General features: G+C 42.8%; 1 protein-coding gene across 4 annotated transcripts; it reads right to left on the bottom strand.

The window, feature by feature from the left end:
- Nucleotides 1-9,038: 9,038 nt before the first annotated feature.
- RAB4A (RAB4A, member RAS oncogene family) lies at nt 9,039-56,342 on the bottom strand. Of its 4 annotated transcripts, XM_047702455.1 has the most exons (8): nt 55,974-56,342; nt 28,839-28,919; nt 26,528-26,642; nt 21,636-21,698; nt 19,914-20,068; nt 18,614-18,709; nt 14,489-14,623; nt 9,039-10,082 (listed from the first exon to the last, which is right to left on the bottom strand). In XM_047702455.1, the coding sequence occupies exons 1-7, from the start codon at nt 56,002-56,004 to the stop codon at nt 14,508-14,510; spliced, it is 657 nt and encodes a 218-aa protein (XP_047558411.1). In that variant the 5' UTR covers nt 56,005-56,342; the 3' UTR covers nt 9,039-10,082; nt 14,489-14,507. The 4 variants fall into 4 exon arrangements, with proteins under 4 accessions (XP_047558411.1, XP_047558414.1, XP_047558410.1 ...); XM_047702458.1 differs by lacking the exon at nt 18,614-18,709; XM_047702454.1 differs by lacking the exons at nt 9,039-10,082; nt 14,489-14,623 and adding an exon at nt 15,872-18,533.
- Between the last annotated feature and the right edge of the window lie 1,600 nt (nt 56,343-57,942).

Genomic DNA, 57,942 nt, shown 5'->3' with positions numbered 1-57,942 from the left:
GAGACACCAGCACTTTACTGTTGCTGTGCTGGCCACCCCGGTGCTCCTGCTGCAGGCACATGGGTCCCCGGGGCCAGGGACTGCACTGCTGTGAGTTAGCCACATGCTCTGAAAACACTACGAAAGATGCGCATTTTGCTTTTTCTGTAAATGCCAGAACACTTTATATAATTGCAAGATAAGAAAAAACATAACCATTTTTGGCTTTGTATCAGTATCTTTTAAGAAGTTCTTAATGGCATGGTGATTATATAAAACTAAAAACATTCTTTTCGGAGATGCATACTGAACTAGTGTGGGTGCAGTGACAGATGTCTTGGATGTTTGCAACACTACAGCATGCAAAATGGGGCAGAGGTAGAGCAGACAGAGACAGAGACAGAGACACACACAGGATCACACCATTGTCTTCTCACTGAAGACATTTTCTAACCTAAGAGGGTGATGGCCAACACTTAGCCACGGGTCTTCCTGAATCTTCTGGGTGTTCTCAGAGAAATCCCTCTAAAAGTCTGAAACAACGCCTCCAAGAATTTAATACAATTAGCAAGTAACTAAGTCACAACTGGAATATACTCTGATTATATGTATATGAACAGGTGGAATGATTAGGAAAGAGAGTCACTTTACAACTGGCACATTAAAAAAGATTAAAAAGTCATAGGTGTTGGGAGGAGTCAAGATGGCGGAGAAGTAGCAGGCTGAGACTACATCAGGTAGCAGGAGATCAGCTAGATAGCTTATCAAACCATTGCAAACACCTCCAAATCCAACGGGGATCAAAGACAAAAAGAACAGCAATTCTAGAAACAGAAAATCGACCACTTTCTGAAAGGTAGGACCAGCTGAAAAGTGAATCCAAAGCTACGGGAAGATAGACCGCGGGGGGAGGGGCTGGTTCCCGGCGAGCAGCGGAGCAACGGAGCACAAAATCAGGACTTTTAAAAGTCTGTTCCGCTGAGGGACATCACTCCAGAGGCTTAACTGGGGTGAAGCCCACGTGGGGCCAGTGTGACCCCAGGTCCCGCAGGGTCACAGAAGAATCGGGGGTGTCTGAGTGTCACAGAGCTCCCAGATACTAGAGCGGGGAAGCCGGCTACAGAGACAGAGCCAAGGAGTGAGCTCTCAGATCAGGGTTACCTTGAAGCGGTTACAGGCTTGGTGAGCTCGGAGCACGGCTGGAGCCCAGGGAGACGGGAATCATTGGGCGCTGTTCTCTGAGGGCGCACTGAGGAGTGGGGCCCCGAGCTCTCAGCTCCTCCGGGCCGGAGACTGGGAGGCCGCCATTTTCATCCCGTCCTCCCGAACTCTACGGAAAGCGCTCAGGGGACAAAAGCTCCCGAAAGCGAAACAGAGCAGATTACTCAGCCCGGCCCCTGGTAAGGGCGGTGCAACTCCGCCTGGGGCAAAGATACTTGAGAATCACTACAACAGGCCCCTCCCCCAGAAGATCAACAAGAAATCGAGCCAGGACCAAGTTCACCTACCAAGGAGAGCAGTGGAATTCCAGAGGAGGAGAAAGCAAAGCACGGAACTCATGGCTTTCGCCTCATGATTTGTTAGTCTTGTGGTTAATTTAAATTTTTTTTAATTTTATTTTTTTTTCTTCTGCTAAATTTTTTTTTAACTTTTACCCTTTTCTTTTTTAACGTTTTTAAACTGGCTTATCTAATATATATATATATATATATATATATATATATATATATATATATGTATATTTTCTGTTTTATATTTTTTGTTTCCTTTTTTATTTTTTTTCTGAACTTCTTTTTATCCCCTTTCTCCCTCCCATGATTTGGGGTCTCTTCTGATTTGGTTAAAGAGCATTTTCCTGGGGTCTTTGCCACCCTTTTAGTATTTAATTTGCTCCTTCATATACTCTTATCTGGACAAAATGACAAGGCAGAAAAACTCACCACAAAAAAAAGAACAAGAGGCAGTACCAAAGGCTAGGGACCTAATCAATACAGACATTGGTAATATGTCAGATCTAGAGTTCAGAATGACGATTCTCAAGGTTCTAGCCGGGCTTGAAAAAGGCATGGAAGATATTAAAGAAAACCTTTCTGGAGAGATAAAAGCCCTTACTGGAGAAATAAAATAACTAAAATCTAACCAAGTTGAAATAAAAAAAGCTATTAATGAGGTGTAATAAAAAATGGAGGCTCTTACTGCTAGGATAAAATGAGGCAGAAGAAAGAATTAGTGATATAGAAGACCAAATGACAGAGAATAAAGAAGCTGAGCAAAAGAGGGACAAACAGCTACTGGACCATGAGGGGAGAATTCGAGAGATAAGTGACACCATAAGATGAAACAACATTAGAATAATTGGGATTCCAGGAGAAGAAGAAAGAGAGAGGGGAGCAGAAGGTATATTGGAGAGAATTATTGTAGAGAAATTTCCCTAATATGGCAAAGGGAACAAGCATCAAAATCCAGGAGGTGCAGAGAACCCCCCTCAAAATCAACAAGAATAGGTCCACACCCCATGACCTAATAGTAAAATTTACAAGTCTTAGTAACAAAGAGAAAATCCTGAAAGCAGCCCGGGAAAAGAAGTCTGTAACATACAATGGTAAAAATGTTAGATTGGCAGCAGACTTATCCACAGAGACCTGGCAGGCCAGAAAGAGCTGGCATGAGATATTCAGAGCACTAAACGAGAAAAACATGCAGCCAAGAATATTATATCCAGCTAGGCTATCATTGAAAATGGAAGGAGAAATAAAAAGCTTCCAGGACAAACAAAAACTGAAAGAATTTGGAAACACCAAACCAGCTCTACAGGAAATATTGAAAGGGGTCCTCTAAGCAAAGAGAGAGCCTAAAAGTAGTAGATCAGAAAGGAACAGACACAATATACAGTAACAGTCACCTTACAGGCAATACAATGGCACTAAATTCATATCTATCAATAGTTACCCTGAATATTAATGGGCTAAATGCCCCAATCAAAAGACACAGGGTATCAGAATGGATAAAAAAACAAAACCCATCTATATATTGCCTACAAGAAAATCATTTTAAACCCGAAGACACCTCCAGATTTAAAGTGAGGGGGTAGAAAAGAATTTACCATGCTAATGGACATCAGAAGAAAGCAGGAGTGGCAATCCTTATATCAGATCAATTAGATTTTAAGCCAAAGACTATAATAAGAGATGAGGAAGGACACTATATCATACTCAAAGGATCTGTCCAACAAGAAGATCTAACAATTTTAAATATCTATGCCCCTAATGTGGGAGCAGCCAACTATATAAACCAATTAATAACAAAATCAAAGAAGCACTTCAACAATAATACAATAATAGTAGGAGACTCTAACACTCCCCTCACTGAAATGGACAGATCATCCAAGCAAAGGATCAACAAGGAAATAAAGGCCTTAAATGACACACTGGACCAGATGGACATCAGATATATTCAGAACATTTCATCCCAAAGCAACAGAATACACATTCTTCTCTAGTGCACATGGAACATTCTCCAGAATACATCACATCCTCGTCCTAAATCAGGTCTCAACCAGTATCAAAAGATTGGGATCATTCCCTGCATATTTTCAGACCAAATGCTCTGAAGCTAGAACTCAATCACAAGAGGAAATTTAAAAAGAACCCAAATACATGGAGACTAAACAGCATCCTTCTAAAGAATGAATGGGTCAACCAGGAAATTAAAGAAGAATTGAAAAAATTCATGGAAACAAATGATAATGAAAACACAATGGTTCAAAATCTGTGGGACACAACAAAGGCAGTCCTGAGAGGAAAATATATAGCAGTACAAGCCTTTCTCAAGAAACAAGAAAGGTCTCAAGTACGCAACCTAACCCTACACCTAAAGGAGCTGGAGAAAGAACAAGAAAGAAACCCTAAACCCAGCAGGAGAAGAGAAATCATAAAGATCAGAGCAGAAATCAATGAAATAGAAACCAAAAAAACAACAGAACAAATCAATGAAACTAGGAGCTGGTTCTTTGAAAGAATTAATAAGATTGATAAACCCCTGGCCAGACTTCTCAAAAAGAAAAGAGAAAGGACCCAAATAAATAAAATCATGAATGAAAGAGGAGAGATCACAACGAACACCAAAGAAAAACAGACAATTATAAGAACATGCTACGAGCAACTCTACGCCAACAAATTTGACAATCTGGAAGAAATGGATGCATTCCTAGAGACATATAAACTACCACAACTGAACCAGGAAGAAATAGAAAACCTGAACAGACCCATAACCAGTAAGGAGATTGAAACAGTCATCAAGAATCTCTAAACAAACAAAAGTCCAGGGCCAGACGGTTTCCCAGGGGAATTCTACTAAACATTTAAAGAAGAACTAATTCCTATTCTCCTGAAACTGTTCCAAAAAATAGAAATGGAAGGAAAAACTTCAAACTCATTTTATGAGGCTAGCATCACCTTGATCCCAAAACCAGACAAGGATCCCGTCAAAAAAGAGAATTACAGACCAATATCCTTGATGAATACAGATGCAAAAATTCTCACCAAAATACTAGCCAATAGGATTCAACAGTACATTAAAAGGATTATTCACCATGACCACGTGGGATTTATTCCAGGGCTTCAAGGTTGGTTCAATATCCGCAAATCAATCAATGTGAAACAACACATTAATAAAAGAAAGAACAAGAACCATATGATACTCTCAATAGATGCTGAAAAAGCATTTGACAAAGTACAGCATCCCTTCCTGATCAAAACTCTTCAAAGTGCAGGGATAGAGGGCACATACCTCAATATTATCAAAGCCATCTATGAGAAACCCACCGCAAATATCATTCTCAATGGAGAAAAACGGAAAGCTTTTCCGCTAAGGTCCCGAACACGGCAGGGATGTCCATTATCGCCACTGCTATTCAACATAGTACTAGAAGTCCTAGCTTCAGCAATCAGACAACAAAAAGAAATTAAAGGCATCCAAATCGGCAAAGAAGTAGTCAAACTATCACTCTTCGCAGATGATATGATACTATATGTGGAAAACCCAAAAGACTCCACTCCAAAACTGCTAGAACTTGTACAGGAATTTAGTAAAGTGTCAGGATATAAAATCAATGCACAGAAATCAGTTGCATTTCTCTACACCACCAACAAGACAGAAGAAAGAGAAATTAAGGAGTCAATCCCATTTACAATTGCACCCAAAACTATAAGATACCTAGGAATAAACCTAACCAAAGAAGCTAAGAATCTATACTCAGAAAACTATAAAGTACTCATGAAAGAAATTGAGGAAGACACAAAGAAATGGAAAAAGGTTCCATGCTCCTGGATTGGAAGAACAAATATTGTGAAAATGTCTATGCTACCTAAAGCAATCTACACATTTAATGTAATCCCTATCAAAATCCCACCCATTTTTTTTCAAAGAAATGGAACAAGTAATCTGAAAATTTATATGGAAGCAGAAAAGAGCTCGAATAGCCAGAGGAATCTTTAAAAAGAAAGCCAAAGTTGGTGGCATCACAGTTCCGGACTTCAAGCTCTATTACAAAGCTGTCATCATCAAGACAGCATGGTACTGGCACAAAAACAGACACATAGATCAATGGAACAGAATAGAGAGCCCAGAAATAGACCCTCAACTCTATGGTCAACTAATCTTTGGCAAAGCAGGAAAGAATGTCCAATGGAACAAAGACAGCCTCTTCAATAAATGGTGTTGGGAAAATTGGACAGCCACATGCAGAAAAATGAAATTGGACTATTTCCTTACACCACACAGGAAAATAGACTCAAAATGGATGAAGGACCTCAATGTGAGAAAGGAATCCATCAAAATCCTTGAAGAGAACACAGGCAGCAACCTCTTCGACCTCAGCTGCAGCAACGTCTTCCTAGGAACATCACCAAAGGCAAGGGAAGCAAGGGCAAAAATGAGCTATTGGGATTTTATCAAGATCAAAAGCTTTTGCACAGCAAAGGAAACAGTTAACAAAACCAAAAGACAACTGACAGAATGGGAGAAGATATTTGCAAACGACATATCAGATAAAAGGCTAGTGTCCAAAATCTATAAAGAACTTAGCAAACTCAACACCCAAACAAATAACCCAATCAAGAAATGGGCAGAAGACATGAACAGACATTTCTGCAAAGAAGACATCCAGATGGCCAACAGACACATGAAAAAGTGTTCCACATCACTCAGCATCAGGGAAATACAAATCAAAACCACAATGAGATATCACCTCACACCAGTCAGAATGGCTAAAATTAACAAGTCAGGAAATGACAGATGCTGGCGAGGATGCGGAGAAAGGAGAACCCTCTTACACTGTTGGTGGGAATGCAAGCTGGTGTAACTACTCTGGAAAACAGCATGGAGGTTCCTCAAAAAGTTGAAAATAGAGCTACCCTATGACCCAGCAATTGCACTACTGGGTATTTACCCTAAAGATACAAATGTAGTGATCCAAAGGGGCACGTGCACTCAAATGTTTATAGCAGCAATGTCTACAATAGCCAAACTATGGAAAGAACCTAGATGTCCATTAACAGATGAATGGACAAAGAAGATGTGGTATATACACAATGGAATACTATGCAGCCATCAAAAGAAATGAAATCTTGACATTTGCAATGATGTCGATGGAACTAGAGGATATCATGCTTAGTGAAATAAGTCAATTAGAGAAAGACAACTATCATATGATCTCCCTGATATGAGGAAGTGGAGATGCAACATGGGGGGTTTAGGGGGTAGAAGAATAAATGAAACAAGATGGGATTGGGAGGGAGACAAACCATAAGTGACTCTTAATCTCACAAAACAAACTGAGGGTTGCTGGGGGGAAGAGGGTCGGGAGAAGGGGGTAGGGTTATGGACATTGGGGAAGGTATGTGCTATGGTCAGTGCTGTGAAGTGTGTAAACCTGGCGATTCACAGACCTGTACCCCTGGGGATAAAAATACATTATACATTTATAAAAAAATAAATTAAAAAAAAATAATAAAATCTTAAAAAAAATTCATAGGTGTTTTCAAGTCCCTCTAAATCTCCCCTCAAAAAAAAAAAAAAAAAAAAGGATAAACTTGACAGAAAATGAAGAACCACCAATGGTGTTATAGTATGATTTGCTAATGATTTAAATTTCTAATTTTTTTTCTTTAAAGATTTTATTTATTTGACAGAGACAGAGAGAGAGAGAGAGCGCAAGCAGGGAGAGCAACATGCAGAGGCAGAGGGAGAAGCAGACTTCCCGCTGAGCAGGGAGCCCGACGTGGGGCTCAATCCCAAGACCCTGGGATCAGGACCTGAGCCAAAGGCAGACACTTAACCGACTGAACCACCCAGGTCCCCCAAATTTCTAATTTTAACATCAGATTCTTCATCACTCTGAATAATACTGATCTGCTATGAAATCCTTAAGATTTCATCAGTCACAATAAAACAAGTTTTTAATAAAACCATTAGATTTCCAAACTGTGACATTCTTATTTTCACTAAATGCTGGACTTGTAAAAGAACAAACAATTCCAAGTCTAAATGGAGTTTAGAATATTTTTCTATGAAGACTGAAAAAATACTTTTCTAGAAATGTGAATTAAGAGTATCCTGGAAAGCCGTCAGTTGTGGAAAATGTATACATAACATTTAGTAGACTATGATATAGTAACATATATTTGGTTTTTGTCCCTGTTTACTGGCACTGCGCTCCTAAAACCCCTGACACTTCCTGTGACGGGGTGTGTTCTGTTAGTCACAAATTGTCCCCGCTGAGCCTGCTGGGGCTTATGCTAATGAGGTGACCGAGGATGGGGCCCCCTGAGCCTCAAGCAGAAACTGGTCACCAGAGAAAGACCAAATCATTGGAGGGGCTGGAACTTTCAGCTCCACGACCTCAACTTGGGAAGGATGGGGGGCAGGCTGGAACAGTGCTTGATGAGTTTCCAGGTTGGTGAAGAACAACACATCCTTGACTAGGAGGCTGGTGCATCCCAAACTCCAGGGGCACAGGGGCTCCTGGGCTCGGGACCCTTCCAGCCCAGGCCCCATGTATCTTTCCATCTGGTGGTTCGCTGGTAGCCTTTGCAATGAATTAGCATTCTAGCAAGTAAATGGTTTTTCTCGGTTCTATGAGCCATTCTAGCAGATGAATCAAACCCAAGCAAGGGGTTGTGGGCACCTCAGATTTCTAGATGGTTGGAAGCACAGGTACCTGCTCACTCGCAGTGCCTGAAGTGTGTGTGCGGAGGGGCGGGGCAGGGCAGACAACGCCCAGAACCTGTGCGGGCTGCGTTATCTCCGGGTGGATAACATGGGACCCAGCGGGCTGGGATCTGTGCAGAACGGAGAACTGGCGGAGGACACTCCACCAACCAACACTCAGTTCTCCTCCTCCATTTCTCCCCAAGGCCTTTATTAAGAACCACCATGGTTTGGTTCTCCAGCAACTTTTATTGGTCAGAGAATGTGGAATTATATGCAGTACCTGTGGTTTCATGAATAGGCTCATTTATAAACCAACTTCACATTCATTTAAAAAATTCCTGCTTTTGAATAAACGATGTGCAGAACAGACATGCTCTTGTCCCAGGCAAAACGCTGCTCAGACGCGAGTGGCCCGCGGAACTATCATAAATGCGACACTGGATCCAATGTTCTCCCAGCCCGGTCCATGGAGTAGCTCAGTCTCAGGGTCTGCATCATATTCTGACTTTTCAAAAAAAAAATATCCATGGCATTGAAAAAAAAAAGCAAAATGGAAGTACCTAAAACAGATACGTACTATTTTCCTCCAAATCACCTTCCAGAGTCTGTGGTGCCGCTGTGCTCTGTTGACTCCGTCAAACAACAAAAGCAGTGGGCAGCTTCTAACTGAAAGGCAATGAAATCTCCCAGTCTGCAGCTAAAAGTCACAGTGAAAGAACATACTGAAGGTGAAGAATGCTTTTTAACCTTTTAGCTTTAAATAACACTGTATTCCAACTTTAAAGAAAAGTTCTATTATATACTTTTTGCATTGACATTTTAAAATATCAGAACAAGTCTTTGTAATATAATATAATATATATAATACTTCAGTACATCTTAGGTGAATTAAAAACATGTCAACTTGATAACTGTAGTAAGGCATTTAAGTATTCAGCAAAAGCTATACAGAAATTTCTTAATGAGTGGTATTCCTTTAATATTGACTTGATTTAGTGGGTTTCCTTAAAACAAACATGAAACAATAAAAGACTTAAAAAAGAGGCAGTGACATCATACACTGAATCCCAGGAAAAGCACAGTTAACAAACAATGTCTTCCAGCGGGGGACCATCAAGAGCAGCAAACCGGAAACACGGGAGCAGCCCTGGATTACATCGTCCGTCACACTTACGAACAGCCAAAAGCAGAACGGATCTCCCGGTCTAGCGCCTAAAACACAGCGGGTCCTCAGGCTATGCTTCCCGAACTGGTCTGGATGAAGATACTTTAAAGTCGGCAAAGTACTGGACAGTGTAAAGTTCATGGAAACACTCCATGTTTCATTTTATCTCTGTGTGGGGGTAACTACTGGTCTAGCATTTCAAGGGCAGATGACGTAAACACTTGGCGGACGGTGGCAGGCGGAATGATGTCAGCGCTGCGCTGGCCACCGAGGCCAGAGTTTGTGAGTGTCAGGTCGTAAATGTAACCAGCTGTACGTGACACCCGACATGATGATCCAAGTACACCTCACCACTAACATATGATTAAGAACAACAACATCTTAGACTGCACTTAGGGCAACATTCTACCATGCCCTACGTCAGATACCATGCTGTGGAGACGTGATTCACTGGAGCATATATACGGCACACAGAATTGTAACCAAAAGTGAAAGGGAAATATGGAGGAGAAAATCTTTACATACATGTATACACCTCACGGGACCGTCCGTTTAATGAGATTTATTACTATCTGATTCGCTGTGCCACATCTATGAGCTTGCGTAACACCCCGGATCATTTTTCTTCGCACAAACATCTACTTCTGTATAAAGTAGAAAAAGATGGTGGTAAAAAACTTTTCTTCAAGGTCCAACAATTGTGTCCCAAATACCACTGTATGAACACCTAAAAAATATTAAGAACAATTTAGAAATATGCATAACTATAAATGTACAGACAAACAAAGCCTGAAGTCCCATAGGGACTCAGTGAATGTATCTTCCAACTTCACTTAAACCTACCTAAACCTGTTAGATAATGTGGTAGGTACGTTAAAAAAGTCCACTGCGGTAAATGCGAAAAAAAAAAAAAAGCTTTAGAAAGGTAAAATCTCCACTTGCAAGTTTTATAAATAAGCCTTCTATTTTATCAACAGACACATTTAAACTTCAACTTACCCAAAAGTCTCCTTATGGATACAAAGGCAGAAAAATCTCTATCCCAATTACTCCCTCCACCTATCATTCATCCTTCTGTTCTGACAAGAACCTAAAAATTTCCTATAAAGCTTAAATTCTTTCAAGCAGAACATCTTTTCTAATTGGTAGAGTTTAATCGACCATTTCCTGTTTGATCTGTTCTTTACTCCTCATTTTCTTCTTCTGCCTTCTTTTTGATTAGTTAGCTTAATTATGTATTTACTCCATTTAAATTCCTATGTTCGCTCATTAGCCAAAACTTTTTTGTCATGTTATTTTAGTGGTTGCGTTAGGACTTTTTTCTTATGAGGATTTTATATTTTTCCTATGAAGATTTTATATTTTTATATTTTCCCATACGCCCCTGCCCACACATGTGCAGAGCCCCCCCGTTATCGACATCCCAAACCAGGGAGGTCCGTCTGTTAGGACTGATGGAGCTCCACTAACACACAATCGTCATCGTCACCAGAAGTCCATTATTTACACCGTGGTTTCCTCCAGATGCTGGACAAATATACAATGACAAGTGTCTGTCATAGCGGTATTATACAGGGTATTTTCACTGCCCGAAATATCGTCCACGCTCTGCCTACTCACCCCTTCCATCCCCAGCCTGACAACCACTGACCTATTTGTTACTGTCACAGTTTCGTCTTTTCCAGAATGTCAGTGTGGGGACCATGCAGTACGGAGCCTTTTCTCCAGATGGCGTCATTCACTTAGTAATGTGCACTCACAGTTCCTCCACTGTCTCATGGCTTGAGAGCTCATTTCTTCTTAGCACCAAGTAACAGTGCACTGCTTGGATGTACACAGGTTAGTCTATCCATTTGCTGAAGGCCATCTGAGATGTTTCTAAGTTTCGGTAATTACGAATAAAGCTGCTATAAACATCCACATGCAGATTTTTGTGTTTTCTTTCCTTTTCTCTTTTTAAGCAGGCTCCATCCTCAACGTGGGGCTTGAACTCATGACCCTGAGAGTAAGAGTCACATGCTCTACCAGCTGAGCCAGCCAGGCACCCCAGATTTTGGTGTTTGCACCTCCTTTCAGTAAATACCGAGGCAGTGAACCCACTGGATCATGTTTACAGAGTGTGTTTACTTTGTGAGAAGCTGACCCATGGTCTTCCAAGGTGGCCACACCATTCTGCCCTCCCACCAGCAACGAGTGACCGTTCTGACCACTCCACATGCTTGCCAGCATCCGGTGGTGTCCGTGTCCAATATTTTGGCCATTCTAGTAAGTGTGTTATAGCGGTATTTCACTGCTGCTTTCATTTGCATGTCCCTGACGACGATGCCATGCAGTATCTTCGTATACTTGCTGCCATCTACAGTGTATGCCTCCTTCAGTGAGGCGTCCACTATAGTATTTGGCCCATTTTTCTTATTAAGTTGGAAGGGTTCTTTGTCTATTTGGATAATAATCCTTTATTAGATGTCTCTTAGAAATATTTTCTCCCAGTCTGTGGCCTGTCTTCTCTATCTCTCATTGTCTTTCCTCGAGAAGTCTTGCATCAGCTTATCAATTACGTCTCCCATGGATTGTGCCTCTGGTGTTGGTTCGAAAAAGTCACTGTCATACTCAAGGTCCTCTAGGTTTTTTTCCTGTTATCTTATAGGAGTTGAGTTTTATGTTTTACATTTGGGTCTATGATCCATGTTGAGTTAATTTGTGTGAAGGGTGTAAGGTAGGTGCCCAGATTTTTTTTTTTTTTTTTTTTAAAATGCAGATGGCCAGTTGTTCCAGCGCCTTTTGTGGAAAAGACAATCTTCACTCCATTGCCTTATCTGTGTTCCTTCATCAAAGATCAATTGACTATACTTATGTGGATGTATTTCTGGGCTCTCTATTCTGTTCCACTGATCTGCTTGTTTTTTCTTTCATCAATACCAAACGGTCTTAAGGACCACAGCTGGACAGTGTCTTTAAGTCCAGTGGCCACAGTCCTCCAACTTTGTTGTTCTTCCATCCTGTCTTGGCTCTTCTGGGTCTCTTGCCACTCCATAAACTGTAGAATCAGTTTGGTCTTCCTCATATAGATCTTGTACATATTTTGTAGGAATCATATCTAAGTATTTGCTTTTTTGAATGCTAATATAAACAGACTGATTTCAAACTGTACTTGTTTATCAGTGGTACACAGGAAAGTGACTGGCTTTTTACACTAACCTTGTATCCTGCTATCTGACCTTGCTGGGTAATTGCTTAGGCAGGAGTCTGTGGATTCTTTCAGATTTTCTATATTATAGATAACCATGTCACCTGTGAACAAAGACAGTTTCTTCCTTCCCTATCTGTATTCCATTTCCTTTTCTCATCTTATGCGTTAGCTAGAACTTCCAGTATGATGTTGAAAAGGACTGGTGAGAGGGGACATCCTTGCCTTGTTCCTTTCAATAATGGGAAAGCTTCAGGTTTAATGATGTTAGTAGTAGTTTTCTGTAGATATTCTTTACCAAGCTGAGGAAATTCCCCTCTATTTCTAGTTTACTGAGAATTTTCATCACGAATGTGTGTTGGATTTTGTCAAATGATTTTTCTCTTGACAGGATCATAGGATTTTTCTTCTTTAGCCCATTCATGTGATGGATTTTGGAATGGTGAACCAGCCTTGCATACTCAGAATAAATCCCACTTGGAAGTGGTTTATAATTTCTTTTGTACATTGCTGGATTTAATTTATTAATATCTTATTGAGGATTTTTGCATTTATATTCATGAGAGATACTGGTCTGTAGTTTTCTTCTAATGTCTTTGGTTTCAAAATTAGGGTAATACTGGCCTCATAGAATGAGGTAGGCAGCTTTCCATCTGCTTCTTTCTTGTGAAAGAGACTGTAGAGAAATGGTATAATTTCTTCCTTAAATGTTTGGTAGGATTCACCAGTGAACCCATCTGGGTCCGGTACTTTCTGTTTTGGAAAATTGTTAATCACAGGCTCAACTTCTTTAATTGATGTAGACCTATTCAAGTGGTCTATTTTTTCTTGAATTTTGGCAAATCATGTCTTTAATTAATTGGTCTGGTTCACCTCCGTTATCCAATTTGTGGGCACAGAATTATTCATAGTGTTCCTTTATTGTCCTTTTAATGTCTGTAGGACCTGCAGTGATGTCCCCTCTCCCATTTTTTATATTAGTAATTTATGAACCCCCTTTTCTTAATTAGTCTGGTTATAGGCTTATTGATTTTACAGATCTTTTCAAGGAATTAGCTTTGATTTTATTGATTTTTCTCTGTTGACTTTCTGGTATTAATATCATTAATTTTGGTTGTAATTCTTATTTCTTCTGCCTACTTTGGATTTAATTTGCTCTTCTTTTTCTAGTTTCCTATGGCAGACACTTAGATGACTGATTTTAGATCTTTCTTCTTTTCTAAGTATGCATTTAGTGCTTTATATTTCTCTCTAGGCACTGCTTACACAGCCTCCCCCCACATTTTCATAAGTTGAATTTCATTTAGTTCAAAATGTTTTTAATTTCCTCTTGAGACTTCTCCTTCGACCCAAGAGTTACTTAAAAGTGTGCTGCTTAACCTCCACATATTTTGGGTTTTCCAGTTATCTTTCTGTTACTGATTTCTAGTTTCATGCCACTGTAGTCCAAGAGAAGACATTGTACAATTTCTGTTCTTTTAAATTTGTTAAACTGTGGTTTTTTTTTTTTTAAAGATTTTATTTATTTATTTGACAGAGAGAGATCACAAGTAGACGGAGAGGCAGGCAGAGAGAGAGAGAGGGAAGCAGGCTTCTTGCTGAGCAGAGAGCCCGATGTGGGGCTCGATCCCAGGACCCTAAGATCATGACCTGAGCCGAAGGCAGCGGCTTAACCCACTGAGCCACCCAGGCGCCCAGTTAAACTGTGGTTTTGTAGCTCAGAATGTGGTCTATCTTGCTGCACATTCCACATGAGCTTGAGAAGCATATGTATTCCACTGTTGCTGAAATATCTAATTTTGAATTACCCACTCACCTCTCGGGTTCATAACGTCGCTGCAAAGAGGAATGAGAAGCTTCACAGTTAAGCGTGTGCAGGACTCCAGAGCGGCGGACAGAGTCTACGGTAAGAGGGCCAGCAGAGGCGATGTGACAAGAGCACCTACCTGGATACTCTGTGCTGCTCTAACAACCACATTCCTGAGCGCTTGGGGCCTGTGCACGACGCGGTGACCGCAGCTGTCTCAAGGCGGCATCCCCGTACTGAATACCAGAGCCCATTCTTTCCGGGTCCAGCTCACCTGAGGACCAAGCAAGTCTTCTTTAAAGAAAGCTTTCATGTTTCCATGATCCCCAAGAATATGTTAAGTGAAAAAAAACAAAAAACAAAAAAAACGAAGTGCAGAATGCTGTGTATAAACAGTTGTTTTGAATAATGAGGAAAAAATATACACGTTTTCTTTTATGGGCACAAAAATATCTTTGGAAGGACTGAGAATGGGGGGTGTCTGGGTGGTTCAGTTGGTCAAACGTCAGCCTTTGGCTCATGTCATGATCCCAGCGGCTGGGGAATGGAGCCCTGTGTTAGGCTCCCTGCTCATCAGGGAGCCTATGAGCAGGGAGCCTGCTTCCCTCTCTGCCTGCCCCCTTCCTGCTCTGCTCTCTCTTGCTATTTCTTCCAAATAAATAAATAAATACATAAAATCTTAAAAAAAAAAAAAAGAAGTGAGAATAACAGTTGACTTCAAGAAGGAGTTTTAGATAGCTCGGGGACAGGAGAGGGGTTGTAATGAAAGAAGACTTCCACTGTATCCACTTTTGTATTTTTTGAATTAGGAAATATATGAATATATTATGTATACAAAGATAAATTAATTAAAAATTAAACCACAAAGAGACCATTTCCCTTATCAGACTGGTAAGAACCCAAGTATGATAATGCACCCACCCTGTGGGCATGGCTTCTGTGAAAGAAGCACTTTCATTCATTGTAGTGGGATCATAAATTGCTACAACCATGCTAGGAGGAATCTGACAGTCTCTACTCAAGTTCCAGATGCATGTTCTTTGACCTGGCAATTCCACTTCTGGGAACTCATCCTCTACATACCCTTCACACAGGGGAAATGATATATAAAAGATTATTTACTGCACTATTTGTGACAGCAAAATGTTGGCAATACTCCAACATCCAAAGTAAACTGGTTAAATGATGGCAATACAGACAACTGATATTACACACACTCGTGTGTATATGTGCGTTAGCATACGCATGTATATGTACGGAAGTCTCTATGTGTTCATTTGTAATGATCCGTAGGTCCAGTAAGCAGAAGAAGCAAGGCATAGAATTTATAGTACACTAACTTTTGTGTTAAAAAAAAAAAAAAAAGGAGGAGGAGGGGGGTGCCTGGGTAGCTCCTTTGGTTAAGTGATTTCGGCTCAGGTCCTAACTCCAGGGTGGCGAGACTGAGCCCCGCATCGGGCTCCACCCTCAGCAGGGCGCCCGCTTCTCTCCTCCCCCAGCCCCTCCTGTGGCTCCTGTGTGTGCGTGCTCTCTCTAACCAATAAATAAGTCTTGAAAAAAAAAGAGGAAACAGTGGTTTTTGAATCATGTGAATGTACTGCCTATTCAGAAAATTTAAAGTACTGCTGAAAAATTTTAACTTACATCTGTATATTTTCTCACCTAGATGTAATTATGATTTTGATCTTTTTATCTTGAAGATTGTATATGCAGTATTAAGGAAGCAAGGTAATTACATCAAACCTCGTGCTAAGCTTAATAATACTCAACGCCAAGCCAATTTTAATAACAATGTTATGGAGTCTTTAAAAGTAACAGCTTTTCTGCAAAATTTAGTAAAAAAAAATCTTTTTTATTTTCAGATCAAGAAAATCCAGAAGGATGAAGGGTCCCTCTTTTCCATCTGGGCCCTCGACGCTCCCTCCCTGCAGCTCACCCCGCATCCTGCTGTCTGTCATCTCCTCTCCTTCCTTTCCACCTGTTTCTCTCTCTCAGCATCCACACAAATATTCTTCCATTACCAAAACCTCTTTAAGTTAACCCTTTGTACCCTACGCTACCATTACTTTCCTTCCAGAGAAGAGTCAACACTCACTCTGCCTTCTCACCTCCTCTTTGTTCCTCAATTGCTGTCTTCTATTTTCTTAATTCTACTGACGTTGATCTTGATAAAGAAGCCCAACGACTTCCTATTGCCCACCCCAGTGGGTATTTTTCTAGCTTAGTTCTTGGCTTAGGAGACTGTTCTCTACAGCATTTGATAGTGAACAAGTCTTTGACTGTCATTATTTTGGCTGAAATGACAGCCACTTTCCCCTGGTTCTTTCCATACATCTCTCTGACCCTTTCCTACTCCTCTTTTGTAGGTTCCTCCTCTTCTCCATCTCTCGGTCTCCAAGGTTCTGCTTTTGATCAGTGCTCTTCTCACTCTCAAGTGCTCTCAGATGATCCCGTTCCTTCCATAGTTTCAACTACTCTACGTACTGATGGTTGACAAATGCATACTGCCTGCCCAGACTTCTCCCCAGAGCTTATGAGATCATTCCATGGGCTTGTGCCAGTGGTACTGCAAAGGGAACACGTCTAGAACAGAATCATCTACATGCCCTTGACCCTGCTTATCCTCTGGTTTAATGACATCTCTTTACCAAGTCACCCACGTGTGACATCTAATTACCCCTGGCTCCTCATGCCTTCCTAACCCACCTCCTCACCACTCCCCACCCCCAAATCGACCGCCCTGTCCTACTATTCAGCATGAGTCATATGATGCTACTACCAAAATAATTCTGATTCATCTATATCTCTTTGTCTCTACTTCCACATCCTCCTCAAAGCTTTAATCAGTCACCTTTTACTTGGATTACTCAAAAATGCCTTAATTGTGCTGTCCTTTCAATCCTTTCTCAACATGGCCATTCACATATGTGATCTACCTCAAGTCCCAGCCTGACCACACTGCTCGCTGCTTAACATCCTTGAATAGCTTCCTGGCCTCTACAGCAGCGGTACTTAATCCTGGATGATCATTAGAATCAATCACATAAGAGGGCTTTTAGAAATGCTGATGCCTAGACCATACTTCAGCCCAATTATTCAGGATCTTGAGAGATGGTGCCTGGGATCTGAATTTTCAAGCATCCCAGGAGACTCTAGTGTACAGCCAGGGTACAACTCAGTAACCCACAAGATGAAGTTCCAGATCCTTGATGAGAATCACTAGCCTGGATGCCACCTCTCTCCAACCTTCTCACCTGCCATCCCCACAGGAGTCTCTCTGGTCCAGTGACTTTTCTTTCTGGTTACTTTCAAATCATGCTGTCCCCTCGGCAGGACTACCCCACCCCCTTAGCCAGCTCACTCTTCCTCACATTGTGAAAGACTGAGCTCAGCTGTCCCTCCTCCTGGAACCCTCCCAGACACTACCTCCCTGACCTAGCTAGGCAGGTCCCCCTTCTCTGTGTGATCCCAGGATCCTACGCACCCCTCAGTTATTATATCCACCACACTGTATTGTAATTATTTTTTGATGTCTCCTATGAAAGACAGTTTCCTGAGGGTAAGGATTATGATTAAATCATTTTTGTATCCCAGCACCTGACAAAGAACAGACATTCAGATATTTGATGGAATCAATTAAAAAGTAAATGTCTATATATAATTTCAGTAATATTTAAATAAAACTCAACTTTAATAAATGAACATTACATAGTAATTATCTAAATTTGGGTTATTTTAAATTTATTTTTACCGAAGCAACAAATACAACAATAATGAGACAGGTTATAACCTAGGCACACACTCAGTTAGCTTCAGAAATAAATTTACAATGCCCAAGCTGGAAGTATCCACATCATGCGTGTACCTGGAACTCCCTCAATCTCACCCAGGTGGTCCCCCATCACACCCTGGGACCACTGGCCCAGCAGGGCCAGCAAGCTCTTGACAGAGAGTGGACAACAACCCCACCTTCCTCCTCTAAGTAACGGACCCACAAAAGGCCGTGGTTCTGAAAGCAAACACATGCGGAAACCCTGCCCGTTCTCTTTCACCAATGGTGCAAGGAAGCCACTGGGAAAAAGGGGTGGGCCTTTGCCTCAGCCAAGCGGACGAGACCTTCAAGACCGTAAGTGGCAATTTTAGGTTGACAGGTGTAGAGAGGGTGCTCTTTGACCAAATCACTCCTGGAAAATTAAAAAGTGGTACTGTTGAGCTAGAGAGGAAAATATGCTGAAGAAAAGTTTATCAATGGAAAGCCTTTTACCTGATTCAATTTTGTTAAGTATTTTTCTCGCACATTGTACAAAGGCCTCTTCCACATTCTCCCCCGTTAGTGCACTAGTTTCCAAGAACATCAGCTCTAGAAGTGACAGCAAACAAAATGTGAAGCTACGTTTAGAAGGTGACCACAGCTCAAGTCCTGATGGCCTGCTGGGCGTTCTCTTCCCACAGCAGGCAAATGGACTCTATTACTTCAAAACCACATATTTCTGTAAATACAGCATCAGTAAATGTCAATACGTTTTTTTAAATGTTAGCAGAATTCTAAGCCCCTCTCAGCAGTGACAGGTGTCTCGCACTGGCACTCGTCGGTGAAAGATGCCGGGCTGGCCCGGGGCCCGCTGAGGAAGCAGGCTGCCTGGAGACGTCCAGTTGTCGACAGGAGACCAGAGTCTCCAAAAACTCTTCACGTCACCACAGATACAACTGACACGGAGGGGTGGCTATGCTGCAGCTTGTCATCCTGACGGTGAAGAGGTCCTCTCTGGATTCATACTTTTCTTACCCACCAGAGCGGTTACCAACCCAGTGGAAAGGCGGGCTCTCCTGGCTTCTGTACATCTAAATGGCTTCTTTACAAACTCACGATAGCTTACATTCTTCTCACATGCTTATTTTCTTAGCGTAAAACTGGTCGGTTTGTAAGAATGGAATTTGGTAGTCCTAGAGGCCAACTGAAAATCAATACTAGGATATTTTAATTCTTGACTGGTTCTAAAAATTAAAGTTCTTTAAAATGTCTGAACTCTGATCATTCTGTTACCTATAAGCAACCATTAATTTTATGTGTCATTCTCTCATTTTCTACATGGAAATTCAGAGAATTTTTGAAGGCATATAACCAAATGACTTAAATTTAATTGAAGTAAAATAAAACCCATAAGCCCAGTATTTCTGCCACTGCTTTCCCCTTCTATTTAGAGCTAATGTTCCACCAACTTAGCTGCAAATTACATTAGAAAACAGGACAGGACATCATGCGATTAGGGCCCCTTTAAAAATCATTACAAACTTCACTTCAGACCAAGGCCGGTGCTCAGACCAAAAAGTCATTATAGAGTATTAGTACACTGGTCTTTATCAACATCATGACTTCTGTAGGCAGAATGCCATACAGTGAAAATAGGCTAAAGACACCTAACTTCACTAAAAAACACCAGGAAATTTCACTTTTCTTGAGTACCATTTAATCTTAAAATTCTAATAATGTAAATTCAAAGCAATGTTATTACCCCCAAATCTGCCCATTTGAAACGCAGTTGTATAGGTAAAGGGTCACTTGCCATTTTCTTGAGCGAATCTGGAAGCTTCTAAGAAAGTAACTTCACGGTCGGCGTCCAGGTCCTTCTTGTTCCCACAGAGGATGATCACAATGTTCTGACTCGCTAGCATTCTGGCATCTGTTAACCAATTAGTAAGCGCATTGTAGGTTTCTCGGCTGCGTAATATAAGATTGTGAAAACGGTACATGTATTTTATAAGACCAGCAACTCTTTCCAGTCATTCACACTACTCACACGCCACTTTTGCACATGTCAGGGTAATGCCGACAAGCTTAAATTCAACGCAGGAAGCCTGAAGGCCCAACCACACACCATACCTAGTGGGGCTGGACTGTTCTGTTTCCAGAAAAATGAAACCGTGAGTCAGAGGTTTTGCTGTTTGTTTTTGCCCAGTCAAGGTGCAAAAGGAAACAGACATTCATTTACTCATTGTACAAATATTTACTGAGCTCTTAACTCTAAGCGCTGCTATGTGCAACATGGGTAAGCAAGACGTGAGAGCCAACCACTGCTGGTCACCAGCCGGTCACCAGTTCTGTGCAGTGCGGTGGTACTTTGTTTTGTAGGATTTATCACATTCTTTCTAAGGGCTCTGTGACATACACTGTAACTCGCTTTTCCATGAGAAACCTGAACCCAGAGAGTTAAGTTGCCCAAAGGCACAACGGCAGCCAGCGGCAGAGGCAGGACTTGCCCAGGTCTGTCGAACTCCAGGAGATCTGTTTTCAGCTCAGACACACCTGGGGATACGTCCGCCCTGCCGGCACCCCTTGACAGCCTCATGACCTCACTCACGAGCAGGCTGAGCCTTTCACCACCTGAGTAAGTGCAGGGGGACTGGGCCAGCAGCTGCCCATCTCCTGGCCAGCGTGCCTCATCCTGAACATGCAGACGGGGGGTGTGTCACAGCACAAGGGTGACCCTCTTAGCTGTGCAAGTTCCCACCCAGACAGCCACCAGACGATAGGGCAGAGATTCTGTTTTTCAGGTGGTGTCAGCAAACACTGAGATTGGCGCTGTCTGCTGGGACTTCTGCAAGGAGAATGTTCTATGACCTGTACTGTCCATTACAGCAACCACCAGCCACATGTGGGCACTGAGCACCTGAGATGGGGAAGTGAGAAGGAACTGAATTTTTAATTTAATTCGTGATATGTGAGTGACAGCTGCACACAGGACAGTGCACTCAGATTCTTAGCATGTGCCGAGAGCTTCACATTAACCAATTTAACAACCAGAAAATCTCGTGAGTGTAACACAATCAGCCTGACTGCATATAACAGGGAAATTGAAGTCCAGACAGCGAGAGCACCTTGCCCGAGGACATCACACAGCTACTGACCTGGAACTGAGACTTGAACCCAGGCAATCGCAGGGCAGAGCCTGTGCCCTCTAACGCTCATCAGTGTCCATTACTTCTACTAAATGACCACGTATAAGCTTCCCCCCTGTGAGCCTGGAGGAGTATGTCAAAGCACCGTGCTAAAAGACACACACCCCAGGAATGCTTTATGTATCTCGAACCTCACCCGCAGATTTCTTGACCGTGTAAGCAGGGGGAGGGCTTGTCTCCATCGCCTCTAAGACCCCAAACGAAAGGGCTGAGGGGATTCCAGATTCCCAGCCACACAGCACACACACGACACGCAGGTGCACCTCGGGAAGACGGGACTCGGGGAGCAGAGCCCCCAGCTGCATCTCCTGCAGGGGAGTGCACATTACCTGGTAATGTCATAGACGAGGAGAGCTCCTGCGGCGCCTCTGTAGTAACTTCTTGTCACAGACCTGAAAGGATCACACTGCTTTGACTTCCCGCCAATCGAGACCCTTCCTACTGAGCACCACCACCCATGTTTCTGGGTAGACCTCGACATAGGGATAGATGTTGCTTCAAACAGAAACGGTTCAGACATCTGAGTGTAAGGGGGCTCTTCTGTCTGAAATTATGTCACAGAAACGCTGGGGAGGTGGGGACGTTAGACTGAGACAAATAGGACATTTTCGAACAGGGAGATGAAGCTCTCGCACAGAACTTGAGGTTATCTTTGAACTTAGCGGGAGAGGAGAAGCACTCTGGAGAGCTAGGTGGCCACTAAGCGCTCAGCCATCCTACTCTGCTTCCTCTGGGGTTCCAGTCTCCCCCAGGCTCCTGCACAGCTGCCCCCTACTCTTTCCCAGGGGAAGTCCTCGGACGGGAATACGCTCATCTTCCAACCAGGAACCCACAGCCACCCCCGCCCCCCAGTACTTCCCTCCAGCCCCTCCCAGCTTACTACCAAGGAAAAAGGGCTTTACCTAGCTTACCTATCCGCACCGAGCGCCTCCGAGCATCTTAGCTGTTCTCCAGTCCTGCGGGTTAGTTTCACTAACACTTTCTCCTCTGCATTATCAGTCCCTCCCTCTTCATTAGATATTTTCCCCATTAGCAACATAAAATGTGCTCTGGTACCTCCCATCTTAAAATACAAGAAGATATGCAGCCCTGTCCTTCCAGAGCTCTTCTCTGGATCCAAAGTCCTCCAAAGAGTCATCTTTGCCTGCTGTTTCCCTCTCTTCCCCTCCTCTCCGGTGTCTGCCTCCCTTATTCCACAGCTCTGAGCCCAGCAGCATTTCTTGGTCCTCACCCTACCCTGAATGCCTCCCTCGTTCCACCTCTGCAGCCACAACGGCCTCCTCTCTCACCGGCCAGCTCTCTTCCTCGAGCTCTGGGTCACTCTTCCAGGCCTGCCTTGTTTGTACCGGAGCTCCTCAGTGCTGGGGCTCAGTCCTACATTCTCTTTCGTCCTCACACCTTGACTCCGATGTGCTCTTCAGCCCAGACTACTTCTGTAAGATCTGGCCATTGTCCCACCGTCTCCATATGACTGCCTCCTGAACATGCCCCATGTCACATTTGTAAGACAGAACACTTTGGTTCCCAGGCTGCAGGTCCATCCTGGTTTGGGGCGGAGGAGGGCACCACCAACCCTCTGTTTATACCACCAGAATGCTCCGCGTTTATCCTCGCCTCCTCTTTTTGCCCATCTCCATGCTGGACCCACGAGTCGGATCTGTCTCACAAACAGAACACAGCCTATATTGCGCAGGTCCTGCCATCTTCACCGGTGCCCATCATAATCCAAATCACTGAGTCTCCGGCTGGACTCCTGCAGTCCCCTGTGCCTGGTGGCTCCAATACCATGCATGTCCCCACTGCCACTTGTGTCCCTCGGTCCATTCTCCTGAGCAAGCCAATTCCTCATCAAGATCTACAATGCTCCCGGTGCTCAGGGGCTGGAGACTGAGTTCAGTCTCCAAGGGGCAACGATTTAATCAGTCCTGTTTACCTCCGGAAGCCTCCAAAAGAAACCCTAAATGATGGAGGTCAGAGAGCTTCTGATTCGTGAACCCTTGGAGGGAGGGGAGTGCGCCCACAGAGGGCCTGGGAGCTCAGCACTCAGCTCCCACAGCAGCGCCCAGTGCAGCTCTTCCATTTGGCTGCTCCTGGGTTCTGCCCTTTATGATGATCTGGCAGCAGTAAATACGGCGCTTTCCCAAGTTCTGTGAGTCATTCTAACAAACTGCTGGGCCTGGGAGCTGGGTCCTGGGGCCTATGACTGGTGTATGAAGTGGGAGCGGGTCTGCGGGACGGCGCCCTTAGTCTCTGAGGCCTGCTGCTAACTCCAGAGAATCAGAACTAGTTGAATTGTTGGCCACAGACTTGATGCTGGAGAACTGAAGAACTGGTATGGGAAACCCCGCCCCCCTCATTTGGTGTCAGAAAATGGGCACCACAGAACATTGCTTCCCTTCAGGGTGAGAAGAGAACTGGGGACCTTATCAAAAATAAACAGAAGGACTCATTACCACTTCGACACTTTGAAAAGAGCAGCTATTTTTAAATGTATTTTTAGCTCCTAAACTCCAAAGGCAGATAGGGAGCCTGAAGCTTCCCCTTTCCACCTCTAGACCGCTCTGCAGATGGGCACATGCTTTAAGAAATGGCAGACAGGCGCCACGTGAGGAGGACTGGATTGCGAGTTCTTCCTGCGGTTCCCTCTTCAAGTTGGAGGGAGGCTTCTTTTCCACATATGTGAAGAGGCAACTTTTTTTCTATTTTAGTTTCTAGAAACTAGCAGGTTTCTAGAGAAAGAGGTATGTAAGAGTTCTCCTCAAGAGAAACTAAGTTACACCCATGCTGAGTCGTTGACTTCACCGTCATTTATCTCACCTTGACACATGCCATTTGACAAATTATTCAGGTATACAAGCTAAATGCTTAAGAAAAGTACTTTTCTGAGGTATTTAATTTTCTCAAAGTAGTTTAAACCAGAAGTAATACAGCCACCTAGTTTGAAAAGCAAAGACTGCTAACGGGCCCAACACTGCAGTCTGCAGTCTCCTGTCGCACTCTTCCCTGGAGCCCCGCTCCCCAAGGCCATCTTCAGATCTGATTTCCTAAATGCAGTCATTAATGGAATACATGGTGAACGTCCATGTGCTACATTCTACCCTGGGCTTTGGAGAAGCAACAACAACAAAATACGAATGTGCCTACTTTCATGGATCTTAGTTTTGTCTTCCTGGTATTTGCTTCCATCTTTCTATAAAACGCTTGCGAAACCATTTGACTTATGAGTTTCAGGACTTACTGCCTTCCTGCTTTGACAAGAATCTAGCTCACTCGTATACTCCCAGCCCCTTCCCTGCATCTCCTCCTCCTCCTGCCGGCAGCACCTTTGCCTGACGGCCGCGCTGCCCCGTCCCGGCTCGCCTCCCCAGCCAGGTCCCCGGTTGGCTGGACTTCGCCCTCCTCTTTCAGCGTTTACTTCCTTGTGTTGACGAAGTATCTCCTCCTGTAACTTTCTAAGAATACGTGAAAAGCTGGCCTTTGTTTCCCCTATTCTTGAGTATCTATTTTTGCCTTAATTCTTCTGCCTTAATTCTCACACTTGATGGACAGTTTGGCCAAGCTTGGTGTTTCAGCTGGAGAGGAGTTTTCCACGCGGAGTTCGGAGGGCAAGGCTTCCGTGTCTTCGAGCTTTGGCAAGTTGCTGAGGAACGGTGTAATGCTAGTCCTCTTGCTAGTCCTTCGGTGGGACTGTTTCTTTTTTTCTTGGGATCTGTTTGCATCTTCAGTTCGTCCGAGTCCTCCACAATTTCACATGATACATACTAGCTGGGACTGTCCCCCACTCCACTCAGGTATTTGGTGTGAGGTGGGCCTGGTACATCGGGGATCTCATTTCTTTGGTGGAAAATTACAGTGAGTGGGCTGTTTTATTGGGGGGACCCAACACGTTCATATATTTGGCCTTTCCTCTGGAGCTATTCATTTTCTGGAGAGAAAAACCGTTTCCCTTGCCTGAGAACACATACACACCCAGATGCCGGCAATCAGGAAGAAGTGGGGAGAGGCTTGGGGTCGCAAACTTGCACAAATTTCCCTTTTCTCGTCCTTCTCTCATCCCTGCCCTCTGCTGGCCTTAGAAATTCTGAGTCCTGACCCTATTTCAACTCACACTGAACTTCTCCTCCTGTGGGTGCGTACACAGGCAGATATAAACACTTTAACCCTCCCTCTGCAGAACCTGAGGCTTCCACATCCTGACCTTTTCTGGGACTCAGCAGGAGGACGCGGCCCCCGCTTGCCGCCCTTCCCCCAGGACAGGCCCTGAAGATGCAGCTCCCTCCGCTTTCAGGCACTCAGCATCCATTCTGGATCACTGACATTTGTTTTTTTGCGGGGGGAAATCACTTCTTCATCATTATATACTCTCGCTTTCTAGGTCTTTGTGAGTAAATGCCATTTCAATTGTTTTATAGTCATTTTAGTAAGGGTTTGGGGGGAAAACACATTAAGTCTGGCTTGAATCCACAGTGTTTAATCAGTGGTTCCAGAAGAATAACTGTGATTAAAATTTTTTGAAGCAATTATTGACCATTTCAAATACAATATACACCTGACTTTAATGCTACCAATGAGAATGATTTTTACCTAAGTTTTAAAACTGCATATCTGTTCTGTTTTGACTTTGAGTATCTGTTCAAAAACCACAACTAAAATACTAATCCACTTCCCTGCTTTAGTAGTTACAGAATATTAAACATGTAATCTCATCTGCAGTGATCTGGGGTCATCTTTCCAAACACCAGTTATGACTTGTAGTGTAACAAAAATGTGCAGGACAGAATATTTGGTGGGATGTATATCAACCAACAGAACATGCTCTACTTAATATAAAACAAAACAAAAATGCCAAAAGAAGTTTTTAAAAATTCTCCTGTAAAAGTGAAGAGAAAAACTGCTGTCTATTACTTTGCCTTCATTTCAATCTAAAGTATACTGTAGAGTACACAATACCACACCCTCTAATGCACTCACTCGTCCCAAAGAATAAATCAGCCTCTACAGGAGAGTGCATTCACTCGAGAGACTCTAATGCATTCTTTAGTAAATCAATGCTGCATGGAGAAAACTTGACTTTTGGCTTGTCTTAAAGCTTCCGGAGGTGAAGTTTCTGAAATCTGTGCAGGGAAGGAGGAGACTATATATATGTATACATGAAGAGACTATAATTGGTCATTTCAAATCCAATTTTCAAATATTTTTATTACATTAGAGAGAAAGCTACCTGAATCGTTCTTGGCCTGCAGTATCCCATATCTGTAACTTTACATATTTACCACCAACATTTATTATCTTTGAACCGAATTCCACTCCTATTGTATGATTTGAGTCATCTTTGACTGAAAAAGAAAAAGAACAAGATATTTAATTTGAGAACATTAAAGAAACAGACTTATAGATTTAAACAAGCAAAATCAAGGGCTAAAGTCAATGGAAATGTAATTTACTGTAGCCTTTCATTTTTCCAGTGGTCAGCTGATAAGAAGCACACACTGTTTTAAACAGAATACACATACAGTTCCTACTCTGGAGGAGATGATAAGGCTCTTTCACAAAACCCCTAGAGGGAACCATCCATTGTAAAGCCTAGGCCTGGAGGTGGCCATGCCACAGACAGTCACAGCCACCTGTCCGCTGCGAGGGCTCTCACACGTGGAGACGGCATAAAGTACCTGGGGGCCAGTCTGAAGGGCCGACAGCCCAGTGAGAGGTCTGTCACTGAGGTGTGACTCTGTCAGTACTGAGGTGGTGACTGTCTCCACTACCTGAATGGATAACTATTCCAAAGAAATAAAAGGGAAGGAAAAGGACTGTAGCCCCCAAAAGGAACTTGATGGACACCAAAGATTAAAGGAAAAGGAGGAAAAGATAGACAAAATAAAACAAAACTGAATAACAAAAATTCTGAACACATCATAGCTGTTGAGTTTCCATGAATTTGCAGGTTGTATGACAGTAATTTGGAATGAATTTGTTGGAGAAGTCAATACTATCTCTACTGAGAGGCAGGTAAAAGGAGCAGCTCACTAAACCCACCTGGAATGAATGGTCTGTGAAAAAAGCCCTTGTGGGGGATGAAGTGCTGAGTTATCACTAATAACATGGCTACACAGCCCATGACTGACCTATACTTTTTAACCGTAGGGCAGAATCTAAGTGTGCTAGAAATCACCAATGCCACTTGAGGTGTGCTGAGTGTTTCCTGGGGCCAGGGGTGGGGGACTGACCAGTTAATACTGACCACACCAGCCTGTCCCAGAGGATGGGGAACTAGTGTGGACATTCTAGAATTCAAGCTAACGAGAAACCTCTGAGTAAAAGCATCAGAAGGTGATGGCTAAAGTCCAAGGGCGTCCTGATTACAGTACGGCCACAGGACCAATCAAGTGGAGACCTTCCCATCATGCATAGACCATGCAGACTAACCCAACACACATGTCGCCATGGTGAGGAGTTAGGGGTGGACTGTCAAGGGAGAGCTCGCCACAGGGAGTAGACACAAAGATAGGCAGGTGGGTTCTGCGCCCAATGTCCTCGGGGCACTTTTTTCTGAGATGCTACAGTGCAGTCTTGGCACCCTGTGAAGAGACCTGGACCACCCAATGAGGAAATACTTGTTACATTCACTGAGGATTGGCTCTGTGACTAGCCCGTGCGGGCTCCATGTCACGAGACAGAGGTCCAACAAGCTCTTGGACAATGAACACAGAAGTAGCAGAATACGTTCCTATAGTATTTTTCAAAGCTCCTTGCCAAGGACTCCCTCTGCTGTCTGTTTCCCCATGTGACCCACCACCACTTAGGTGCACATGCAGTACATGAAATTAATTATTTTTTGTGTCTTCACCCGATTGCTGTGAAATAGGTCATCCTCCACAATTCTTCCCATGATTGTAAAAGCACTGTTCATTTTAAGGGTCTTTCAACTTACAAGTCTTTGATACTACCTTGGAATAAAATATTCAACTTCCCTTACCAAAACAGTGTAAGTCAATGGCAAAAAGACAGGTCTGTGGTCAAAAGACCTAGACTTGAGTCTAACCAACTCTAGGGTACGTTCCCAAGGGCACACACCCAACTGCTCTAAACCTGTTTCCTAAACCTACAAAACAGAACTGATGACAATAACCACCTTCACTACAGTACAAGGCCACCAAGGACCCAAGAGGACTCTTATCTACAATGTACTATTCGGGCTTCCTGGGTGGCTCCCTGTCAGGGCAGGAAAGTCCTCTGTGGCCTTCCGCCTCACCATGTTGTATTTTGATATCTGGAATGTATTAGAGTATCTGGAAAGTGTACAGTATGATAATATATTGAACAATGAACCACCATAAAACAGAAATAACTTAATAAAAAACTCAGTCATACTGCTAGAAGCTTAATATAAACTTTTAATATGATTTTAACATACTTTTAAACTATAACTTTTTTCTTGAAATAATGTTCAGAAGTTTTGCTATAAACAAATTTGAGCAAGAGAGCACTCTCAGGGGAAGACATGCACGAAACACGGAGCATCTGATGTCACTTACATTTTTTTTCTATAAACTGATGAAGCAAACAAGACTTGCCAGTTCCTGCATTTCCAATAACCAAGAACTTAAACAAAAAATCTGAAAAACAAAAAGAGATCATGAAAAATAACTTTAAAACATGTGCTACAAATGTATCCTTAGACTATGATCAAAAAAAGTTAGCAAAATCTTACTTGTTAATATAACAGAAAAAAGAGGCAACTATTCTGTGAAAACAACAAAAAAACCTGTCAACTCATCTTTTCACCTTTTTGGTATGGGGCACATATGCCAACTCTCAGGGGTTTTCTGAACTCCACTCTTGGGAAAATTTCCTTTGATATGGGAAGTTTGAAGACTATTCTTGTAGTGAATAAAATCTGTCCCTTTGCTAGTCACTATTCAAAGAAATATGTATAAGCAGTGACAAAAATAGTCTAGAAATTTCAAGAGTTTTCTGTATAAAAGAAAAACCCTGGGAAAATCTAGGCTTTGAGAAATCCACTCCCTTCTTCTTTTTAAAAACAGGTATGTTTCCCCCATCCCTGAAGATTTTTTGTGGTCTCACTTCTATTCCCTTATCTGTAACTTGTGGGAAGGACAGCTTAAGCCAAGTTTGGGTCAGTATTCGAAGTGGGAAATTTGTCTCATTCAGTATAGAAAGAATTCTTCCTTTCTTCTTTACACAGAGTAATATATTTAATTTGGAATATTATTTTCCATATAATGGAAACAAAGACTCTCCAGTAAAATTTTAATTAAATTAGCATGATGTAGCGTCAGTAGCCCCACGTGGCCTAAATGATTAATTTTGCTTCTTCTGTTAGCAAAGAACTTTAGTTCTGCTGAGACCAGGAGCTGCAGAGGACCCACTCCCTCCCCCACCCCTCACACCTTGATCAGAACCCCACCATCAAGAGCACCCCCATGGCCCCCACACCCCGATGCTGGACTGACTCATTCTGTGGCCCTGAAGGCCCTGGTCTGTCCCTGGTTCCCTGGTTTGCACCTGTGAAAGTGTTACCTCCACACACCTTTTCCAAACCGAGACCAAGCTCTCCTGGCCCTGGCTCCTCTCTCCCTGACGTAAGTCCAAATGGCCTATTTCTTTGCTGACATTCAGCCTAGCCTGTTTCTTCAGAACTACATTCATTGTCACTCAGAGACGGGGCCTATTTAACCTCTCATGATTTCCCATGGTTACAGGCAAAAAACCTACAGGACAAGGATATCAGAATTGTCAGCATTTAACCATAACAAGTTTTATGCTTCTTACCACATGATTTTAAAGCATGCCACATTCATGATCACAGCAGCCAAAAAGAAGCAACCCATTTATAGATAAATGGATAGACAAAATATGGCATAAACATACACTAGAATGTTACTCAGCCTTGAAAATGAGGAAATTCTGACACATGTCACAACAAGGTTGACCCTCAAAGACATTAGCTAAGGGAAACATTCCAGTCACAAAAGGAGAAACACTGTATGATTCCATTTATATAATGTACCTAGATCAGATTTGGGGACAGAAAGTAGAATCGCGGCTGCCAGTGCCTGGGGAAGGCAGGGAATGAGGAGGTATTGTTTAATGGACATGAGTGTCAGTGTGGAAAGATGGGAAAGTTCTGGAGATAGATTTTGGCAATGGTTGTCAACAATGTGCATGTCCTTAATACAAATGAACTGTAGACTTAAAAATGGGGCGAGTGGCAAATCTTATGTAATTTTACTACACAGGCACATGAAACAAAACATGCCAAATCTAATCATGTTCACTGAACAGCTTTTATAACCCAAGAAATCAAAGGTTAAGATTGCCAGGTTAAAATGGAAATCCTGGAATTTCTCAGTCTTGTTCGATATCTTCTTCTATTTAAAATATAAAGCCCAATACATTGTAAAGTTGCCCTTGAATGACTACGTGGTTCCATATACATTAGAATTTTTTTACAGGACAGTACTGTACCTATATTTTCTCTTCCTTGTAATTTTCTTTCTTTTTTAAAAAAAGATTTATTTATTTATTTGAGAGAGAGAGAGAGAGCGCGCTCACAAGAAGGGGCAGAGGGAGAGGGAAAGACAGAATCTCAAGCAGAATCTGCGCTGAGTGTGAAGCTCAATGGGGGGCTCGATCTCATGACCCTGAGCTCATACCTGAGCCAAAACCAAGAGTTGTACACTTAACTGACTGAGCCTCCCATATGCCCCTGCCTTGTGACGTTAAGGATTTTATTTATTTATTTGAGAGAGAGAGAGAGCGAGCAAAAGCAGGGAGGAACAGACGGGAGGGAGAAAGAATGTGAAGCAGACTCCACATGCATGTAGAGCCCTGCTCAGGGCTCAGTCCCACAATCACAAGATCATGACCTGAGGTGCAACCGAGAATAGGACGCTTAACCGACTGAGCCACCCAGGTGCCTACCTCCTCGTGATTTTCTTAATAGCATTTTCTTTTCTCTAGCGTGTTTTATTGTAAAAATATGTTATATAATACATTGGAAATATGTGTTAAGTGATGGTTTATGTTATCAGTACGGCTCCAGACAATAGTAGAATATTAAGAGTTAAGTTTTTGGGGAGTCAGAATTTATATGCAGGTTTTCAACTATGCAGAGGTTTGGTGCCCTTAACCCCTTTGTTGCTCAAGAGTCAACCATAGAAGTTGCCAACAGAAAAAGGTGAAGCCAAATAAAGACGCTGCCAACATGTAGTGAGCAGCAAATACTGAGAATGAAAAGAATTTCTTTATGCAAATGGAAATATTTCTTGTGTTTCGTATGTATACAGAAAGATGAGCGTCACAAATCTATGTGCTCTTGGAAGAAAACTCACATATCTAGACACGGACTTTGGCTTGATTCTTGTTCCACTGTTATTTTCTGCTTTGGAAGTTTGGCTTAAATGCACTTTATTATGGTAACTGTTATCTAGATTGTACCAAAGCTCTAACAGACAAAAGAGTAACATATCCACTGAACTGCACCTTGCTGGGCAAAAGACAAGGAAGACGTGTAGTTTCCATATGTTAAAAATTCCTCCAACAAACTTTTTAAAAGATTTGTTTATTTATTTGAGAGAGCAGGGGGAGGGGCAGAGAGGGAGAGAATCTCAAGCAGACTCAGCCGCTGAGTGTAGAGCCTGATGCGGGGGTTGATCTCATGACCCTGAGATCATGACCCTACCTGAAACCAAGAGTCAGATGCTTAACCAACTGAGCTACCCAGGGGCCCCTCCAAAAAACTCTTCATACTCTATATCTTGTAGCTCAAACAGGTAAGTATTCATACTTTAGTAGAAAATCTTTTTGTTTGAAAACCCTTTTGGGTCAAACATCTAGAAATGCTGGATAAAATACACATTAAAAAAAAAGCATAGCTGAGCTTTTAGAAAAGAAAGGAAAATTCTAGATGCTTAGGAGAGAAGAAACAGAAAAAAAGCAATAGGGGACCAGATGTATCAGTATTGAGTGTAAAATGTGTATGGGACAGAGCATAAGAGCTTGTGCCCATGTGAAGGAGGGAGTAGAGAGCTAACTCTGAGTTCTTCTCAAGGTTAGGTCTGAAGTGAAAGGTAGGCTGGAGGAAAAACATCTATTCACTAGCTCAGGGAGATGAGGAGACTTCTTTCACTCTGCCTGGCCTCTTTAACGAATGGGAAAAACATTTCCCTTTGAAGACTAATCATGGGCTGGTAAGACAGGTGGCTTTGAAATTCAAATTTACATAAACATGTGCACAATGAACCTCCAAATCAAGAACTGAGCAACAATAAGAATGAAAGTAACATGACTAGGATGCCTGGAAGAATTACTTTGGAAGGACATGTGCTCAACCCAAGAATTAGGGTTCTCACATTTACAGCTCCTTGAAGATGAGCTCACAATCTAAAATTACAAGACACTGAAGGAAACAATCCATCACAAGCCCACCACCTGCAGGTAGATTACACTTCCAAGAATTTGATTTAAAACAAAAACAAAAACCTAAAAAAGTACAGTTGATCCTTGAACAACATAGGGGTTAGGGGCACTGACACTACTCCCCTCCTCCATCCCATGTTGTGCAGCTGAAAAACCCACATACAACTTTGACTCCCCAAATACTTCACTACTAACAGTCCACTCTTGACTAATAGTCCACTCTAGACTGATAACATAAGTAGAGTAATACATATTTTCTATGTTATATATTATATACTATATTCTCACATTAAAGCAAGCTAAAAAAATGTTACTAAGAAAATCATAATGAAGAGAAAACACATTTACATTGCTGTACTGTAAAAAAATTCATGTAAAGTGGACATGTACAGTTCAAGCCTGTGTCATTCATGGGTCAAATGCCTACCCAAGATGACAAATACCATGAAAAAGGAACCGAATTTATAAGAATAAAATAATATGAAAAAATAGGTAGATTTCTAGAATGTGTCCAGAGATAAAAATTGCAGTCTTTAAAATTGAATAGTGAATGGATGGGTTTAAAAAAAAAGAAATCAGCAAAAATGAGAAAATTTAAGTGGAATAGGGACTGAAGATAATTACCAGAAGGCGGAACAGAGGTAAGAGGAGAGGAAACTGTGTGGATTTAAATGGAGGATTAAAGGAAAAGGTCCAATACAGTTCTAATTGGTGTTTGGGAACGGGAAAATAGGGAATGCGGTATAGAGCCAACATTAAAAGAAATCATGCCTCAGAATTTCAACAGAATTAAAATTAAAGGGACTATCAGATCCAAAATAACTGTGACCCATGAGAAGGATAAATAAGAATAACTTCACATCTAAACACATCATCATCATAGTGAAATGGAAAAACTAAGACTATAAAGGCAATCAGGAAGAATGGAAAAATTCCCTATAAGGAAATTAGGTTCCTTATCCCAAAGGAAATTAGGTTCCTTAGCCTAATAAGGCAGTGAGATAATCACAGTGTTGAGAGGAGGAGCACAAAACCAAAAACTCTCTAATGTAGAATGCAATGTACAAAAATTATACTCAAGGCCAAGGTATACCTCTGCTTCCAGAAGCTGAGATGGAAGTACTTCTTCCCACTCAGTACAACCTAAGACACTAAACAGTATATATAAAGGCAACATAAGGAGACTTTGAAAGTATAGCAAAGAAGGCAGACTGGCCAGGGACCTTGGGGCCTGAGAAAGGACACGGGTGAGTTCTTCAGGTTTTCCTTTCGCCTCACATACCCTAGACCTGGAGCTGAACAAGCTGGCAATCTGCAAATGGCAATGGGTGAAGATTTTAAAAAGCCCCACCCCACCCACCTCCCGCCCCAAAGCTGCTCTGTGTAGCCGTAGAGCCAGGTGAGGGCAGCCTAGCAAGGAAAAAACTTTTACACATCAACGGCTCTACTGCAGCCAAGCAGCACAGGAAAATCTGGGACCCCACCCTGACCCATGCCAGCAAAGGCTGAGTGGGGGGCCTAGACGTCCCCCAGTGAGGCCGGAGAACCTCATTATAGCAGGGTGGTGTAGCAGCACAGAGCCAAGACTCTCATTCCCGGTAGCTGGTCATGAGCCGCCCCCAGCCCTCCCCACAGTGTCAGCAGAGACCCCAAGCCCCCGTGGTGGTGGTGGTGGTGCTGGTGGATGTTGGTGTGGGAGATGTGGAACATGGGCGGTCTCGGCCCCACCGAGCAGTAACAAGGAGCACTCCCTCCACCCACAGGTCAACGGAAGCCCAGCCCGGACTATGCACTTCTACCTTCACCTGGCAGTAACAAGGTTGTGCCCAAGAGTGGAAACCAGTTAAATAAACAATTTAAATAAAGATCTCAAGTCTCATAACATAATATAAAAAACGTCCAGGCTTCAAGGAAAAATCACTCAACATACTGAGAACCAGGAAGGTCTCAAACTGAAAGAAAAAAAGATAACAGATTCCAATGCCCAAATGACAGAAATATCAGAAATGCATGACAAGGGACACTTGGGTGGCACAGTAGGTTAAGTGTCTGCCTTCAGCTCAGGTCATGATCCCAGAGTCCTGGGATCAAGTCCCACAACCAGCTCCTCACTCAGCAGGGAGCCTGCTTCTCCCTCTGCCTGCTGCTCCCCCTGCTTGTGTGCTTTCTCTCTCTCTCTCTCTCTCTCTCTGACAAATAAATAAATAAAATCTTAAAGAAAAAAGAAATGGATGACAAAAATTTTAAAGCAACTTAAAATCTTTTACAAGAGTTTTAAATATAAAAATATTTCAACAATACAAACATGCTTGAAACAAATGAAAAACAAACCTTTGGCAAAGAGAAAATCTTATCAAAGAAATAACAGATATAAAGAACCAAATGGTGTTTTTAGAACTGAAAAATACAGCAAAATGGAAGGGACAGTGGAAACAATCTGTGAACTACATGACAAAATGACAGAAAGTATCCAATCTAAACAACTAAGAGAAAACAGACTGAAAATGTATGCATAGAGCCTCAGGAACCCTTGATCCTACTAAAAAAAAAAAAAGCTCTAATATTTGTGTCACTGGAGTCAGGAAAGAAGAGGGAAAAGAGAATAAGGTTGCAAAAGTACTCGAAGAAACAATGGCTGAAAACTTTCTAAATCTGGCAACAGACAGGAATCCAGATTCAAAAAGCTGAGGACAAATCCAAATAAATCTATGCCAACATACATCATAACTCAACTTCTGAAAACTAAAGACAAAGAAAAGTTCTTGAAAGCAGCCAGAGAAAATGACAGGCCAGAGAAAATGATGGCTTGCCTATGGAGGAAAAAAAATAACTCAAGTGACAGCAGATTTTTCATCAAAAAACCACAGAGGCCAGAAGAAAGCGGCACATTTTTCAAGGGGTGACAGAGAACTCTCTGTCCAGAATCTTGTATCTAGTGAAAATGACCGTCTGGAATGAAGGGAGAATCAAGAATCAAGACATTCTTGGGGGCAGGGTGGGGTGGGGGGGACTCTAGCAGAATTTGTCCATAACAGACCAATCCTAAAAGCATGTTTAAAAGAGGTAAAGAAGTTCTCTGAACAGAAAGTGAATGATAAAAGGAGCCTAGAATGTCAGGAAGGAAGGAAGAACTCGGCAAACAAAAACACATCTAAGTAAGGGCGCCTGACTGGCTCAGTCAGAAGAGCAGGTAACTCTTGATCTCCGGGTCATGAGTTTGAGTCCCATGTTGGGTATAGAGATTACTTAAATAAAAACTTTAAAAAAAAAAAAAGGATAAATACAATAGACTTTTCTTCTCCTATTGTGCTTTCTAAATTAGATCTAGCTGTTTAAACAAAAAGAATAACAGTTATGTGATTCTAAATATGAGGAGAGGAAACATTTAAGATAATTATATCAAAGGTGGGACACAGTAAAGAGATGTAAAAGAAGGTAAGGTTTTTATATGTCCCTCAAACGGAGAAAATGATGACAGCAGTAGACTGTGAAATATATTTATAATGTTTAATACACAGAACAACCCTTTAAAAACCTATACAAAGAGATATACTCAAAAATATAAATAAAGTGAATAGAATTCTTAAAAATGTTCACATAAACCGCAGGAACACTGGAAAAAGAAATGAAAAACAAGGCAGATTAAAAACTGGTAAAAATAAGTCCTAATATACCAATAATTACAATAAATGGAAACTATAAATATCCCAATTAAAAGACGAAAACTGGCAGATTAGATGAAAAAACATGACATGACTATATGCTGTCAATAGGAAACTCACTTTGATTAGAATGACACAGGCAGGCTGAAAATCAAAGGATGGAAAAAGCTGTATCATGCAAACATGAGTCAAAGGAAAGCATTATTATTATCAGATAAAACAGACTTCATAGCAAGGAAGATTGCCTGAGACCAAAAGGGTTATAATATAATGATAAAGGAATAAATCCACCAGCAAGACAAGAATCCACACCTGAAACTAATAAAATAGAGCTATATAAAGTGTATGTCAAGCAAAAACTGGCAGAACTAAATAAAAGGAGAAACAGGCAAATCCACAATTACGGTTGGAGACCTCAATACCCTTCTCTCTACAACTGAGAGAACTAGGAAAAAATCAGCAAGGATACAGAAGGAAAAAATCATAGCAAACCAATGCGATCTAGCTGACTTTTACAGAATACTTCACCAACAAGAGCAGAACACACTCTTTCCCGGGACCCATGAGACATATTATCAAGTTAGACTGTATCTTGGGCCACAAAACAAACCCCAACAAATTTAAAAGAATGGAAATCACACAAGAATGTGTTCTCATAACTACAATGTAATCAAAGTAGAAATCAGTAACATGAAGACAACAGGAAAATCTCCAAATACTTGGATACTAACCAACATATTTCTAAACAATCTATGATTTCTCCTTTTTTTTTTTTTTTTTTTTTTAAAGATTTTATTTGAGAGCAAGGGAGAGCAGAGCAAGATAGAGAGCATGAGTTGGCGGGGGGCTGTCGGGGACAGAGAAGCAGACTCCTCGCTGAGCAGGGAGACTGATGTGGGGCTCGATCCAGGGATTTCGACCAGAGCCAAAGGCAGAAGCTTAACTGACAGAGCCACCCAGGGGCCCCTAAATAATCTTTGATTTAAGGAAGTCTCCTGGGAAAGCAAACAAATACATTGGGCTGAGTGGAAAAGAAATTACAACCTATCAAAATTTGTGGGATACAACTAAAGCAAAACTTTAGAATGCTAAATGCATACATTAGGAAAAAAGTGTCAGTCAATTATCTACATTCCTACCTCAAGAACCTAGAAAAAGAAGAGTACGATAAACTTAAAGCAAGCAGAAGGAAGGAAATAAAAAGGGGCAGAAATCAATGAAACTGAAAATAGAAGAACAAAAGAGAAAATCCATGAGACAGAAGCTGGCTCCTTGAGAAGATCAATAAAACTGATAAATTTCTGGCAAAACTGTTATGAGTTCAAGGAATTAGGGGCCGATCCAGGAAAAAGACATGACTGGGAGATGGCACAATCCACTTCCTTTGGGCAGCACTCTGACAGGCTGCACTCAAGGGGACATCCCTCACGGCAGGAGAGCTTCCAGACAAGGTGCCCAGAAGGGGACAATGGCAGGGGACTTCTGAGGGAGAAGGGTCTGGAGAGAGGCTTTATGTGTCCACATGATGTCACCCAGCAGTCTGGTGGGCAGCCAGCGGCTTGAGGTCTTTAATAGCCCCTGAGTTTGTTTATCAAAGGTTAGCAGATGGTGAGTGTTAATTTCACAGGGTATGCAAAGCAGGAAGTCTCTAAATGGCTAAAAATATACTTATTTGGGCTGTATTTTAAGCAACCTAGGGTGTAAGAATTTTAGTGTAGTGCTGGTAGACTTTGAACTAATGTCCTAGTTTGCTGTGAAGAAGAAAACAAAATAGGGGCTAATATAGAGGACTACCTTTAATCCATTTATACAACTAAGACTGACAAAGTAAAGGAAAGAAGACACAAACAGTTGATTTCAGGAAGTAAACAGCAATCACTGCAGACCCTGCAGACATCAAAAAAATAACCAAGGGGTAACATGAACAATTCCATACACATTAGCTTAACAACTTAGATAAGACAGGTCAATTCTTTGAAAACACAAAGTACCACAGCTCACTCAACATAAAACAGACAAAATTTAAAGAGCCCTACAGTGATTAATAAAATTGAATTGTTAGTTTTAAAATTCGCAAAATATATTCAGGCTGAGATGGTTTCACTAGAGAATTATATCAAATATTTTAAAAAGAACACAATTCTATATAACCTCTTTGAGAAAACAAAAGGGGGAACCCTTCCCAAGTCATTTTAGGAAGTTGGTATTTATTATTACCTAACTTACTATATGTTTTTGTTTATTTAAAAATTTTAACATTATATATTTGACATATTAAAGATGTTTCACCTGCTATATACAAGTAATATGTTAATATAAGTATGTGTTAAGTACATATTAAGTTATGTAACATATTACATATATGCATATTACATAGCATAAAAATATTCAAAATTTCATTTATATATATTTATATTTATTATTACACTGACACCAAAAACCAGATGACAGTATTGAAACAAAACAGACTATAGAACAATATCTCTGAGTACTTAATAAAATACTAACAAACAGAATTCACTAATATTTATATTTATAAATACAATTATACACTATGACCAAGTGGGCTTTATTTCAGAGGTGAAAGGCCAGTTCAATATTTCAAAATCAATATTAATAGGCTAAAAAAGGGAAGTCAGATTGGTGCAGAAAAAGCATTTCACAAGAGTCAACACGTGCCTGTGATAAAACTCCTTAGGGGGTAAAAAAAAGAACAGAGAGGAACTTCCTCAACTTGATAAAGGGCATTTAAAAATTCTTACAGCTAACCTTATCCTTAGTGATGAGACTCCCCCCAAGATCAGGAACACCGCAAGAACGCCAGTTCTCACCACTGTGTTTTAATACCGCACAGTAAGTTCCAGCTAGTGCAATAAGACATAAAAGGGAAACAAAGGCACACAGATCAAAAAGGAAGAAATAAAACTGTTTATATTGGTAGGTGATAGGATTGTATACAAGAAAGTTCAGGGAATCTCAAAAAACAAAACAAAACCAAAAATCTCCTACAAGATTACAGAATATAAAAATCAACTGTATTTCTAATACTAACAACAAACATGTGGGCATCAAAATTAAAAATATAATGCCACTCACAATCACTCAGAAAATACACTTAGGTGGCACCGATTCAGTCAGTGAAGCCTCTGCTTTAGGATTGGATCATGGTCCTGGGACCCGGGGATCTAGTCCTGTGTAGAGCTCTCTGCCTAGCTGGGAGCCTGCTTCTCCCTCTCCTTTTGCTACCGCCCCCTGCTTGTGGGAGCACTCCTGCTCTCTCTCTCTTAAATAAAATCTTTTTTTTTAAAGATTTTATTTATTTATTTGTCAGAGACAGAGGGAGAGAGAACGAGTGAGCACAGGCAGACAGAGAGGCAGGCAGAGGGAGAAGCAGGCTCCCTGCCGAGCAAGGAGCCCGATGTGGGACTTGATCCCAGGACCCTGGGATCATGACCCAAGCCGAAGGCAGCCACTTAACCAACTGAGCCACCCAGGCGTCCCTCTTAAATAAAATCTTAAAAAAAAAAACATTTGCTTAGGTGTCAGTCTAACAAAACACGTGAAGGACTTCAGTGCTAGTAAGTATACAACGCTGAGCGGAAAAAACAACAAAAACAAAATCTAAATAAAGGAGAGATAGGGCGCCTGGGTGGCTCAGTGGGTTAAGCCGCTGCCTTCGGCTCAGGTCATGATCTCAGGGTCCTGGGATCGAGTCCCGCATCGGGCTCTCTGCTTAGCAGGGAGCCTGCTTCCCTCTCTCTCTGTGCCTGCTTCTCTGTCTACTTGTGATCTCTCTCTGTCAAATAAAAAAAAAAAAAAAAAAAAAAAAAAAGGAGAGATATACTGTGTTCCAGGATTAGAAGACTAGACACAGTAAAGATGTCAATTCTCCCCAAACTGACACGTTTATGAAGTTTTTATCATCATTCTGGCAAGGCTTGTGGCATAGACAAGCTTATACTACAGTTTATATGGAAACACAAAAGAACTCGAATAGCTAAGGAATCACTTCACCTGATCTGAGCCTCATTATGCAGCTGCAGTAATGATGTCTGTATGGTATCAACACTTGGAGACACACAGACGAATGCAGCAGAACAGAGAACCCAGAATCAGACCTACACTAAGTCATCAACAGAATTTAAAACTGCAAAAACAGGGGCGCCTGGGTGGTTCAGTTGGTTAAGTGTCTGCCTTTGGCTCAGGTCATGATCCCAGGGTCCTTGGATCGAGGCCTGTGTTGGGATTCCTGTGTTTTCCTCTACCCTTCCCCGCTGTTTGTGATCTCTCTCAAATAAATAAATGAAATCTTCAAAAAAAAAAAAAACCTGCAAAATAATTCCATGCCAGAAACTTAGCCTTCTCAACAAATGGAGAGGAAGCAACCGGATATCCATAAAGGGAAGAAAATGACACTATGACTTGAGTCTCATACCTTATGCAAAATTAAATCAATATAGGTCACAGACTTAAAGGCAAAACATTATACTATAACATTTGGGGGGAAATCTTTAGTTATGGAAAAGCAAAGAGTTCTTAGGCTTGACTCCAAATAACAAGCCAGAGAAAGAAAAACATATAAATTGGACTTTGTCAAAATTGAAAACTTTTGCTTTGTGGAGAATTTTGGGGGCATCTGGTGGCACAGTCAACTTGGCATCTCTTAGTTTTGGCTCAGGCCATGATCTTGGGGTCATGGGATCAAGCCCCACGTCAGGCTCTGTGCTTGGCCCAAGGTCTGTTTAAGATTCTCTCTCCCTCTCCCTCTGTACCTCCTGCTTGTGTACACACACACACACACACACACTCTCTCTCTCTCTCTCTCTCTCTCAAATAAATCCTTCTTTTTTTTTTTTTTTAAGAAAATTTTGTTAGGAGAATGAAAAGATAAGCTACAGAGTGGAAGGAAAGACCAAAAAATATATATCCAACAAAGGACTAGCATTTAGATTGTATACTTAAAAACAGAAACAAACAAACAAAAAAACCTCTCAAAACTCCACAGGATAAACTCAAACAATCCAACTGGAAAACGGTTTCTACATGGAAAGAGATTCGCAGAAAAACAAAGGCAAATGGCAAGTAAGCATGTGAAAGTATTTCTAACACCATTAACCAATAATCAGGCAAATGTGGATCAAAACCATAATGAGGCATCACTATACAACTCCCAGAATGGCTCAAATCAAAAATAGTGGCAACAGCAAATGAGGGCGAGGATGCTCAGAAATCCTATCACCCACACACTGCCGGTGGAACACACTTTTGGAAATTAGTTCAGTTTCTTAAAAAACTTAACACGCAACTACCATATGACTCAGCAATTGTCCTCCTAGGCATTTATCCCAGAAAAATTAAGATTTATGTTCACACAAAACCCTGTACACCAACATTTATAGTAGTGTTAGTCACAAGAGCCCCAAACTGGAATCAACCCAGATGCATTTCAACAGGTGAACAAAGTCTCATATGCTCAAACCAAGGAATCCTGCTGAGCAGGAAAAAGGCATGAACTGACGGTACATGCCGTAACCTGGAGGGATCCCCAGAGAAACGGTCAGTCTCAAAAGATGATGCGACGCATGACTCCATTTAAGGACACTGCTGAAATGACAAGATCACAGACATAGAGAACACAGTAGTGGTTACCAGGAAGGATGAGTGTGTGCCTACCCAAGGGCAACAGGAGAGCTCTCTGTGGGGATGGAAATGTGTGTTTCTGCAGCTGCCGCAACACCGGTACGGTGTTATCTTCAGAGGCGGTGGTATCCCCCTCTGGATACCCAGTGGTGGTCTCTTAGGAGAGTTTTGCGTGATGTTACCACTGGGGGAAACAGGGAAAGGGCACAGGAGGGCTCTGTATTTTTTCTTAAACCTGTATGTAGGTCTATAATTATCTCAAAATAAAGAGCTTTGTAAGAAATAAAAGAAGAGGAGACAGTATCCAACACTGACTATAAGTCTACTATGGACATTCCTAACCTGGAGGAAGCACCACAGGGTGGGCTCCAGGCAGGAAATGGAGCAGAAGGAAGGAGGACGAGTTAGCAGCCAAGCTGTCCAGTGTGCTGTTTTTTGTGCGGAGATCTGTGTTTGGCTAACGCAGATAAAAACCAAGCACCACGATGGGTAATGAATTCCTCCTCGTAGTGAGAAAAAGCCAACTGTATGAGACTTGCAGCTGATACCCCTCCTCTTTCCGAGGGGGTCTGGAATTCACAGACCTCCTTGTAGCTGAGCACCAGCAGATGGGGGCCCCATGCACTCACCTTCAAGCTGGAGGTCAGGGGTACAGCCTGATGCTCTCTCTTCTGAGAGCGGGTATTTGAGGTCTGCTGGCCTCATGCCCCCGTCTCTGTGGGTACAGTAGAATGTGCATTGATTTTACTGATTTATTGTGTTTTGATAATCTGTTCAGTTTGTCTTTCTTTTTCTCTTTCCTTGCTTGAAGTTGAATGACACATACATCAAATATAGAGTATGTGTTTCATATGTTAAGTGTGCAGGGCTTCACAGCTACAAAAGGGTTTAACAGGAGCAGGTGAATAGCCATATTACAGAAAGGTTATATAAGAAGATAACCTAATGTGAACTAGTTAAATACTTATGTCTACTTACATCAAATTTGATGTGGTTTTATTATAACGGGTATTAACTTTAAGGCTCTTAATCACAAAGAGGTTATTTGACTCCAATCTGTGATAATTACAGTCACCTGATGAGGGTTTCCTCAGCATGAATTAAGCTAGAAGGTGGGGGAATGACCACATCCCAAAATAGAAAAAATGAAATGAACATATGCTATTAATGTGCTTTTAATTTTCCATGAGAAATTTAAATGAGATAATAGAAAAAGTTATCAAATACACAGAAATGGGTTTCTATTTAAAAGTCAACCATTGGGACGCCTGGGTGGCTCAGTTGGTTAAGCAGCTGCCTTTGGCTCAGGTCATGATCCCAGGGTCCTGGGATCGAGTCCCACATCGGGCTCCTTGCTTGGCGGGGAGCCTGCTTCTCCCTCTGCCTCTGCCTGCCATTCTGTCTGCCTGTGCTCGCTCTCTCTCCCTCTCTCTCTGACCAAAAAAAAAATAATAATAAAAAAAATTAAAAAATAAAAGTCAACCATTCAGGCAAAGATGGACACTGACCATGGAGTAGAGATCCCAGAAACAAGCCTACTTATTTATGACTGAGCAGGTATCACAAATGCCTGGGAGAAGAGAACAGAGAATTTGGTAAGTAACAGCTGGACATCTGGGTATCCACGTGGGGCATAAATATGAAGTTGAACCCCTACCTGAAAACATCCATAAATATTGTTTTCAGGTAAATTAATGCAAGTGTAAAAGGCAAAATTTTGAAAGGCAGTGAAGTTCATTCATCATCTGAAGGGGAAGGGTAGGATTTCTTAAATAAGGTACAATAAATGGAAGCAGAAGGGGAAAAAAAAAAGTCAGACCATTCAGGAACACAGACGAAATACAGATCAGGAACAAATGCCCTCAAGCCAACCGAAACAGCTAAACACAAAGCCAAAGGCTTCAGTCTTTGGGAGAAAACTCATTCATTACTGACTTGTCTTTATATTCATTTCGAGGAAGCTCTAACTTCCCAGACCACAGCGCAGCCGATTAGAAGCATATACCACGGAGGACTGTGAGCCACAGGCACAATGACAACCAGGCCCTGACAGCAAAGGCAACCACTGACCAGGAAACGAGCCGGAAAGTGACTCTAACAGCACAGCACACTTGTTCAGCAATTGATTGCAATGACGACCTTGAACCTTCCAGAAAATGACATCATAGTGAGTAGACAAGATGGCCTTTGCCTTCCTAGTTTCTCCCACAAACAACAGTTTGGCTTTTCAGATTTCCAAAGGTCAGAAAGAGGCAAAGGTAGGTGGCTTTGACCACAGGATTCAGTCCACATTTCATTTCCTGGCAGAAGAAATGTGTCACACTGGGACAGTGGGGTCATCTGAGAGGATTCTGTGGTTTCTGGCTTAGGGCACCAGCTGGTGTGTGACACCAGCAAGGGAGATAATACTGAAGGAGGAATCCATTTTAGGGCAAAATAATGACTGCAGATTCAGAGAGATTGAACTTAAAATGCCTGTGAGCCAACATGGTGGGGATATGGGGAATCAGTCCTAAGGCAGAGGTGCAAAGTGTCCGCTGGGTCCGAGTCCCAGGACCCCACGCGAGCTCAGCCTCACCTAAGGTGCTGCGACTGAAGAAGATGGTGCCACAGATGAGAAGCACGACAACCCTTCTGAGAAGCTTGGCTGTGACGGGATGAAGAGACAGGTGTTCAGGGGGCTTGCAGAGTGTGAGGCAGGCAAACTGGAAGTTACCAGGAGCAAAAGAAAGGATGGTTGGCGATATAAGTCTGAACACTCGAGAAATGAGGGCCAAAGCAGAAGGCAGGGACTGGTCCCAGACACGAAGAGAGATGTCCTAGCCTCTGCGACTACAAGAGAAGGGTCAAGGGAGAGCATGAGGTCAAGTCACTTCCCAGGTTGGAGCAGGGAAGGGGAGGAGATGTGGTTCCCCAGCAGGGCCTGTTCCCCCTCCCTCATCTACCAGACATGAGAAAAGGGGCTTGAACAGATTAGCGAAGGTTTAAAACAGCAGGTGGAGAGAAAGGGCAGGACGGCCAGGCGAAGGGAGAGGATCGCTAAGTACTACTGAGAGTCCCTCGGAAGCAGATGGTTAAGCCACAGAACTGAATCTAAAGAGAGCTCTGTCCATACAGCAGCAGGCAAGGCAGGGTGGGAAGCAGCATGTACAGCTGAAGGATGGAGAAGGAAGGGGTGGGAGGAAAGGTCGATGGTGTCCTATTTGGAGAGGGGACAGCTCATCGCCTGGCAGAGGGGATGGAGGTGCCCAGGAGGCTGGAGCTCCAGGGAAGACTGGGTGGGAGTGAGCAGAATGGGACATGTGAGCTGCAGGGAAGTAACTCGAGTGGGGGCAGAAAAGAGGAAGTTAGGAACTGGGCACTGAGCCGCGCACTGACCGCTCTGCAGGGACACGGCAGTCACCCAGGAGCAGTGAGGAGTGGGAGTGGAAAGTGAGGCCCTACGCCAGGTGACCCTGCAGAATACGGAATGACCCCAAGGTCATCAAGCAATAGCAAAGAGAAGGAGCCAGTAGAGCAACAGAAGATGGCCCTTCAGAGAAAAAAATGTTCTGGCACACTGGTCGGAGAGGAGCTGCACTGTGAAACTTGGTCAACGGGCTGGCTTGGGGAAGGGAGAAGGGTTGGGCAGCAGCGGAACACATGACCTGTGGAGGGTGCCAGGCAATAAGGAAAGGTAGGCAGGAGTAACAGCAAAGCCTAACTCTGGCCCTCTGCTGGTCTGCTTGAGCCTGAATTAAATGCCAGTGGAGAGGAATGGTGACATCCGTGGATTTCACATTTGCAGCACAGACTCTGATCGTTGCTCAAGGTCTGGGACACAATCTGCGATTTTGCTGAAGGCCTCATCGAGATCAAACCTGCTGTGGGCCAGGTGTGTGCATGCAAGCGAGGTAGCAGGTGAGTGAGCCTGGTCAGCCACCCAGCGTGGAAACTGCAAGTTCGGAGTTGTTTTCCACACGATATAACGACATATAAAAAAAGAAATAATGCTCCTGAAGTGGAAAACTGTCCTGAAAAGAAGTCAGTAGCCAGGTCAGTACAGAGAAACAAAGAAACCTAATAAAAACAATTAGCCTTCAGCAAGAAACAAGTTTAGATACTTTAAAGAGTACAATGTTCCATTTGATTCTGATACATGAGGATTAAACTGTATTAAGAAGGGTAAGTGGTAGGGTGCCTGGGTCGCTCAGTTGTTAAGTGTCCGCCTTCCGCTCAGGCCATGATCATGATCCCTCTCCCCTGGCTTGGGCTCCCTCTCTCGCTGTCTCTCTGTCAAATAAATAAATAAAATCTTAAAAAAAAAAAAAAAAGGATAAGTGGTTTGTGAAATGTTTCAGAGAACACTCCAACTAGTGTAATTAAAAGAGACAAGTTGAACAGTTAGTTTTTTGAGGATACATACACAGAATGCTGTCTTTCTGAACTGTGATTCTGAAGCAAGCCTCAAGTTCTACAACAATATCTGCAATTACACCAATTGTGAGACGACAACAATACACACACAGAGATCACACGGATCTGGGAAGGCGTCCCTTATCGACGGTAAAGTTCTTCCGCGTTGGTCTGGAGGGCCACACCTCGGTCCCTGCTATTCCCTGGGTCCCAGTTTCATGCTGAGTTCAGAGAAGGAGTCTGACTCATATTAAATGTCCAATGCTTGTCCAGAACATGCACTAGAGCAATGACATCCAGTGGGAATGTTTTCTGGGTCACCACTGACCTGAGATTCTATGAAGATTTCTGTACAAGACAGAGAAGCCGAGTAACAGCCCGACTGCCCTCGGGCATGCGAGGCAGGGTAGATCTGAGTCCAGATTCTGGCTCCACCTCTCCCAGCTCCAGGACTGGACCTCTCAGGTTCCTCACCCATCAGTGGGCCCGTGTCCACCTCACGCAGTCGCAAGGATCGGAGACACCGCCACAGAGCACTCTGTGTACACACTGCTCTAATATCGCTCTTCATCTAGAGGTAAGAGAATTCAGCCTCTTACACCAACAGCTTTTCAATGAGGAACAACTTCAGGTATAACCAGGGAAACAGCCAGAGGTTAACACCAGAAGACTCTTCAACCAGCCCACACCCCGAAAGCTAATTCAGTCACGCAATAGCCAGAAATAATGCTGTTCTTGGGACAACGTAATAGGGAAAATTCACTTTATTATTGTATGCTACATGCCAGAGAAAATACTCTAACTCACCAAGCTTTTATAGGTGTAAACATTGAAAGGAACTTATGTGCATAATAACAAAAGACACTTTAATATCAATTTTACTAATAAAGCTTTAGCAATGTCTCGACTTATGAATGTCTCTACAGAACTGAATGTAAAAAGTATGGACTTCATTCTCATAAAGGTAGAGTATCCTACATTACATACGTATTTATGATGAATTACTCAAGGCGCTAATATATGAAAAGCGAAAAAATGACAGTCGCCAAATAGCCAACTTCTTTTTGCCCCCAAAGTATTATCATGGTCACAGTGACTCTGAAGAGGGATGTCAGTCTTCAAAACACCACGTGTTTTTAGCACATTCACAAAGACAATAAGAACTAAGAACACCTGCAGGTATATCGTGTCTATAAAACGACAAGAGAAATTTCAGTTTTTCTAAGACAAGGGACTCTGATGGGTGTGCGTGTAGCCAAGGTGGACAGAGGCCCACGCTCTCTCATCTGCTGGGCTGCTTTCTCTGCCTACTTCCTCACTGGAGGAAGAGGGGCTTGAAGGAACACTTAGGTCCATCATTTTCAGGAAGATCACTACCCAGAACAAACAGCTGAAACTGAATTGTAACTTGCATTTTTTGGAGACTGTAGTAGATGCTGCTGTAGTAGAGGTTATCTGCCTAATGGCTACTCCCCCAAGGAGCCAAAGTAACAGGTGAACGTGACCCCAAAACTGGAGACAGGCTTTGGTAATTTTAAGCCAATTACGGTCATTTTGGAGCCAGGGACTTGGTTAGAAATACATACAGGCTTAGGCTAAACAGTGCGACTTGTTACCCTGGCCACATAATTGGCCTAGGGACAGGCACCTGACCCCATGAGGCCCAACCAGATGAACAGGAAGGACTATTACTCCATAAATGCAGCAAAGAACTCCTTTTGTCCATGGCGACGGGAAGGCATACACAGATTACAAGGAACAGCCATTTTGTCACTGAGGGGGATGACACCAATAGAGCTAGCTAGAGGACAGGCATGGGAAGCACTTAGGTCCTTGCTGACACAGCTGAGCTTCTGAACCAGCCAATCCTGAAACCTCCTCATCTATAGTTATTCGAAAAACAAAACAAAACAAAACTTTTTCATATTACCTACAGCATACTGAGTTGGGTTCTCTACCCAACTGTAGTGGAAAGCATTCCACTTGATAAAATGATCAAAAAAGCTAATCACCTATTATCTATTAAACAGAAATCTTGTTAAGCATAACTTTATAAAAATTCTTCTATTTTTTGGTCATAGAGAATCAATTTATAATGAGAAGGTTGTTAGGTAAGCAAGGATTTAGAGCGAGGGGAGTTCCATCCCCCGCTAGTTACTCGGTTACCACCAAATGCCAGCCATTTGAGTGTTCAGTGGCCACGGATTCAGATCCTGAATCATCTGCCACCACAGAAGGGGTCTGTCTGCCCCTAAGAGCCCCCTGGCTACTGAGCAGGGAGCCAGTCTCCCCACAATGTGCCTGATGGACACACCAAATCCTGCCTCCAAAGCTTATTCGCCTCCACCGTTGACCAACTCCCCCCACTGATCAACATTTCCCTCCTTGGGTTCGCTCAACAGGGCAGCAGCATGCAAGCCCTGTGACTCCAGAAAGCTCGGAAAAGACCTCCAGCTCTCTGCTCCCATACCCTGGGAACTGCTTCCAGAGTCCAAGCCTCAGAAGGGAAATCTGTTTCTTAAAGGATGCATTGTGTGACCTCTTCAATTCAAGCAAAGGTGGTCTGTGGAAGAAGGCTTTTTTTCTTTTAAAATTTTATTTGTTTGAGAGAGAAAGAAAGAAAGAGAGCAAGCCAGGTGAGAGGCAGAGAGAGAGGCCAGAAGGAGAAGGAGAAGCAGACACTTGCTGGGCTCTATCTCAGCACCCCAAGATCATGACCTGAGCTGAAGGCAATGGAAGGGGTTTTAATTATTGCATTTATATTACACACAATGTAAAAACTGTTTGACTTCTACCATAATGAAAGGAAGACTATGTCTTAAAGTTGGGTTTTCTATTAACCTAGTCTTTGTTTCATATTCTGTACCTGAGAAGAAAAAGGCTGCTCTCAAATGGAATCCAATCAAAGGTGCTTCCAGCAGTCTCTGAAGGCTATGTCTGGGAGCCATTCACCACACGAGGGACAGAAAGTCACCTCAGCAGTCCCCTGCTTTTAAAGAACTTACGGTCTCATCTTGAGAGAAAAATTTTCTTTGTCACAACTGAGATTTAACCAAATTATAAAAAGATATGCAAAGTCCCCAGGATGCCTGACTGGTTCAGTCAGTACAGCGTGCGACTCTTGATCTCGGGGTTGTGGGTTCGAGGCCCATACTGAGTGTAGAGATTAGTTAAAAATAAATAAATAAATAAAAAGATATGCAAAGTTCCCACATTTTGGCAGTGCCAAAATGTAGTATTTATTTTCTGAGGACTCCTGTAATAACAGGCATAAGCAAATGAACAAGAGAAACAGGAGAGTAACTAAGGGAGCACACTACATATAATAATATTTTAAATTATAACACGGTAAAAAGAGAGGCTTTGCTTTAAAGTTCCCAATGTTTTTCTACATGATTAAAAATTCATATTTGAAACATTACAAACTTCCCTCTTCAAACACTTCTTCTCGTTCATAATGTATTAGGACTGCATGAATACTGTACCCTCCCCCCTAGCTAAATATTGTTCACTGCTTTTAAGACTTAAATGCCAAAGAAATAGAAAGAATCCAAAGACAGACACAACTGTGTACTGTCATACAAGAGTTGACCATCCTGAGTGGAGGAGTTGCCCTTGGCTATGGCTGAGCCACAAAGCATTCTTTCTCCAGGTGTCAAAGTCATTGCTATCAGGGATGTATTGCTATCGGTCAAATCTCTCAACGTAAATTTATTTTGGTTTGGGAAGGTTATGGGAGGATTACAAAGGAAGAAACTTTGCAGTTACACAGTGTTTATTTGATTTATGTGTTATAGTGCTACTGTAGGCCATTCTCTACTTTAGCCTTACTCTATCCATCCTTTAAATAACAGTACCTTGCATGTCATTTTAGCTTTTAAATTATATTTGCAGCTACAGAGAAGCAAAAAAGTATTCTTCAAATATACAGAACATATCTATTATCGAGATCATACTGATGGAGAAAGCAGTGACAGAGAAAAGCACTGCAAAACACAGATGATTCAAAGGTTTTCCCCAAACTATTTCCACTGGCATGTATCCTAATGGAGTTCTCAGGAATGGGGGAAAAAAAATCCATTCCAATAGCCTAACCAATCTCTAGAGGATGGGTTATAAGAAATAATTCAAGAAACAGCAGCTTTCTTCTCATTCCAAAGAAATATTCAGAGCACAGACCATCAACACACCAGCCTGGTTACATATGATAAAAGCGACCAGTACTGCACTGAACCTTGCCTGAGAATCCCATTATGGCTAATCCCATACAAAGGGCCTAAAGCACAAGATACTTTCCAAAAAATGTGGGTGACGTGGTCCCTCACAGTAAAGATGTTATCATTATTATTTCTAGAAGTAAAGTTCACTTTGAGGCTTGCACAGAACCATTTTTCAAGGAGCACAAAAAGCTTTGGAAATACCATTTACTTAAATCACAATGATATTCCTATGAAGCTGTGGCATATGTTAACAGCAGTCTGGGTATGCAAATAAATTTTACCTAGCCCCTTCTGACATGCCCCTGCCAGAACCCACCAAGCCCACCCCTGCCTGAGGAGTCCGCCTCTGTGCCCGCCAGCAAGCAGGAGATGCTGTTTATCAACAGTTACGCGGCCTCCAGCCAGCCCGAGAGGCAAACGTCTAGGACAACTGCTCTAGTCCCTGTGGTGAAGAACCTTCGGATGATGGGTCTTCTTGCCTTATAATCCACTAAGCTGGCCCCAACTTCACCTTCCCTTGCCTCTTCTATGTTAAGGGGTCAGTTTAAAAGACAGAAACCAGGGGCACCTGGGTGGCTCAGTGGGTTAAAGCCTCTGCCTTCGGCTCAGGTCATGATCCCAGGGTCCTGGGATCGAGCCCCGCATCGGGCTCTCTGCTCGGCAGGGAGCCTGCTTCCTCCTCTCTCTGCCTGCCTCTCTGCCTACTTGTGATCTCCGTCTGTCAAAGAAATAAATAAAAAAATCTTTAAAAGACAGAAACCAAGTGGACTCAGGACACAGGTGGCTGAAGAATTCTCTTAGGCAAATGGGTACATGGGACAGACAGAAGGGAATAGAGGTGGGTAATTAATTGGGTTTGGGACACATTGTGTTAGGATACCACAGGCCATACAAATGGAATAGTTAGGTAGGAAGCTGAATATAAGATAGTAAGCTTGAGTAAATGATATGACTGGAAATAAAGATTTAGGAACAAGACATTCAAAGGCAAGGACTAATAGGCTTTATAGTTCAAATGACCATGAAAAATTATCAGCAACTTCTGCTTTTCTAAAGAACAATATTTTCAAATGTCTACTGCATCGAGCCATTATATAGCACAGGGTCTTGATACTCAATTGGGCACCTGCCTGGCCTGGGAGCTGATCAGGTGTGGAACCTCCATCCACCCCACACCTACTGAATCAGAACGTGTGTCTTCACACACCAGAGGACTCAGGGGCCCATCAGTTTGAGACCCACTGCTGTAGTGTTCCCCAAACTCTGGTTCTTAAAATGTTCATCCATTTTTAGCAAGTGAGAAAAAGAAAAATACAAACATTAAACATAATAAATGCATTAAATTTAGAGAAATGTTCTTTATCCTGATGTTATATGCTTCCTTTGTTGATCTTGTTTACACACCCTGTCTTTTCTGAAATTAAGGTAACGGCCATCTTGGCGATTTCTCTAACAGTAAGTTACTTAATACTTTATCGGTTCCACGTAACTTTAGAGATGTTACTTCCTTTGCCCAAAATATCTTCCTTCCTCTGCCTCACCTATTAAGCCCCAATTTCTCCATGAGTCATATTCTAACTACCAAAGCCTATGTACTAGCTTCTTAGGGCCATCATAGCAAAATACCACAGACCGGAGGGCTTAAAATGAGAGAAACCTATTGTCTAACAGTTCTAGAGGCTGGAAGTCTGAAATCAGGTGTCAGGAGGTCCATGCTTTCCCAGAAGGCTCTAGGAAAGGATCCCTCCTTGCCTCTTCCTAGCTTCTGGTGGTGGCCAGCCATCCTTGGTGATCTCTGGCTTATAGCATTTACTCCGATCTCAGCCTGCGTCTCTGTATCACATTCTCTCTGCATGTGTTTATGCCCAAATTTCTCTCATTTTACAAGAATGCCAGTCTTTGGATTAGGGCCGACCCTAACCCAACAGGACCTCATCTCAACCTGATTACATTACACCTATTTCCAAATAACGTCACGTTCACAGGTACCTGGGGTTCAGACCTGAACATATTTTGGGGGATACACTTCATCCCACAACCATCAATAATGATGTATTCCTAAAAGAAAATCTCTTGATAATTATCCAAATTACGTGGTAAGTACTTTCAAAATAAAGCACAAAATAAAAATATTAAGACTATATTATAATAAAAATCAGCCCAAGACTCACCATTTGTGTTCCTGTTTCACAAATTGCATTCACTGTAGGAAGCATAAACTCCAAAGTGCAGAGATTTTTCCTCATGGTAGACTGCTTTAGCCCTTACTTTTTTCTTCCCTAGCATTTTTGGCACCACTTATATATTTTTAGCACCTTTCTGACCATCATTGCTTGGTACGACCTATTCAACTTGTTAATTCCGTCTCAAAGTCTTGGTGTCAGGAATTACTTAGGGCCAATTTCTGACCTCCCAAGTCTTAGATGTGTGGAGTTCCTCAGGAAGTTCTAAGCCATACTAACTGGCAAGGCTTTAAGAGTGCAGAGAATCTAACAATATTTGGGAAACTCTGTTTCAGTTTAGAGATATTCAGATCTAGGGTTTCAATCTGAAACCTATCTAAGATTTCAATTTTGTATTACAATATTATATACAGTATTCAGTATTATATGGTTATATAGTTTCAAGGCAACAAAATGTTGACTGCTACTCAGCTATGGAAGGTGAAATATATTAGATTATTATCTAATATATACTATATATTACTAATATATATCTATATTACTAATATATATAGTATATATATCTAGTATATATAGTAATATATATATAATATATATATACTAGTAATATATCTATATTACTTATATATATCTAATATATACATTACTAATATATACTATATAATACTAATATACTATCTATCTACCTTAAGAAGGTAGAGTATTACCTAAAAAACAGGTAGATATAGCTCATAAATGGTACTCTATAAGCACTGGCTCTTTAATTTTCATCCTATCCCTGTTGAGCTACACAGAGCCTCCTTTTCTGGAAGAAAAAAATAACCCTAGAGCACAAAGGAGTTTAAAGGTTAGGCACACATTCGTTTGCCAGCTATCTAAGAGTCAAATGATTGTTTTACTTTTGGGGGAACAATGCCGTGCAAATATGGTCAGTGATAAATGAAGGTGACACCTTAGGACTTTTGGTTGGTTCTTAAATTCTTATTTTAGGTCCGCAATTTCAGCTGCCACATTTGCTGTTTCTAAAACTAATTCTCTATTCCATTAGTTTCCTCTAAATTCCCTCTATTAGAGGAGAAGATGAAATTGCAAGTAAAAAAGTAAAAATGTACTTGGGAGGTGTCATGACATAAGAATACTGTTGATTAAACCCTTTAGACCGGGGCGCCTGGGGGGCTCAGTGGGTTAAAGCCTCCGCCTTCCGCTCAGGTCATGATCCCAGGGTTGTGGGATCGAGCCCCGCATCCGGCTCTCTGCTCAGCGGAGAGTCTGATTCCCCCCCTCTCTCTGCCTGCCTCTCTGCCTACTTGTGATCTCTGTCTGTCAAATAAATAAAAAAATCTTAAAAAAAAAAATAAAGCCTTTGGATCATCATTTAATCAGTTAATCCGTGATGTTCAAGAGCTCCGTTAACTGTGTCTAAAGTCAAGTAGAGACGGGTGATATTTTATCAAAGTTATTTCATATAAGATAAATGAAAAAGCTTTATCTCCCAAAGTCTTCCAGTCCCTTCTTACTAATTTATAATCCCCACTTGGTTTTCTTATTTAGACTTTCCACCCCTCCCTGAGGCTCCAGGTTAAAGAAAAAAAAAATGTGGGGTAAGGAGCACTTGAAAATAAAGAAAAGCAAAAGTACAGCTGAAAATTGCTAGAGAAATGTATTTTCTTTACAAATTCGTTGACTGTGGTTCTCTATAGGGAGAACCAGACCACACAGGTGCACAGGTCCATGTACAGCAATGACAACATGAAAAACTGCCATCGACTTCCTGGAGGGTTTCCTAAACCTTCTAGGAACAGATGTAATGCCCAAGTGGCACCAAGAACAGGGCAAGCACAAGTCACAGGAGGGGCTGAAGGTGAAGCAAATGAGACCTCACCCCTCTTAGAAGAAAGATGGAAATGTTCCAAAGGCCCTCTCTGCCTCACCTTCACCTTTGTCCCACTGTTTAGGCTCCCCTTATTGGAACTCCATTTCTCTCCGTGGCTGTCTGGGCCCAAGTATCTGCTGTTCAGCCCTGAGAACTGCTTCCTACCTCCCCAGTCTGGGTCAGATTTCCTTCTAACATTCTTTCCCAGATCACGCTCCTTCAGAACTCCTTCCTGCCTGAAGTTTTAACTCTCATTCGTTAGGGTCATGATGCCCTTAACTCTGTATCCCCCACTAGACTGCGTGCTCCAAGAGAAGAGCCACGCCTGTTGGGTTGCCCGCAGTGTGGACAGCGCCTCCTAGCACCTGCCGGCTCCATCACGCCATTCCTCGCCTATTTGTGAAAGGAGCAGCAGCAGGGCCAGCACAAGTGATCGGAGATCAGGTACACACTTTTGAACCTGAACCTCTCCCTGGGACTGTAAAACTCCCAATCAAAGACTTAATCTGAGAATGCACACATCTGAACAAGTGATTAGAGTCCGGTAAACATCTCCTCAAGCCTGACGCGAACGAGACGTGTAGTATTTGTTCTTACCAGGCAGGGCTAAAACACCACAAAACAAAAACACAGTATATGAATTAGGAAGGCTTTCGACTACTCAAAAATTATTTGTGGAGACCCCTCCAGGGGTGGCTGTTTTAGGGGAAGCAAAGATTAAACAGATAGGGCTCTGCTTCCAGGCTGTTTACGGTTTCAAAAAGACACATTTATAAATAGCCGTAATGCAACCCAGAAAGGACTAAAAAGCTGGAGAGACTGAGAAACAGCAGTAAATGAGGCGAGAGGTCTCCGAGGGAAGGCGTGGATTAGTCAGTCTATCGATTACTTCTCCTTGTAATCCCAGGGCAAAGAAAGGAATTCCAAACCAGGAAAGGTCACGCTGGAAGACTGGGGGAACACACTGAAATGCAGGCGTCGCCCTAAGTCCTTCCCATCCTCGTCGGGCACAACCTCGCCGAGGAAAGTCTGGAACTGGCTTCCCAAACCCCGAGCGACGGAAACTGGGCGAGGAACGGAGAAACCCCACGGGTGCGAGCGCGGAGGAAGGCAGGACGAAACTGGCAAAAGCAGGACACGTCAGTGCTCCACACAGCCCGGCCCGCGCCCCCAGCCCCCGCGCCCCCGGCCCCTGAGCCCGCGCCCCCGCGCGCCCCCGCGCGCCCCCGCGCGCCTCGCTCCCTCGGCCTCCTACCGTAGGTTTCGGCCATGGCCGTCTGCGACATCGTGGGAGCGGCACCGCCCCTCGCCCGATCGCCGGCTGCAGCTCGCCCGGCGGGAGAGAAGGGTCCGGGTCGTCCTCCGCGTCTCGGTGGGAGCGGCGCGGGGCAGCGGACCGGAGAAGGGACGGACCCGCGGTCCCCACGGCAACCGCCGGCCACCCCGCGGCTGCGGCCCTGCCGGACTGGCGGCTCCGCGCAGGCGCACGGCCTCCGCCCCCCCCCCCCCCCCCGCCGGGCCGGGCCGGGCCAGGGGGAGGAGGAGCGGGGTGGAGGCGGAGGAGGAGGAGAGGGGACGAGGCCCGGCCCCCGCCGTGGTCGCGCGTGCGCACGCAGCCCCCGGCGGTGCGCCGCGCGGGGAGGCCGGACCCGGGGCGGGGGGCGGGGGGCGCCGGGCGCGGGCAGGCGGGGGCTGGACTCGGCGCGGACGGAGGGCGCGGCTGGCCAATGTCGGGTTGCCGGGGTTGGCAGGGGCCCGCGATGTGTAGGCTTGCGGGTGACCGAGCGTTGGGACTGCGGGGTCTAGCTCTTGGGTGGAGGTGGCAGAGCGCCTGCAGTGGGAACACAGTCCTGCCGGATCGGCCCTCCTCGGTAAAGACTTGGTCGAAGGCCTTGGCGGCTCCCTGGCAGGAAGAGACTTCCTCCCACGGACTACTTTGTGATCAATCTGAGAGCGTGGTTAACGTGTAACTAGGAGGCAGTAGCCCCAGGTGTCCAGCTAGACACCGGAGGAGGAGGCTGGCGGACCTGCGGGGAAACTGAGCTTTCAGTCCAACCTGCCAGGCCCTCTCCTGGTGTCTGGGCTGGTGTCTGGAGAAAACTGTCGGAAGCTTACGGTGCGCTGGTGCTGGAGAGTCCCCCAAAGCCCATAGACATTGGCCCCTCCGCGGCCCAATGTAGGGGAATCTAGCTTATAAGCAAGAAGCATACCTTGGTCCTCAACTAAGGTTAGGAGTTGTTGGCTGGGGATTCTGATTTAAGGCGCACAACTGTCTTCAGAATCCTCTTCTGCTGGAAATGCAGCGAGAAACATTAGGAAGAGAATTTTGGTTGGGAGTTTGCTTGGCCTGAGCCTGGTCAGGGCCACATCGTATCACCTAAGACCCAACTTTATTCAAAAGATATAGTAGAATACTAAAAATAGGCCTTGGCTAAGCTCCTGAGTATCTTGGACTGTGGGGAAGTCCTAGTAAATACATTTTTTCCCCTGTCCATTTGGCTCCATCCTCCACATAAATTGGCATCAGACTTCACTGAGGTCTTCCCTTGCTTCCCCAATGGCCATTTGGCTCTACATTTTATTCTTTCTGATCCTAACAGCAAATAAATATGTCCTTGCTTCTAAACAACAGATAAGGCCCCATGTTGAAATATTGTGAGAACTGTAATTTCCCAGAATTATTTTGTATGTTTCTTACTCAATGGGCTCAGATACTTTGTTGCTTTTTTATTTGGGTTTCTGCCTGTTAGTTTTAATTGACACTACTGAATGCAGCAGGCTAATCTGATTGAAACTATTTCCAAAGAAAGACAGGGATCCCATTCTTTAGATCTAAGTTTTCTTCCTTCCAGAAGCTTCCATGGGTAAGAAAGGAAATCACCAGATTATTGACTGAAACTGGACTCACGATCTCTGAAACCTGGACAGAGTGGTAGAAATAAAAATTAAGCTGCTATTTCAAAGCTGAGAACAGTTTCCTATTCTGTGGACCAGGAAGACTTACAGAGACCTTTCTGGAAAACTCTTTGTTTTGGAAAAACTGCCCAAAGAAATCATTTAGTTTGCAAAGAAAAAGCCAGATATCACACTGGAAAAGGAAATACTTGAGCTGAGATTTGAAGGAGCTAAGTTTTTTGAATAATAAGGTAGAAGAGCCTTTGCATCCTAGTCACCTGGGATCTTTGAGAGAAAATAAATTTATCCTAAAAATTCTCAGAGATCGC

Source organism: Lutra lutra, chromosome 14 (genome assembly GCF_902655055.1).
Source record: "Lutra lutra chromosome 14, mLutLut1.2, whole genome shotgun sequence".
Taxonomy (NCBI): Eukaryota; Metazoa; Chordata; class Mammalia; order Carnivora; family Mustelidae; genus Lutra; species Lutra lutra.
This window is presented reverse-complemented; position numbering and strand designations above follow the sequence as displayed.

Bases quoted from the DNA above. Each gene is read 5' to 3' on its own strand.
- RAB4A (XM_047702454.1), bottom strand. From the start codon at position 56,004: ATGTCGCAGACGGCCATGGCCGAAACCTACG. The intron at 26,643-28,838 runs GTAAGTGACATC...TTTCTTTTTCAG, and splicing joins TCAGTTTATAGAAAAAAAAT to TCAAAGATGACTCAAATCAT. The intron at 18,534-18,613 runs GTAAAAGGCTTT...TTAATTTTCCAG, and splicing joins ACTTAACAAAATTGAATCAG to GAGTGATTTGGTCAAAGAGC.